This window comes from Oncorhynchus nerka, unplaced genomic scaffold (genome assembly GCF_034236695.1).
Source record: "Oncorhynchus nerka isolate Pitt River unplaced genomic scaffold, Oner_Uvic_2.0 unplaced_scaffold_1588, whole genome shotgun sequence".
Classification (NCBI taxonomy): domain Eukaryota; kingdom Metazoa; phylum Chordata; class Actinopteri; order Salmoniformes; family Salmonidae; genus Oncorhynchus; species Oncorhynchus nerka.
Window position 1 is genome coordinate 1 of NW_027039728.1, and position 62,500 is coordinate 62,500.

Genomic DNA, 62,500 nt, shown 5'->3' on the forward strand with positions numbered 1-62,500 from the left:
CAACACCCTGCTACATCTCAGCTCCCAGCAACACCCTGCTACATCTCAGCTCCCAGCAACACCCTGCTACATAATACTTTAAGTGAACAATTCCAATAACCAAAACCACGAAGTCCTATTGGCAGACACAGACCCCGGAAGGAGCGGCTACAAAATAATATCCACAGAACTTTTACTGACCGCCACAACAATCAACACAGGACATGAAGAGAAGCTGTTTCTCCCTGACAAAGGAACACGGGCTTTTATCAAGCTGGAGAAGGAGTTGGTGATTGGAGAGACAAGCTGTATCCCCTGACGAGAGGGAGGGATCAGAGCTCAATCCACCATGGGGCTGACCAATCAGCTGCTTAGAATCCAGGAAGCCATTTCCTCAAATGAACATACAAACTCACAACACAGAAACTGGGGAACGTAACAGACGTAGATCAAGGCTACTGAAAGTGCGTACAGTGGGCTCTGTTGGCAGGATGCATAGTGGAAATGGAATATAGAGCAGGAAAAGGAGATTGTGACACACTGTGACCCCGGTAGACACATTTACACGTGGATACATGATGTGTCCAGAACTCTCTGATCAGAATACTAAAGCTGCATGAACTGTCAAGTCTAGACACCTCCAGTCATCAGTTAATCATCAAGCCCTTGATTAGTGTGAATCATGGCAGATGGTTCAGTGATACAAAAACATTGTGAGACTTCTGGGGGTCCCCGAGGAGAGGTCAGAGAAGCAGTTCTACATCACAATGAATATTGTCCTGTCACCCCCCCTACACCCTTTGTCCTCACCTTGTGGTGCCCCCTCTTCACCGTGTCCTGTCCCCTCCTCACCTTGTGGTGCCTCCTCTTCACCTTGTCCTGTCCCCTCTTCACCTTGTGTCCCTTGTCCTGTCCCCTATCATCTTGTGGTGTCCCTTGTCCTGTCCCCTCTCACCTTGTCCTGTCCCCTCTCACCTTGTTGTGTCTCTTGTCCTGTCCCCTCCTCACCTTGTGGTAACCCTTGTCCTGTCCCCTCTCACCTTGTGGTAACCCTTGTCCTGTCCCCTCCTCACCTTGTGGTAACCCTTGTCCTGTCCCCTCCTCACCTTGTGGTAACCCTTGTCCTGTCCCCTCCTCACCTTGTGGTAACCCTTGTCCTGTCCCCTCCTCACCTTGTGGTAACCCTTGTCCTGTCCCCTCTCACCTTGTGGTAACCCTTGTCCTGTCCCCTCCTCACCTTGTGGTGTCCTTGTCCTGTCCCCTCACCTTGTGGTAACCCTTGTCCTGTCCCCTCTCACCTTGTGGTAACCCTTGTCCTGTCCCCTCTCACCTTGTGGTAACCCTTGTCCTGTCCCCTCTCACCTTGTGGTAACCCTTGTCCTGTCCCCTCTCACCTTGTGGTAACCCTTGTCCTGTCCCCTCTCACCTTGTTGTGGTAACCCTTGTCCTGTCCCCTCTCACCTTGTTGTGTCACCTTGTGGTAACCCTTGTCCTGTCCCCTCTCACCTTGTTGTGGTAACCCTTGTCCTGTCCCCTCTCACCTTGTTGTGGTAACCCTTGTCCTGTCCCCTCTCACCTTGTTGTGGTAACCCTTGTCCTGTCCCCTCTCACCTTGTTGTGGTAACCCTTGTCCTGTCCCCTCTCACCTTGTTGTGGTAACCCTTGTCCTGTCCCCTCTCACCTTGTTGTGGTAACCCTTGTCCTGTCCCCTCTCACCTTGTTGTGGTAACCCTTGTCCTGTCCCCTCTCACCTTGTTGTGGTAACCCTTGTCCTGTCCCCTCTCACCTTGTTGTGGTAACCCTTGTCCTGTCCCTCTCACCTTGTTGTGGTAACCCTTGTCCTGTCCCCTCTCACCTTGTTGTGGTAACCCTTGTCCTGTCCCCTCTCACCTTGTGTAACCTTGTCCTGTCCCCTCTCACCTTGTTGTGTAACCCTTGTCCTGTCCCCTCTCACCTTGTTGTGTAACCCTTGTCCTGTCCCCTCTCACCTTGTTGGTAACCCTTGTCCTGTCCCCTCTCACCTTGTTGTGTAACCCTTGTCCTGTCCCCTCTCACCTTGTTGTGTAACCCTTGTCCTGTCCCCTCTCACCTTGTGGTGTCCCTTGTCCTGTCCCCTCTCACCTTGTCCCTTGTCCTGTCCCCTCTCACCTTGTGGTGTCCCTTGTCCTGTCCCCTCTCACCTTGTGGTGTCCTTGTCCTGTCCCCTCCTCACCTTGTGGTGTCCCTTGTCCTGTCCCCTCTCACCTTGTGGTAACCCTTGTCCTGTCCCCTCTCACCTTGTGGTGTCCCTTGTCCTGTCCCCTCTCACCTTGTGGTGTCCCTTGTCCTGTCCCCTCTCACCTTGTGGTGTCCCTTGTCCTGTCCCCTCTCACCTTGTGGTGTCCCTTGTCCTGTCCCCTCTCACCTTGTGGTAACCCTTGTCCTGTCCCCTCTCACCTTGTTGTGGTAACCCTTGTCCTGTCCCCTCTCACCTTGTTGTGGTAACCCTTGTCCTGTCCCCTCTCACCTTGTCCTGTGGTCCCTTGTCCTGTCCTCTCACCTTGTTGTGTCCCTTGTCCTGTCCCCTCTCACCTTGTGGTGTCTCTTGTCCTGTCCCCTCTCACCTTGTTGTGGTAACCCTTGTCCTGTCCCCTCTCACCTTGTTGTGGTAACCCTTGTCCTGTCCCCTCTCACCTTGTTGTGGTAACCCTTGTCCTGTCCCCTCTCACCTTGTGGTAACCCCTTGTCCTGTCCCCTCTTGTGGTAACCCTTGTCCTGTCCCCTCTCACCTTGTGGTAACCCTTGTCCTGTCCCCTCCTCACCTTGTGGTAACCCTTGTCCTGTCCCCTCTCACCTTGTTGTGTCTCTTGTCCTGTCCCCTCTCACCTTGTGGTGTCTCTTGTCCTGTCCCCTCTCACCTTGTTGTGTCTCTTGTCCTGTCCCCTCTCACCTTGTTGTCTCTTGTCCTGTCCCCTCTCACCTTGTGGTGTCTCTTGTCCTGTCCCCTCTCACCTTGTGGTGTCTCTTGTCCTGTCCCCTCTCACCTTGTGGTGTCTCTTGTCCTGTCCCCTCTCACCTTGTGGTGTCTCTTGTCCTGTCCCCTCTCACCTTGTGGTGTCTCTTGTCCTGTCTCTGTCCTGTCCTGTCCCCTCTCACCTTGTGGTGTCTCTTGTCCTGTCCCCTCTCACCTTGTGGTGTCTCTTGTCCTGTCCCCTCTCACCTTGTGGTGTCTCTTGTCCTGTCCCCTCTCACCTTGTGGTGTCTCTTGTCCTGTCCCCTCTCACCTTGTGGTGTCTCTTGTCCTGTCCCCTCTCACCTTGTGGTGTCTCTTGTCCTGTCCCCTCTCACCTTGTGGTGTCTCTTGTCCTGTCCCCTCTCACCTTGTGGTGTCTCTTGTCCTGTCCCCTCTCACCTTGTGGTGTCTCTTGTCCTGTCCCCTCTCACCTTGTGGTGTCTCTTGTCCTGTCCCCTCTCACCTTGTGGTGTCTCTTGTCCCCCTCTCACCTTGTAACCTTGTTGTGTCCTTGTCCTGTCCCCTCTCACCTTGTGTGTAACTCTTGTCCTGTCCCCTCTCACCTTGTGGTGTCTCCCTGTCCCCTCTCACCTTGTGGTAACCCTTGTCCTGTCCCCTCCTCACCTTGTGGTAACCCTTGTCCTGTCCCCTCCTCACCTTGTGGTAACCCTTGTCCTGTCCCCTCCACCTTGTGTCCCTTGTCCTGTCCCCTCACCTTGTGGTAACCCTTGTCCTGTCCCCTCTCACCTTGTGGTAACCCTTGTCCTGTCCCCTCCTCACCTTGTGGTGGTAACCTTGTGGTGTCTTTGTCCTGTCCCCTCCTCACCTTGTGGTAACCCTTGTCCTGTCCCCTCCTCACCTTGTGGTAACCCTTGTCCTGTCCCCTCCTCACCTTGTGGTAACCCTTGTCCTGTCCCCTCTCACCTTGTGGTAACCCTTGTCCTGTCCCCTCTCACCTTGTGGTAACCCTTGTCCTGTCCCCTCCTCACCTTGTGGTAACCCTTGTCCTGTCCCCTCCTCACCTTGTGGTAACCCTTGTCCTGTCCCCTCCTCACCTTGTTGGTCCCTTGTCCTGTCCCCTCACCTTGTGGTAACTCTTGTCCTGTCCCCTCTCACCTTGTGGTGTCTCTTGTCCTGTCCCCTCTCACCTTGTGGTGTCTCTTGTCCTGTCCCCTCTCACCTTGTGTGTCTCTTGTCCTGTCCCCTCTCACCTTGTCCTTGTCCTGTCCCCTCTCACCTTGTGGTGTCTCTTGTCCTGTCCCCTCTCTCACCTTGTGGTGTCTCTTGTCCTGTCCCCTCTCACCTTGTGGTGTCTCTTGTCCTGTCCCTCTCACCTTGTGGTGTCTCTTGTCCTGTCCCCTCTCACCTTGTGGTGTCTCTTGTCCTGTCCCCTCTCACCTTGTGGTGTCTCTTGTCCTGTCCCCTCTCACCTTGTGGTGTCTCTTGTCCTGTCCCCTCTCACCTTGTGGTGTCTCTTGTCCTGTCCCCTCTCACCTTGTTGTGTCTCTTGTCCTGTCCCCTCTCACCTTGTCCCCTCCCCTCACCTTGTTGTGTCTCTTGTCCTGTCCCCTCTCACCTTGTTGTGTCTCTTGTCCTGTCCCCTCTCACCTTGTTGTGTCTCTTGTCCTGTCCCCTCTCACCTTGTTGTGTCTCTTGTCCTGTCCCCTCTCACCTTGTTGTGTCTCTTGTCCTGTCCCCTCTCACCTTGTTGTGTCTCTTGTCCTGTCCCCTCTCACCTTGTTGTGTCTCTTGTCCTGTCCCCTCTCACCTTGTTGTGTCTCTTGTCCTGTCCCCTCTCACCTTGTTGTGTCTCTTGTCCTGTCCCCTCTCACCTTGTTGTGTCTCTTGTCCTGTCCCCTCTCACCTTGTTGTGTCTCTTGTCCTGTCCCCTCTCACCTTGTTGTGTCTCTTGTCCTGTCCCCTCTCACCTTGTTGTGTCTCTTGTCCTGTCCCCTCTCACCTTGTTGTGTCTCTTGTCCTGTCCCCTCTCACCTTGTTGTGTCTCTTGTCCTGTCCCCTCTCACCTTGTTGTGTCTCTTGTCCTGTCCCCTCTCACCTTGTTGTGTCTCTTGTCCTGTCCCCTCTCACCTTGTTGTGTCCCTTGTCCTGTCCCCTCTCACCTTGTTGTGTCCCTTGTCCTGTCCTCCTCCTCCTCCGTGGAACACTAGGATGAAGATGAAGAGATTGACCGTCATCAATGTCACCAGAAACTTCAGCTTCCTCCTCAGGCCCGCCATGACCTCTAGCTACGACCTCTGATCTCTAGCCACCTAGAGGGAGGGAGAGGAGAGAGAGAGACGAGGGAGAGGAGAGAGAGATAGACGAGGGAGAAGAGAGAGAGAGATAGACGAGGGAGAGAGAGAGATAGACGAGGGAGAGGAGAGAGAGAGAGAGATAGACGAGGGAGAGAGAGAGAGATAGACGAGGGAGAGGAGAGAGAGAGAGAGACGAGGGAGAGAGAGAGAGAGAGATAGACGAGGGAGAGGAGAGAGAGAGAGATAGACGAGGGAGAGGAGAGAGAGAGAGATAGACGAGGGAGAGGAGAGAGAGAGATAGACGAGGGAGAGGAGAGAGAGAGAGAGAGGGAGAGGAGAGAGAGAGGAGAGAGAGAGAGAGAGAGATAGACGAGGGAGGAGAGAGAGAGAGAGACGAGGGAGAGGAGAGAGAGAGAGATAGACGAGGGAGAGAGAGAGAGAGAGACGAGGGAGAGGAGAGAGAGAGAGAGAGAGGGAGAGAGAGAGAGAGAGATAGACGAGGGAGAGAGAGAGAGAGACGAGATAGACGAGGGAGAGAGAGATAGAGAGGGAGAGGAGAGATAGACGAGGGAGAGGAGAGAGAGAGAGAGGAGAGAGACGAGGGAGAGGAGAGAGAGAGAGAGAGATAGACGAGGGAGAGGAGAGAGAGAGATAGACGAGGGAGAGGAGAGAGAGAGATAGACGAGGGAGAGGAGAGAGAGAGATAGACGAGGGAGAGGAGAGAGAGAGATAGACGAGGGAGAGGAGAGAGAGAGATAGACGAGGGAGAGGAGAGAGAGAGATAGACGAGGAGAGATAGACGAGAGAGAGAGATAGACGAGGGAGAGAGATAGACGAGGGAGAGGAGAGAGAGATAGACGAGGGAGAGGAGAGAGATGAGGGGACACATTCAAGTTAGTTTATTTGTCATATGCACAATGCAACAAAATGCTTTACACAACTAGCCTAGTGGTTAGAGTGTTTGTTGGACTAGTAACCGGAAGGTTGCAAGTTCAAATCCCCAACTGACAAGGTACAAATCTGTCGTTCTGCCCCTGAACAGGCAGTTAACCCACTGTTCCTAGGCCATCATTGAAAATAAGAATTTGTTCTTAACTGACTTGCCTAGTTAAATAAAGGTAAAATAAAATCAACATTTAATAGGATGGAAATCTCCCCCTGAGTTAATATGGCAGTGCAAAAACACATGACTACAAATAGCCCACATTTTCATTCTACTTTAATGGGGGGGGTTGATGTAATGGCTTCACTTCAAGAGAACACAGGTCTCTAAGAAACAATGCTGCAGAATAATACCTCCACAGAATGCATGAGCAATTTCAGATGAATGGTAATCAGACTGCTAATCTACAATCTATTCAAATCTACAATCTATTCAAATCTACAATTTATTCAAAAACTCTGCTCGACTCTAAGATGGAGACCTTCGGGTCAGTTTGAACATTTGAAATATTTATTTTGAAATGGCCAGAAAGTCTCTCAGGAAAGTTGGAAAGGTTATTTAGGGAAAATCAATGTTTCTAGGCAGTGAATCACTGATCATGTGCTTTATATTCCAGAGAGCCCTCGTGATCCTAATCTGTGGTCCTGGTCTGACTGATGACAACTGCACAACATAGGAGAGATATTGGCTGTGCAGGTTTGGCTTCCAACCCTACAAGAGCACAGCTGATACAGCCAACCAAGGTGGAATCATAACCACAAGGATGTGGGTGTGGGGGCACAAACATACACCCCTCCTCCTCAACACATCCCTGGGTGACTTCATGTACTAGTTATTGTCTGACACCATCCCTGGGTGATTTCATTTACTAGTTATTGTCTGACACCATCCCTGGGTGACTTCATTTACTAGTTATTGTCTGACACCATCCCTGGGTGACTTCATTTACTAGTTATTGTCTGACACCATCCCTAGGTGACTTCATTTACTAGTTATTGTCTGACACCATCCCTGGGTGACTTCATTTACTAGTTATTGTCTGACACCATCCCTGGGTGACTTCATTTACTAGTTATTGTCTGACACCATCCCTGGGTGACTTCATTTACTAGTTATTGTCTGACACCATCCCTGGGTGACTTCATTTACTAGTTATTGTCTCTACTGACACCATCCCTGGGTGACTTCATTTACTAGTTATTGTCTCTACTGACACCATCCCTGGGTTACTTCATTTACTAGTTATTGTCTCTACTGACACCATCCCTGGGTGACTTCATTTACTAGAGTTATTGTCTGACACCATCCCTGGGTTACTTCATTTACTAGTTATTGTCTCTACTGATACCATCCCTGGGTTACTTCATTTACTAGTTATTGTCTCTACTGACACCATCCCTGGGTGACTTCATTTACTAGTTATTATCTGACACCATCCCTGGGTTACTTCATTTACTAGTTATTATCTGACACCATCCCTGGGTTACTTCATTTACTAGTTATGGTCTGACACCATCCCTGGGTGATTTCATTTACTAGTTATTGTCTGAAACCATCCCTGGGTGACTTCATTTACTAGTTATTGTCTGACACCATCCCTGGGTTACTTCATTTACTAGAGTTATTGTCTGACACCATCCCTGGGTGACTTCATTTACTAGTTATTGTCTGACACCATCCCTGGGTGACTTCATTAACTAGTTATTGTCTGACACCATCCCTGGGTTAATTCATTTACTAGTTATTGTCTGACACCATCCCTGGGTGACTTAATTTACTAGTTATTGTCTGACACCATCCCTGGGTTACTTCATTTACTAGAGTTATTGTCTCTACTGACATCAGTGACATGCAAAAATGTCCGACTCATTTGCATTTAAGCTGAGGCTAAACATTTGCTTTGATTTAGTTGATAAGAACATAGTAGAACACAGCAGCAGTTCAATACAACACTAAGACCTGGTCACCATCACACACAAAAAGACAGGATTCCTGTTCGGACAAAATCAAATATTTACATTCTTCTCTTGCTAAACGAGTTGGAATGAGCAGAACAACCCACCTGAGCAAGGCTGAAAGCAGCTCTCTCCCTCCCCCACTAACCCTTCTCAGAGGACTTCTCATTGAAACACAATGACCTCCTCTTACCCACCATAACCCTCCCCCATTCTCTTCCCCTCTATTTCGGATTTCTTCCTCTCACTACTTCCAGGTGTCCTTTATCTTGCTTCCTCATCTCTCCCTCGTTCTACCCTTTCGCTGTCTTGTGTTTCAGTTTCACTGTCTCCTAGCAACAATTCTGCCCCAGTGCCTTCAGGCCCCCTGTGTCCTCTCATCCTCCCTCTTCTTCATTCTCTCCCCCGCTCTTCATTCTCTCCCTCTCAGTCATCCTCCCCTCACACCTACAGTACACAAGCAATATTTATTGCATTGACTGTCTACTGTTCTTTTACCTGTGAGCATAACAGTTGGTTTTACCTGTGTAGGTGGAGTGTGTTTCAGGCAGTATGTGTGTGAGTGAGCATAACAGTTGGTTTTACCTGTGTAGGTGGGTGGAGTCTCTCTCTCTCTGTGTGTGTGTATATGTATGTGTGTGTGTGTGTGTGTGTGTGTGTGTAACAGGAGTTGGTCTTACCTGTGCGGTGGGTGGAGTGTGTCAGGCTTCACTGTCCTCTCAGTCTGGCCTCACAGCTCTTAACCCATACGGAGTCCCACCCCCTGGGGAACAGCAGCCAATGGGACACAGAGGGGGGAGGGGTGTGGCAGCAACCTGTAGGCAAGAAAGACCAACTGTGTGTCAACACCACGATCGAGATGACCAGGAACAGTATGAGACACTGTTCAGAACTAAGCTGTTCTCAAACACACAGAACGAGAAAGAAGCAAAACTTATTCTCAGACGAGTCTAAATTCTTGCCTTGTGATTTGTTGCATTGAATTCTTGCATCATTTCTTTCATTCTACCACTGCTGAGGGCTTCTGTTATCTACAATCAATCAGACATTCGGTGGACTCTCATTTCAGTGCCACCTAGACATGTTGTTGCATGATGGTCCTGCTCTCATGCTCGACAGCAGGGTACAGAGAACTGTGATAATCATTAACTTATTGGCTTTCTGAGCAAACAAGAGGGGTCAGTAACAAGAAAAGGCAGGCAGCCACTCACACACTGTGGGACATGTGAAAAGTGATCCCAGAACAGTCCGTGATCCTGGTTACCCATGTTAAACCCTACTAGGCTTGGGAGGTATCCAGACTGTCATACCAACCTTGTGCCATAATGGGATATCCGGTAATACCGGCACTGAACACTAGGGGGTGCTACTGTAATCCAAAGGTTAGCAATGCTAACAAGTACATGTAAAATCCCATAGAGAATGCTAACTAAATGCTAATGAGCACATTGATTAGCAGGACAGACATCCCAGCTCAAAGTTCTACAAGGAACTCAAAAATGCTACTCACAGATTGCTGCACAAACACAAAACAAATAAACAGGAAGGCTCTTGATCCAGGAGGGAATTATCAGCTGTTACCAAGCAAAACTTGATTTTGGAAGAAGCTTAACCACTTCGCTAACTAGCTACTAAATTAGCAATCCAAAATGCACAACTGCAGAGTATTTAGCACATTTTAGACAGTTATCAACTAAGTTATCTAGGTGGCAAACATTTAGTTGTGAATTGCGTAATGTAACTACATCACCTGACTCCGGGTCTCTCGTTGTGTGCTTGTAAACAAACACCACATGACTGGGGACGAGCGTTATGCTACATAATGAAAAATGGTGATCGGTGAAATGAAGGACGCAATCTTCTTTATCTCCTAACGTATTTCACAAGGTGACTTCAGGTATTTACTTCAAAAGTCACATTTATACAAATAAAACTGTAAAATAAATACTTAACATTGACGGTATTTGGAAAAAAATGATTCCTTTGGCTATTTCCAAATATCCCGGTATACCGCCCTGGCCTAAAGCCTACTACACACGTGGATATATGTAACCCTACTCTGCACGTGGATATATGTAACCCTACTCTACACGTGGATATATGTAACCCTACTCTGCACGTGTATATATGTAACCCTACTCTGCACGTGTATATATGTAACCCTACTCTGCACGTGTATATATGTAACCCTACTCTGCACGTGTATATATGTAACCCTACTCTACACGTGTATATATGTAACCCTACTCTGCACGTGTATATATGTAACCCTACTCTGCACGTGTATATATGTAACCCTACTCTGCACGTGTATATATGTAACCCACGTACTATGTAACCCTACTCTACACGTGTATATATGTAACCCTACTCTACACGTGTATATATGTAACCCTACTCTACACGTGTATATATGTAACCCTACTCTACACGTGTATATATGTAACCCCACTCTACACGTGTATATATGTAACCCCACTCTACACGCGTAACCCCACTCTACACGCGTAACCCCACTCTACACGCGTAACCCCACTCTACACGCGTAACCCCACTCTACACGCGTAACCCCACTCTACACGCGTTACCCCACTCTACACGCGTTACCCCACTCTACACGCGTTACCCCACTCTACACGCGTTACCCCACTCTACACGCGTTACCCCACTATACATGTGTATGTGTATGGTGTGAAGAGATGAGTGAGGTCCAAAAATGACGAAGGGTGACAGAGAGACCGAGGTCGAGGTTTGTGTCAGCACACCAACACTAATAACAACACACACAATACATTTTTTTTATTTTTTAAAAAGAGTCCTCTGTGATTTGTCTGGCTGCAGTGAGCCATGTAAAACAGCTGATGTCACCTCACACCGAATTACCCACGTTTTCAGTCAGAGTTTACTTTACCATATGTAATGACTTGGATGATATGGATCAAAATGAAGCCTGGTTTGTTCTAATGCTGTAAGGTGGGCCTACTGTACTTTATATTTGTATGGGGGGGGCTAATCACTCATGTTTGATCGGCTAACGTTACTTGACGAAGACTTTGTTCGCTGTAGTAACTGTGCTCTTGTCTTGAAGCTAAAAGGTAATGAGTGTAACGTTACGGACGAGAATATGAACCCTTTAATTGTTTGCACATGCTTGTGAAGAGTTTAATATCCTGTGGCGGACTGCCATAGCATCGAATAGTCCCCGCGATATGCAACTGTTCAGGGAAGTCAGGAACCAATACACGCAGTCAGTCAGGAAAGCAAAGGCTAGCTTTTCAAACAGAAATTTGCATCCTGTAGCTTTTGGGACACTAAAGTCCATGGAGGCTGGGTAACACGGTCACCACTGATAAATCCATTATAATTGAACATTTCAATAAGCATTTCTCAACGGCTGGCCATGCCTTCCTCCTGCTTCCGAGCCGGTCACGGGTGCACCTCAGCCACGCTCAAGGTACTAAACGATATCATAACCGCCATCGATAAAAGACAGTACTGTGCAGCTGTCTTCATCGACCTGGCCAAGGCTTTCGACTCTGTCAATCACCACATTCTTATCGGCAGACTCAATAGCCTTGGTTTTTCTGACGACTGCCTCGCCTGGTTCACCAACTACTTTGCAGACAGTGTCAAATCGGAGGACATGTTGTCCGGACCTCTGGCAGTCTCTATGGGGGTACCACAGGGTTCAATTCTCGGGCCGACTCTTTTCTCTGTATACATGTAGCTCTTGCTGCGGGCGATTCCCTGATCCACCTCTACGCAAACGACACCATTCTGTATACTTCTGGCCCTTCCTTGGACACTGTGCTAACTAACCTCCAAAAGAGCTTCAATGCCATACAACACGCCTTCCGTGGCCTCCAACTGCATGCTTTTCAACCGTTCGTTGCCCGCACCCGTCCTCCCACCTAGCATCACCACCCTGGACGGTTCAGACCTAGAATATGTGGACAACTATAAATACCTAGGTGACTGGCTAGACTGTAAAAACTCTCCTTCCAGACTCATATTAAACATCCCCAATCAAAAATCAAATCTAGAATCGGCTTTCTATTTCGCAACAAAGCCTCCTTCACTCACGCCACCAAACTTACCCTAGTAAAACTGACTATCCTACCGATCCTCGACTTCGGCCATGCATCTACAAAATAGCTTCCAATACTCTACTCAGTAAACTGGATGCAGTCTATCACAGTGCCATCCGTTTTGTTATACCACCACCACCGCGACCTGTATGCTCTACTCGGCTGGCCCTCGCTACATATTCGTGGCCAGACCCACTGGCTCCAGGTCATCTATAAGTCTATGCTAGATAAAGCTCTGCCTTATCTCAGTTCACTGGTCACGCGAACAACACCCTCCCGTAGCGCACGTTCCAGCAGGTATATCTCACTGATCAACCCCAAAGCCAACACCTCATTTGGCCGCCTTTCCTTCCAGTTCTCTACTGCCAGTGACTGGAACGAATTGCAAAAAAAAAAAAATTGCTGAAGTTGGAGACTTCTATTTTCCTCATCAACTATCTGAGCAGCTAACCGATCACTGCAGCTGTACATAGTCCATCTGTAAATAGCCCACCCAATCTACCTACCTCAACCCCATACTGTTTTTATTTTATTTACTTTTCTGCTCTTTTGCACATCAGTATCTCTACTTGCACATCATCATCTGCTCATTTATCACTCCAGTGTTAATCTGCTAAATTGTAATTATTCACTCCTATGGCCTATTTATTGCCTTACCTCCTCATGCCTTTTGCACACAATGTATATAGACTTTGGTTAAATAAATGTGTTCTCAACTAGCCTACCTGTTTAAATAAAAGTTAAATTTAAAATGTTTAAAAATAAATATATGGTTGAGATGAAAAGTTGCTTGCATAGTGGAATAGTTTGTTGTAAGCGTGCTTAGCTACTGGTAGTTGCCTACGTTACTCGGATATTTACAGTACATTTTAAAACTACAGCGCAAGAACGTCCGTTGCCAAGCCCCCAAACTCTCTCTCGGCAGGCACAGAACGGTCCGTTGCCAAGCCCCCAAACTCTCTCTCGGCATGCACAGGAGAGTCCGTTGCCCAGCCCCCAACCTCTCTCTCGGCATGCACAGGACAGTCCGTTGCCCAGCCCCCAAACTCTCTCTCGGCAGGCACAGGAGAGTCCGTTGCCAAGCCCCCAAACTCTCTCTCGGCAGTCACAGGAGAGTCCGTTGCCCAGCCCCCAACCTCTCTCTCGGCAGGCACAGGACAGTCCATTGCCAAGCCCCCAAACTCTCTCTCGGCAGGCACAGGAGAGTCCGTTGCCAAGCCCCCAAACTCTCTCTCGGCAGGCACAGGACAGTCCGTTGCCAAGCCCCCAAACTCTCTCTCGGCAGGCACAGGACAGTTGCTAATGTAAATTGAAAAGTTATGTCAATATTATGTACATTTGAATCTCATCACGGTGCCTCTGCTTGAACTCTCTTCAACTTGAATAAGCCCTAAATCAGTCTCTGAAGACTGGAGTCGCAGCTAAAGTCCTCATTAAACAATTATACAAGATAACAGCAGGAAGGAAGTCTAACTCAAACACACAACCTCATTACCTCTGACCATAATACTGCTCTGGCTGTTGGCTGATGAAGAATAATAAAATGGATTAGTTTGAAATGCAAAATATCATTTTTCATAGTGTGCAATGCAAGTGGAGTCTAAGCAGAAGGATGTCATGCTGAATGAAGCTTGTTAGGAGAGTTGTCCAGCCAGACAATGGGGAGAATCTCAATTAGATACTCCTCGCGTCCTCTCTCCTCCTCAAAAACCCTTTGGATGAGAAAGCCAGATGTCTCTCCCCTCTGACCTTCTCCTCCAATGGGTTTTGAGAAGGAAGCGAGGAGGGAGATTACGAGAGGATGTGAGGAGTATGCAATTGAGATTCTCCCATTGTGCATTATCTCTTCTCCATCTGGACTTATTGGAAATCATGTGACGGTCTCAGCAATATGGTGGACGTATCCAGGAAGTGAATCATGTGACGGTCTCAGCAATATGGTGGACGTATCCAGGAAGTGAATCATGTGACGGTCTCAGCAATATGGTGGACGTATCCAGGAAGTGAATCATGTGACGGTCTCAGCAATATGGTGGACGTATCCAGGAAGTGAATCATGTGACGGTCTCAGCAATATGGTGGACGTATCCAGGAAGTGAATCATGTGACGGTCTCAGCAATATGGTGGACGATCCAGGAAGTGATCCAGGAAGTGAATCATGTGACGGTCTCAGCAATATGGTGGACGTATCCAGGAAGTGAATCATGTGACGGTCTCAGCAATATGGTGGACGTATCCAGGAAGTGAATCATGTGACGGTCTCAGCAATATGGTGGACGTATCATGAATCATGTTCTCAGCAATATGGTGGACGTATCCAGGAAGTGAATCATAATGACGGTCTCAGCAATATTTTGGCTTTTTGAATCATGGAAATCTCAAATGGTGGACGTATCAAGTGAAATTATCTAGCATGGTGGACATTCAAAGTGAATCTGTCAGGTCCAAATATGGTGGAAAGGAAGTGAAATTACTATCTCAGCAATATGGTGGAAAGGAAGTGAATCATGAAATAATTGACAAAAATCATTTCACGGTCTCAGTATGGTGGACTTCAGGAAGTGAATCATGAGACGGTCTCAGCAATATGGTGGACGTTCAGGAAGTGAATCATGTGACGGTCTCAGCAATATGGTGGACCTGAATCATGTGACGGTCTCAGCAATATGGTGGACGTATCCAGGAAGTGAATCATGTGACGGTCTCAGCAATATGGTGGACGTATCCAGGAAGTGAATCATGTGAGGTCTCAGCAATATGGTGGACATAAATAAAGTGTGAGGCTCAGCCATCCAGAAGTGAAGTGTTTACCATGGAAGTGAGATGCTCAGCAATATGGCCTATCCATCATTTTTTTTTCAGAAATGTGTTTGAAATAATGAGGAGATTTTAGCTTTTTAATGGAAATTCCAAAGCCAAAATTATTAATGAACATTCAATTGTCCATCCAGAAATAGAAAATGTATATGAAATAATTGACAAAATCCTTTCACTAGTTCTTCAAAGAGATGCTTTCAAAAACTGTCATCTCAGTCCATCCAGTGTTCATTGAAGTCTGTTTACCATGAGGACCATAAATAAAGCTATCCAAAGAAGTGTTTACCAAAGGAGATGCTCAGGCCTATCCATCCAGAGAAGTGTTTACCATGAGGAGATGCTCATAGGCCTATCCATCCAGAGAAGTGTTTACCATGAGGAGATGCTCATAGGCCTATCCATCCAGAGAAGTGTTTACCATGAGGAGATGCTCATAGGCCTATCCATCCAGAGAAGTGTTTACCATGAGGAGATGCTCATAGGCCTATCCATCCAGAGAAGTGTTTACCATGAGGAGATGCTCATAGGCCTATCCATCCAGAGAAGTGTTTACCATGAGGAGATGCTCATGTCTCTGGTCTAACAATGGGAGTCGTTCTCCCAAAGGCTGGAAGGCAGGTGACAAATCCATGTTCAATATAAACCAATAAACGCATTGGGCTTATTTAGGACAGATTTTGGCGAGAGTGAAACTTCTCGGGTCGCCTCTTCCTCTCTGAGTTGGGAAAAACTGCCGCAATGGATTATGGTCATTGTAATTAGTTAAAGTTTCTACACTGAACTAGGGTGAATATTTTCTTCATGAAAACAACTCCCTTCAGCCCAGCCTCCCACATCATTCTTGACTTGATTTCTCTGGTGAATGAAACCTAGCGCTGGGCTCACACAAAAAACTAAAATGGAATTCAAGTAACTGAACCGATGTCGGTTAATGAGTTGTTTAATAACCCCTCCCAGCCCAAAAAAAGAGAGGTTGGTTAATCACTCAGCACTACGAGACTAACGTACAAATCAACAACAGAAACGTGTTAGCTGACATGACTAACTGAGTGACTGACAGACATAAGAGAACAATTGCTGATGGACAAACACTTCAAAATGGCACTTGGTCTATTCTACTATTCTGAGTTCCAAAAGGTCGGGGGACGTTTCTGGAAATTGATCAGTGGGCCTATAAAAGTTGACCTCCCTGATTTAGACGCTATAATAATAATTTATATATATACTTAAATCAAGCGTTTTATGTTTTCAGAACTTAATTAAAGGGGTCTGTCAACAAATGTCCTCATCCTAGACCATCTATTTTGTAGATCCAGCTGTATGTCAACAATCCTAAATGATTAGAAAAGATAAGCACCAAGTCATTTCCTGATTTGTGGCGCTCATCTTATCCCTCATTGGATGTTGAGGCATTTAGCACAATGTTGTAATTGTTGACCTGCGAAGTGGACTCTTCCTGACACTAAAGACTCCATCATGGAGACTCTGACCGTTGTGGCAGCTCTGCATGATGTAATGTCTCTACCTTCTGGCCCTTTGTGTCGTTGTCTGGGCCCAATAATGTCTATACCTTCTGGCCCTTTGTGTTTGTGTCGTTGTCTGGGACCAATAATGTCTCTACCTTCTGGCCGTTTGTCTGGGCCCAATAATGTCTCTACCTTCTGGCCCTTTGTGTGTCTGGGACCAATAATGTCTCTACCTTCTGGTTCCTTTGTGTTGTTGTCATGATGCCGTGTTGTCATGGTGTTGTTGTCATGGGTGTTGTCATGTTGTTGTTGTCATGATGCAGTGTTGTCATGTCATCATGATGCAGTGTTGTCATGGCCCTTGTCATGATGCAGTGTTGTCATGGGTTGTTGTCATGATGCAGTGTTGTCATGGGTTGTTGTCATGATGCAGTGTTGTCATGGGTTGTTGTCATGATGCCCTTTGTGTTGTTGTCATGGGCCATGATGCATGTTGTCTACCTTCTGGATGCAGTTTGTGGGTTGTTGTCAGTGGGCCCAATGATGCAGTGTTGTCATGGGTTGTGATGCAGTGTCTGTGCCGATGCCATGTTGTCATGGGTTGTTGTCATGATGCCGTGTTGTCATGGTGTTGTTGTCATGATGCAGTGTTGTCATGTTGTTGTTGTCATGATGCAGTGTTGTCATGGGTTGTTGTCATGATGCAGTGTTGTCATGGGTTGTTGTCATGATGCAGTGTTGTCATGGGTTGTTGTCATGATGCAGTGTTGTCAGTGGGTTGTTGATGCAGTCATGATGCAGTGTTGTCATGGGTTGTGCAGTGTTGTCATGATGCAGTGTTGTCATGGGTTGTCATGTCATGATGCAGTGTTGTCATGGGTTGTTGTCATGATGCAGTGTTGTCATGGGTTGTTGTCATGATGCAGTGTTGTCATGATGATGCAGTGTTGTCATGATGCAGTGTTGTCATGCATTTCTCTTCATGTTGTGTTGTCTCATCGTGATGTGTATTTTGTCCTGATATTTTTAGCAGGCCTTTTGCCTTTTTCATGTCGTGCAGTGTTGTCAGGTATTTTGTCCAGTCATTGTCAATAAGTATTTGTTCTTAACCGACTTGCCTAGTTAAAATGTTGAAATAAAACACTACTGTTGAGGTCGGAAAACATCTGACAAGACGTTGATATAAACTGTGTTAACGGGGACATTACACGGACATTCAAAGATGAATACAAGATGATGCTGAAACACTGGTGATTTAGCCAAAATTGAGTGGCAGCTGATACAGTTGACTCTGTCGGGCTCTATTTTAATAGCCTACAGTTGACTCTGTCGGGCTCTATTTTAATAGCCTACAGTTGACTCTGTTGGGGTCTATTTTAATAGCCTACAGTTGACTCTGTTGGGGTCTATTTTAATAGCCTACAGTTGACTGGTCTATTTTAATAGCCTACAGTTGACTCTGTTGGGCTCTATTTTAATAGCCTACAGTTGACTCTGTTGGGCTCTATTTTAATAGCCTACAGTTGACTCTGTTAGTCAGCACTCTGTCGAAAAAGCCTGTTGACTCTGTCGGGCTCAAATAGGACATATTGGTTTATTTTAATAGAAACTCCATGCTGAGTTGACTTGTTAGTACCTGGTTTGGGTCACACAAAGGACTCCAATCCATGCTGAGGTGTTGTTTACCTGGTCACGGTCTCCAGCTCTGTTGCATTTACAGCACAAAACCAATACAAGTAAATATCAGTGATAATGGCATTTCATGATGAAATCATCTTAAAGTAACTTTACTGATCTAGAAAATCCATTTAACCCTTTGGGAGAATTCCGACTTGGAACGTAAATATATTTACACGACCAGTCAAATGTTTGTACACCGACTCATTCCTGGGTTTTTCATAATTTCATACTATTTTCTACATTGTAAAATAGTGAAGACATCAAAGCTATTAAATAATATATGGAATCATGTAACCAAAAAGGTGTTAAACAAATCAAAATATATTTTATATTTGAGATTCTTCAAAAAGTAGCCACCCTTTGCACACTCTTGGCATTCTCTCAACCAGCTTCATGAGGTAGTCACCTGGAATGCATTTCAATTAGCAGGTGTGCCTTGTTAAAAGTTAATTTGTGGAATGTCTTTCCTTCTTAATGTGTTGGGCCAATCAGTTGTGTTGTGACAAGGTAGGGGAAGATAACCAATCAGTTGTGTTGTGACAAGGTAGGGGGCGTGTACAGAAGAGCCCTATTTGGTAAAAGACCATGTCCATATTATGTCAAGAACAGCTCAAATTAGAAAAGAGAAACGACAGTCCGTCATTACTTTGAGACATGAAGGCCAGTCAATCCGGATGAGTTCATTCACCGGATAATCTTTCTTTAAATGAATAATAGTTTAAAACATAAATCATTTACAAATTAAATCCAGGTTATGAACATGTTACAGTAATGAGAACTCGTTATGATAAAAATGTTCATGGTCTTGGAAAACATGTTTTTTTTTAAACATTACATGTGAACAGTTATGATTAAGATGGACAATAATTTGATGGTATTTTATCCATTACAAAATAAAAAGGTTTGTCGTTTAAAAATGTACGAGTGACACACACACTAAGCCATAATATTGTACGGACATGGCCCAATGGTATTCCTAGAAACACAGACCACAACAAGCAGTCATACAGTCCTGGAATGTGCTAGAAAACCTCTGGAATTCTGCCCATCAGCTCCAGGAAAGAGATCAGGCGATGTCCCAGAAATGGTTTTAACGTTAAATACTTAAATCAAATCGTTATGTCACATATGCAGTAAACAACAGGTGTAAACCTTACAGGGAAATGCTCACTTTACAAGCCCTTAACACACTTTTCTTAACTGCATTGTTGGTTAAGTAAAAAATATCATTATTAACAAATAAATAAAACAATTACATGGGCTCATAAATTATGTTAGTAAAGACGTAGTATACAATATAAAATGACATACGGCTGAAGTTTCCTGACCAGGAAACCTGAGCAGGAAACCCTCTAAATCAATATTAGGAAGGTGTTAATGTGTTGTACACTCAGTGCACGTGTTCTAGGGAACTGGGCCCTAGAGCCCTAGTCAAAAGTAGTGCACTATTTAGTAGAAGGTGGTGGGACTAACGCAACAATCACCTTTCAAATGAACATTTACAAGACATGTTACTGAAGGTTACTCCCCACGGCCCTCTCTACCAGAACACACGGAAGCAGGAAGGTTACTCCCCACGGCCCTCTCTACCAGAACCCCTGGAGAACACACCCTCTCTAAGAACCCCTGGAAGGTTACTCCCCCACGGCCCTCTCTACCAGAACCCCTGGAAGCAGGAAGGGTACCCTCCCCAGAACACGGCCCTCTCTACCAGAACCCCCCTGGAAGCAGGAAGGGTACTCCCCACGGCCCTCTCTACCAGAACCCCTGGAAGCAGGAAGGGAACCCCTGGAAGCTCCCCCACGGCCCTCTCTACCAGAACCCCTGGAAGCAGGAAGAACCCTGGAAGCAGGAAGGGTACCCCCACGGCCCTCTCTACCAGAACCCCTGGAAGAAGGAAGGAACGGCCCGCCTCTACCAGAACCCTGGAAGCAGGAAGGGTACTCCCCACGGCCCTCTCTACCAGAACCCCTGGAAGCAGGAAGGGCCCTACTGGAAGCCCCCCACGGCCCTCTCTACCAGAACCCCTGGAAGCAGGAAGGGTACTCCCCACGGCCCTCTCTACCAGAACCCTGGAAGCAGGAAGGGTACTCCCCCACGGCCCTCTCTACCAGAACCCCCACGGCCCTGGAACCCCTGCAGGAAGGGTACTCCCCACGGCCCTCTCTACCAGAACCCCTGGCAGGAAGCAGGAAGGGTACTCCCCCACGGCCCTCTCTACCAGAACCCCTGGAAGCAGGAAGGGTACTCCCCACGGCCCTCTCTACCAGAACCCCTGGAAGCAGGAAGGGTACTCCCCACGGCCCTCTCTACCAGAACCCCTGGAAGCAGGAAGGGTACTCCCCCCTCTCTACGGCCCTCTCTACCAGAACCCCTGGAAGAAAGGGTACCCCCCGGCCCTGAACCCCTGAAGCAGGAAGGGTACTCCCCACGGCCCTCTCTACCAGAACCCCTGGAAGCAGGAAGGGTACTCCCCACGGCCCTCTCTACCAGAACCCTGGAAGCAGGAAGGGTACTCCCCACGGCCCTCTCTACCAGAACCCCTGGAAGCAGGAAGGGTTACCTCTCTACCAGAACCCCTGGAAGCAGGAAGGGTACTCCCACGGCCCTCTCTACCAGAACCCTGGAAGCAGGAAGGGTGGAGAACCCCTGCAGGAAGGGTACTCCCCACGGCCCTCTCTACCAGAACCCCTGGAAGCAGGATTTCCTACCATCATCTCTCTCCTTAAAGGTGTCTGTGTTTTATGACTCTAGACGAGACAGAGCTCATATAAGTCATCTCTAAGAACAATAAGGATGGTTGGCTCTAGTAGAACGGACACCAAACATCCTGTTCTAACGGTTCCTACTTCCTGTGTGTCTGCACGCGTGTATAAAAGAGGAACGACATGGGGCTATAATGATGATGATATTGACCAGGCGTTTTAACACTTCCCTGTTCCTTTAGTCTGGTATGATGGAACTAAAAACGGGTCACAAGAGGTTCCTCAAAAAGGTCTTCATTAGGATACTCTGCCTGACTGATACAGAAATCCAGTTTGATCCAGTTAGCATCCCTCTCAATCTAGTGCAGTATAGCCAAAGCCTTGTATGGATGGCAGTCAGATATGTGCTGTGTGCTCCTATTGGTGGTTAGATCTTGTATGGATGGCAGTCAGATATGTGCTGTGTGCTCCTATTGGTGGTTAGATCTTGTATGGATGGCAGTCAGATATGTGCTGGTTATTGGTGGTTAGATCTTGTATGGATGGCAGTCAGATATGTGCTGTGTGCTCCTATTGGTGGTTAGATCTTGTATGGATGGTCAGATATGTGCTGTGTGCTCCTATTGGTGGTTAGATCTTGTATGGATGATCAGATATGTGCTGTGTGCTCCTATTGGTGGTTAGATCTTGTATGGATGGCAGTCAGATATGTGCTGTGTGCTCCTATTGGTGGTTAGATCTTGTATGGATGGCAGTCAGATATGTGCTGTGTGCTCCTATTGGTGGTTAGATCTTGTATGGATGGCAGTCAGATATGTGCTGTGTGCTCCTATTGGTGGTTAGATCTTGTATGGACGGCAGTCAGATATGTGCTGTGTGCTCCTATTGGTGGTTAGATCTTGTATGGACGGCAGTCAGATATGTGCTGTGTGCTCCTATTGGTGGTTAGATCTTGGTGATATATTAAATGTAATAAAAAATGGTATTTGTCACGTGGTGAATCTAAAGGGTTTAGACATCAGCGAGAAATGCTTTCCTTTACGAGTCCTTCCCAAAGTAATAACAGGAGGGATAAAATACACATGAATGAAGCCACATACAAGGACCATGTATCACGAGTCCCAGTATACAGGTATGGATCTACAGATTGGTACAATACCCTCTATAATAAAAAAGGTATTTTTATACCGTGTTAAATAACTGAAAAGTTCAACTCTAATTGGACTACATAGCTGTCAGTTCTGTCCTGGCTGGGTTGAGTGGAAAACCCATTAGCATGAAGAAGGACCATTTAAAAACACATATAATTCATGTGTTGCCGGTCTAGGGTCCATGCACTCGTCATAAAACTCATTCAGAAACATAGAAACAGAGTAACATATCGCCATACAATCAAAATAAAGACAAATATAGAAATATGATATTTGGGCCAAATCGCCCCGCCCTATTGGTGGTACTCATGTGGTTCTGAGTGGCGCTAGCAGCCAAAGGTCAAGGGTTCAATTCCCTCATGTGACCACATACACATGACAAAAAATGGACACAAGTCACTACTGTATTTTAAGCATCTTTGGATTAAAAACACCTGACCAAAGTCCTACTGTGGTGTTTTACACAGATACCTGCATAAGAGCAACCTCTACTGGAGAACATGTCAGACACTAGGTCAGTCCTCTCTATAAAAGGAGAGTGTGTGTGTGTGTGTGTCTCTGCTGGTTCTGGGACATTCAAATCCCCAAAAGTCCCCACAAGGATAGTAAAATAAGGAAAATTAACCCTCGTGCTGACAATTCCCACAGCCCCCCTGAGGACAAAGGCTAATTTAAATTTAGGAGGTTAGGATTTAGTGGTTAGGGTTAGAAATAGTGTAAGGGATTAGGGTTTAGTGGTTAGAATTAGTGTAAGGGATTAGGGTTTAGTGGTTAGAATTAGTGTAAGGGATTAGGGTTTAGTAGTTAGGGTTAGAATTAGTGTAAAGGGTTAGGATTAGGGTTTAGTAGTTAGGGTTAGAATTAGTGTAAGGGATTAGGGTTTAGTGGTTAGAATTAGTGTAAGGGATTAGGGTTTAGTGGTTAGAATTAGTGTAAGGGATTAGGGTTTAGAGGTTAGAATTAGTGTAAGGGATTAGGGTTTAGAGGTTAGGGTTAGAATTAGTGTAAGGGATTAGGGTTTAGTGGTTAGAATTAGTGTAAGGGATTAGGGTTTAGTGGTTAGAATTAGTGTAAGGGATTAGGGTTTAGAGGTTAGGGTTAGAATTAGTGTAAGGGATTAGGGTTTAGTGGTTAGGGTTAGAATTAGTGTAAGGGATTAGGGTTTAGTGGTTAGGGTTAGAATTAGTGTAAAGGGTTAGGATTAGGGTTTAGTGGTTAGGGTTAGAATTAGTGTAAAGGGTTAGGATTAGGGTTTAGTGGTTAGGGTTAGAATTAGTGTAAGGGGTTAGGATTAGGATTTAGTGATTAGAATTAGTGTAAGGGATTAGGGTTTAGAGGTTAGGGTTAGAATTAGTGTAAAGGGTTAGGATTAGGGTTTAGTGGTTAGGGTTAGAATTAGTGTAAGGGGTTAGAATTTATTTAAGGGGTTAGGTTTATGGGTTAAGGTTATGGTAAGGATTAGGGACAATAGGATTTGCAATGGAAATATATTTGAGGTCCCCACGAGGATAGAAGAACATAACGTGTGTGTGTGTGTGTGTGTGTGTGTGTGTGAACCCTGACAATATTCTCTCTGTCAGGTGTTAATTGCCTTTGCGTCATCATGTTAAATTCCTGAATTTGAGAGTCAGTTGACCATGAAAGTGCAGCCAGCTGCCCCGCCCTAAAAGGCACTACTCCAGCTGCATGAGGACACGGGGGCTGTTGTAACTACCTGTCCCCGGCTGCATGAGGACACGAGGGCTGTTGTAACTACCTGTCCCCGGCTGCATGAGGACACGAGGGCTGTTGTAACTACATGTCCCCTGCTGTATGAGGACACGGGGGCTGTTGTAACTATCTGTCCCCGGCTGCATGAGGACACGGGGGCTGTTGTAACTACATGTCCCCGGCTGTACGAGGACACGGGGGCTGTTGTAACTACCTGTCCCCGGCTGTACGAGGACACGGGGGCTGTTGTAACTACATGTCCCCGGCTGTACGAGGACACGGGGGCTGTTGTAACTACCTGTCCCCTGCTGTACGAGGACACGGGGGCTGTTGTAACTACCTGTCCCCGGCTGTACGAGGACACGAGGGCTGTTGTAACTACCTGTCCCCGGCTGCATGAGGACACGAGGGCTGCTGTAACTACCTGTCCCCGGCTGTACGAGGACACGAGGGCTGTTGTAACTACCTGTCCCCGGCTGCATGAGGACACGAGGGCTGTTGTAACTACATGTCCCCTGCTGTACGAGGACACGGGGGCTGTTGTAACTACCTGTCCCCAGCTGCATGAGGACACGGGGGCTGTTGTAACTACCTGTCCCCGGCTGCATGAGGACACGGGGGCTGTTGTAACTACCTGTCCCCAGCTGCATGAGGACACGGGGGCTGTTGTAACTACCTGTCCCCGGCTGCATGAGGACACGAGGGCTGTTGTAACTACCTGTCCCCGGCTGCATGAGGACACGAGGGCTGTTATAACTACCTGTCCCCAGCTGTACGAGGACACAAGGGCTGTTGTAACTACCTGTCCCCGGCTGCATGAGGACACGGGGGCTGTTGTAACTACCTGTCCCCGGCTGTATGAGGACACGAGGGCTGTTGTAACTACCTGTCCCCGGCTGTACGAGGACACGAGGGCTGTTGTAACTACCTGTCCCCGGCTGTATGAGGACACGAGGGCTGTTGTAACTACCTGTCCCCGGCTGTACGAGGACACGAGGGCTGTTGTAACTACCTGTCCCCGGCTGTACGAGGACACGAGGGCTGTTGTAACTACCTGTCCCCAGCTGTGGTCAGCCCGTCACTGACAAATGACCCTGGAAACACGAGTTGAACAAACTAAGGACGAACTAAATATGAATAATACCAGGTCATTTACATAAAACACAACGTCAGTCAGGGTGCGTCTCCTCAGCCCTAAACACACCAGACTAGTACATAACTGCTACATCTAGCTGGGTCTGCCTTTGTAACAGAGATAACAACATACTGTAAGACCACTTCACAGCTAACTTGAAATGTTGCTAACGGAACTAGCAAATTGGGTCCTTTTCTAGAGCATAGCATGTTGATAGTTGTGGGGGAGGGCAGTCAGAGGACTACTGGTTTGATCCCACTAAGGGGGACAGTGGAGGAAGCTGTTAGCAGAGCAGCGACGTGGGTTTCACCTTCAGCGTATTTGGGTCTTCCCAGGTTATCCTGGTTTGGGAACCCTGGTTCACAGCTTGTGTATCTGTGTTAGCTTCAGGCTCCTCCCTCTACCTCTGTATCAGATCAGTCTTCCTGTCTGTATCCTTCTACCAGTATACACAGCTCCCTTCATGATCAGTCTTCCTCTGTCTGGATCCTTCTCCTGGTCCATGTCTACCAGTATACACAGCTCCCTTCATGATCAGTCTTCCTCTGTCTGTCTGGATCCTTCTACTGGTCCCTGTCTACCAGTATACACAGCTCCCTTCATGATCAGTCTTCCTCTGTCTGTCTGGATCCTTCTACTGGTCTCTGTCTACCAGTATATACAGCTCCCTTCATGATCAGTCTTCCTCTGTCTGGATCCTTCTACTGGTCCCTGTCTACCAGTATACACAGCTCCCTTCATGATCAGTCTTCCTCTGTCTGGATCCTTCTACTGGTCTCTGTCTACCAGTATACACAGCTCCCTTCATGATCAGTCTTCCTCTGTCTGGATCCTTCTACTGGTCCCTGTCTACCAGTATACACAGCTCCCTTCATGAGCAGTCTTCCTCTGTCTGTCAGGATCCTTCTACTGGTCTCTGTCTACTAGTATATACAGCTCCCTTCATGATCAGTCTTCCTCTGTCTGTCTGGATCATTCTACTGGTCTCTGTCTACCAGTGTACACAGCTCCCTTCATGAGCAGTCTTCCTCTGTCTGTCTGGATCCTTCTACTGGTCTCTGTCTACCAGTATATACAGCTCCCTTCATGATCAGTCTTCCTCTGTCTGTCTGGATCATTCTACTGGTCTCTGTCTACCAGTATACACAGCTCCCTTCATGATCAGTCTTCCTCTGTCTGTCTGGATCCTTCTACTGGTCCCTGTCTACCAGTATACACAGCTCCCTTCATGATCAGTCTTCCTCTGTCTGGATCCTTCTACTGGTCCCTGTCTACCAGTATACACAGCTCCCTTCATGATCAGTCTTCCTCTGTCTGGATCCTTCTACTGGTCCCTGTCTACCAGTATACACAGCTCCCTTCATGATCAGTCTTCCTCTGTCTGGATCCTTCTACTGGTCCCTGTCTACCAGTATACACAGCTCCCTTCATGATCAGTCTTCCTCTGTCTGGATCCTTCTACTGGTCCCTGTCTATCCTCCCTTCATGATCAGTGGTCCCTTCTACTGGTCCCTACCAGTATACACAGCTCCCTTCATGATCAGTCTTCCTCTGTCTGCCTGGATCATTCTACTGGTCCCTGTCTACCAGTATACACAGCTCCCTTCATGATCAGTCTTCCTCTGTCTGGATCCTTCTACTGGTCCCTGTCTACCAGTATACACAGCTCCCTTCATGATCAGTCTTCCTCTGTCTGGATCCTTCTACTGGTCCCTGTCTACCAGTATACACAGCTCCCTTCATGATCAGTCTTCCTCTGTCTGTCTGGATCCTTCTACTGGTCCCTGTCTACCAGTATACACAGCTCCCTTCATGATCAGTCTTCCTCTGTCTGTCTGGATCCTTCTACTGGTCCCTGTCTACCAGTATACACAGCTCCCTTCATGATCAGTCTTCCTCTGTCTGGATCCTTCTACTGGTCCCTGTCTACCAGTATACACAGCTCCCTTCATGATCAGTCTTCCTCTGTCTGGATCCTTCTACTGGTCCCTGTCTACCAGTATACACAGCTCCCTTCATGATCAGTCTTCCTCTGTCTGCCTGGATCATTCTACTGGTCCCTGTCTACCAGTATACACAGCTCCCTTCATGATCAGTCTTCCTCTGTCTGGATCCTTCTACTGGTCCCTGTCTACCAGTATACACAGCTCCCTTCATGATCAGTCTTCCTCTGTCTGGATCCTTCTACTGGTCCCTGTCTACCAGTATACACAGCTCCCTTCATGATCAGTCTTCCTCTGTCTGGATCCTTCTACTGGTCCCTGTCTACCAGTATACACAGCTCCCTTCATGATCAGTCTTCCTCTGTCTGGATCCTTCTACTGGTCCCTGTCTACCAGTATACACAGCTCCCTTCATGATCAGTCTTCCTCTGTCTGTCTGGATCCTTCTACTGGTCTCTGTCTACCAGTATACACAGCTCCCTTCATGCAGCACAGTCACTCTATTGGACATCTCCACTCTGGGTTGGTAACTAGGTATGTGTGTCAAGTCTATTCCAACCTGGATACTGTTGCTAGACACTCCCCCAAACGGCCAAGCATTTCCAGTTGTAATGGTTGACTCAAAAGTTTAAAAATGACCTTGGTTGTAAAAATGTCACCAAAAGACAATGCTAGCAGGGTTTATTTAACTATGTTATCTCAAAAAAGGGATATTCCCTATTTTAACTTGTACAGCACATGAAAAACAGACCATTTATTTGGGTGTTAAACTGTGGCAATGGGGTGCACATTTTAGGAGATGGTATGTATAGAACTGTGCCTGTTTATACAACAAAAATGTGTGAGAGTTCTGTACTCACTGCACCAGAGACACTCAGTCTACTGCAGTAACGTCATTTCATGATACTGAACTCTGGAAACTACCACTGCTTATTCTGTGTGGGATGCAACACTCTGACGATAGAAATGTAGCCTATAGAGCTGTCTGTCTGGTCTCTCCTGTTGTTTATGTATAGAGTAGTTCTCAGCTGTTCTGTAAGTTTGTTTTCTATCTGAGCGTTCTGTATCCTACTCGCTGCCCTCTGAACTGTCCATCTGGTGAGTGACGGTTGATAATCCACTACCTCTACAGCCGGTTTAGACTGTATTTTAGAAGCATAGACTACTTATTGTCGGGAAGGAATTTCCACTACGGGTTTCATTATGCTCCTCCTCCTCTTTATCGTACTTAGTCAAATAAACGCGCAATGTGCCCATGAAGACAACGAGACGTCTGCGTATTAACCTAGGAAAATATTTGACCATATGACTGATTTCCACAGATAACATATGTTTGAGTTGCAACCACTACGCACAAGCGAACTCCGAATTTCCAAGAGAAATGGACGGAGGGAGCAAAGACGTGCGTCAAGCGATCAGAAATACGTTTTGACGAAAACGAAATATTCAGACTGGATATTGGAGAAACTAGATTAGTAAACTCTCAATATGGCTAATAAAATCACATTAATAATCGTAAACAATCATAGCTACCTTGTCTTTGAATCCTAAACCCAGGTTCGTTCTCTCATCATGAAGTTAATTGTCTCCAAGTCGCCCCCCCCCCAAAAAACGAAAACTCTCCTTCAGAAAACTGCAACCCTGTCGCGCATGGAGATGGCGCCTCTGACATCGGTGCTGTAAAAGGTAGCGTACAAACTCTCCGTAGACGTATCGTCCAATGATTAATAGGCTACAAGCCCGCCGTTGATTACTTCACTTTTTGAGCGAAATTTTCACTAATAACTTGAGGACAAAGGAGGTTTATTCCAATTTAGAGTTTAGATTCTGTCATCGGGAGTTCCTTATCCTTCCTCGCACCGGTGACACAACTTTGATGATTGACGGCTGGAAGACTCCTCCTAAAAAAGGTATGACGTTGCCTTTGTTAGGCCGATGTACCCCGCTCAGGAGTTGAAAACAAATCGGGTTCTTTTTTATTCAAAAGGCAGTAAAACAAAAATGATGGAGTGAGTTTTAGTAAAAAAATACCTTGATGTAATAATTTGTTATAGGGACATATGTGGTAGGCTAATGCTGCATGCACACAGGTTATCGTCATAAACTACATTTTACATACACCTTGATCACACCGACAGTGTTATTGCGCCAAATGGTATGCAACGTCATCTGGATATGTGGGCAACAAAAGTTGAACATTCACCTTCTGCTACCATTTCTGTCAATTTGATGCATACATTAGATAAATCCAATGTATGTACCAAACAGAAAGTGCCTCTGCAATGCAACGCTGCAAGGCTAACACAGCGTTCCATTGGAAATGAATATACTTCTGATGTACCCAAACGCAAGGACACTGTAGGTGTGATGGAGGCGTTAGTATTCACACTCCATGGCCTGCATCACAACAAAAAGAATGAAGCTACACATTAGCAACTTCTTCTGTGGTTTTACTACATGAACCTCACTGCAAAGTAATGCCCAAGTAGAACAAGTCCAAAGCATCACACTGCACAGTGTTTTAGAACAGCACCAAATAAAGTTGTAGGCCCCTTTCTCTCCCCCCCACCTCTCCCTTCTCCTCCCTCCACCCACCTCTCCCTCCCCTCCCACCTCTCCCTCCTTCCTCTCTCCCCCCCCCACCTCTCCCTTCTCCTCCCTCCCTCCACTCCCTCTCCCTTCTCCTCCCTCTCCCCCCCACCTCTCCTCTCCTCCCTCCCACTCACCTCTCCCTTCTCCTCCTCTCTCCCCCCACCTCTCCCTTCTCCTCCACCCACCTCTCCCTCCTCCTCCCTCCTCCCTCCTCCCCTTCCCTCCCTCCCTCCACTCACCTCTCCCTTCTCCTCCCTCTCTCCCCCCACCTCTCCCTTCTCCTCCCTCCACCCACCTCTCCCTCCTCCTCCTCCCTCTCCCCCCCTCCCCTTCTCCTCCCTCTCCCCCCCCACCTCTCCCTTCTCCTCCCTCCCTCCACTCACCTCTCCCTTCTCCTCCCTCTCTCCCCCCACCTCTCCCTTCTCCTCCCTCCCCCACCCACCCTCCTCCTCCCTCCTCCCTCCTCCCCCCACCTCTCCCTTCTCCTCCCTCCCTCCACCCACCTCTCCCTTCTCCTCCCTCCCCCCACCTCCCCTCCTCCTCTCCCCCCACCTCTCCCCTCCCTCCCACTCCTCCCCTCCTCCCTCTCTCCCCCCACCTCTCCCTTCTCCTCCCTCCACTCACCTCTCCCTTCTCCTCCCTCCTCCCTCTCTCCCCCCACCTCTCCCTTCTCCTCCCTCCACTCACCTCTCCCTCCTCCTCCCTCTTTCCCCCCACCTCTCCCTTCCTCCTCCCCACTCACCTCTCCCTCCTCCTCCTCCCCCCCACCTCTCCCTCCTCCTCCCTCCTCCCCCAACTCTCCCACCTCTCTCCTCCCTCTCTCCCCCACCTCTCCCTCCCTTCCCTCTCTCCCCCCACCTCTCCCTCCCTTCCCTCTCCTCCAGGGACATCCACTCACGTGGCTGTGTTCAGTGTGCTCTGACTCTCTGCCATGCTCCCACATGGGTCTCCCCCCACCTCTCCCTTCTCCTCCCTCTGGTCAAAAGTAGTGCACTCCCCATAGGGCTCTGGTCAAAAGTAGTGCACTAATTATCGTCATAAACTACATTTTACATACACCTTGATCACACCTCTCCCTACCATTTCTGTCAATTTGATGCATACATTAGATAAATCCAATGTATGTACCAAACAGAAAGTGCCTCTGCAATGCAACGCTGCAAGGCTAACACAGCGTTCCATTGAAATGAATATACTTCTCCTCCCTCTCCTCCCTCCCACCTCCCCCTTATTGGAAATGAATATACCATGATGTACCCAAACGGGACACTGCAGGTCCACATTAGCAACTTCTTCTGTGGTTTTACTACATGAACCTCACTGCAAAGTAATGCCCAAGTAGAACAAGTCCAAAGCATCACACTGCACAGTGTTTTAGAACAGCACCAAATAAAGTTGTAGGCCCCTCTCCCTCTCCCTTCTCCTCCCTCCACCCACCTCTCCCCCCTCCCACCTCTCCCTCCTTCCTCTCTCCCCCCACCTCTCCCTCTCCCACTCCCTCTCCCTTCTCCTCCCTCTCCCCCACCTCTCCCCACTCCTCCCTCCTCCTCCCTCCTCCCCCCCCCACCTCTCCCTTTCTCCTCCTTCTCCCCTCCTCCTCCCTCCTCCCTCTCTCCCCCACCTCCCACTCACCTCTCCCCTCCCCCTCTCCCTCCTCTCCCCCTCTCTCCCCCCCACCTCTCCCTCCCTCCCTCCACTCCCTCCCCCACCTCCCTCCCCCCCCACCTCCCTTCTCCCCCCTCACCTCTCCCTCCTCCCTCCCCCCCCCACCTCTTCTCCTCTCCCTCCCCCCACCTCTCCCTCCTCTCTCCCCCCCTCCCCTCCTCTCCCCCACTCACCTCTCCTCCTCTCTCCTCCCTCCTCCCTTCTCCCCCCTCCACTCTTCCCTCCTCCTCCCTCTCCCCCCTCCTCCCACCCCTCCTCTTCCCCCCACTCACCTCCCCCCACTCCCTCTCCTCCCCCCCCCACCTCTCCCTCCCTCCCTCTCTCCCCCAACTCTCCCACCTCTCCCTCCCTCTCTCCCCCCACCTCTCCCTCTCCCTCTCTCCCCCACCTCTCCCTCCTCTTCCCCCTCCCCCCACCTCCCAACTCTCCCACCTCTCCCAACTCTCCCACCCCACCTCTCCCTCCCTCTCCCCCCCACCTCTCTCCTCTCTCTGAACAGGGACATGTTGAAATTCACGTGGCTGTGTTCAGTGTGCTACGATGACTATCTCTGCCATGCTAATGTGGTGGTGGGGGAACACATGGGTCGTGGGCCCATATATAGTGCACTACCTTTGACCAGGTCACATAGGGCTCTGGTCAAAAGTAGTGCACTAATTAGGGAATAGGGTGCCATAGGGCTCTGGTCAAAAGTAGTGCACTAAATAGGGAATAGGGTGCCATAGGGCTCTGGTCAAAAGTAGTGCACTAATTAGGGAATAGGGTGCCATTTGAGAAGCAGTCCTAACCCGCAGGTGTACTGCTGTATCAAAAGTAAGTATGTGTTATTGTCAGTTAGACAACAACGCCTCTGTAAAAACCACACTGACTGACTGACTGGAAGATCACATCTCTCTACTAGACCCTTTCTCTTCAAACTATTTGTTGGCCTTTATGAATGTGTCTATAAAAAATACGATGCCTTTATTATCCCTGTGGGGAAATGTTGGTTGTGTCTCATACATAAATACACATCATCTAACATATACAAGGACATACAGGCAGAAAAATACAGGTGGAAAACGTGCTGTGTGTTTTATTCCAGGACCGGTAGGTATATTGTACATTGACAATAGCCTAATGATTTACTGTGATACCAGCTCAATCACATGCTCATCCATCATGCAAATGTCCCTGATTAGTTTGGCGCCTCATTAATAACATCGAAATGACAGTTTCAAGTCATTTAAAAAAAAAGACAAATGTAAATGTGTGATTTTTTTTCTTCAATGCTTCTTATAAAACAGGTTAGCTGAGAACGTCCCAAAAAGGACGCGCACACGACCATGGGTCACAAGGCCGTGTGGTGTTGTAATTCTACATGGCCAGACAGCAACAATGACAAGAAAGTGGCATGTGGGGAATCGTAAGTGGATCGATTCAGCTAGTTTTATCTTGTTCTTCATTTTTTATTTGACGTTTGTATATTTAACTAGGCAAGTCAGTTAAGAACAAATTCTTATTTACAATGACGGCCTACTGGGGAACAGTGGGTTAACTGCCTTGTTCAGGGGCAGAACAACAGATTTTTACCTTGTCAGCTCAGGGATTCGGTCTAGCAACTTTTTGGTTACTGGCCCAACGCTCTAACCACTAGGCTACCTGCTGGTTACTGGCCCAACACTCTAACCACAAGGCTACCTGCTGGTTACTGGCCCAACGCTCTAACCACTAGGCTACCTGCTGGTTACTGGCCCAACACTCTAACCACAAGGCTACCTGCTGGTTACTGGCCCAACACTCTAACCACTAGGCTACCTGCTGGTTACTGGCCCAACGCTCTAACCACTAGGCTACCTGCTGGTTACGGTCCCAACACTCTAACCACTAGGCTACCTGCTGGTTACTGGCCCAACAATCTAACCACTAGGCTACCTGCTGGTTACTGGCCTAACAATCTAATCACTAGGCTACCTGCTGGTTACTGGCCTAACAATCTAATCACTAGGCTACCTGCTGGTTACTGGCCCAACACTCTAACCACTAGGCTACCTGCTGGTTACTGGCCCAACACTCTAACCACTAGGCTACCTGCTGGTTACTGGCCCAACACTCTAACCACTAGGCTACCTGCTGGTTACTGGCCCAACACTCGAACCACGAGGCTACCTGCTGGTTACAGGCCCAACAATCTAACCACTAGGCTACCTGCTGGTTACTGGCCTAACAATCTAACCACTAGGCTACCTGCTGGTTACTGGCCCAACAATCTAACCACTAGGCTACCTGCTGGTTACTGGCCTAACAATCTAATCACTAGGCTACCTGCTGGTTACTGGCCTAACAATCTAATCACTAGGCTACCTGCTGGTTACTGGCCCAACACTCTAACCACTAGGCTACCTGCTGGTTACTAGCCCAACACTCTAACCATGAGGCTACCTGCTGGTTACAGGCCCAACAATCTAACCACTAGGCTACCTGCTGGTTACAGGCCCAACACTCTAACCACTAGGCTACCTGCTGGTTACTGGCCCAACATTCTAACCACTAGGCTACCTGCTGGTTACTGGCCCAACACTCTAACCACTAGGCTACCTGCTGGTTACTGGCCCAACATTCTAACCACTAGGCTACCTGCTGGTTACTGGCCCAACATTCTAACCACTAGGCTACCTGCTGGTTACTGGCCCAACGCTCTAACCACTAGGTTACCTGCTGGTTACTGGCCCAACGCTCTAACCACGAGGCTACCTGCCACCCCATCTTGTTTTGAGGTGTTTTGGTTAATGGCTAAAATTCACTCGACTAGCTAACCAACAACTGTAACGATGTCTCTGAGAGACAACAAGTGCTCATTGTGCAACTTGATTTATGTTTTCAATGAACATAGGAGACTAAATATAGTTGACATGTTGTCAGCAGTCTAAGCCAACCCCGTCTGTTTTGCTCCAAAGTTGCATAGGCGGCGGTTTTGTTGCTAAACAACCAACCCCTCTATGTGTGGGTGTTTGTATTAGTTGTGTATTTACAGTAGACCTACTCTCAGTACTCTTTTCTCTCTGTCTGTGTGTGTGTGTGTGTGTGTGTGTGTGTGTGTGTGTGTGTGTGTGTGTGTGTGTGTGTGCATGTCTGTGTTTGTGTGTTTTGAGGGAGTTTCTCCTTGAGGCAGATGGGGTTTTCCTTTAGGCAGATGGGTTTCTCTCTCTCATTCATCATGTGTAGTAGGCAGCTCCACAGCAGGGGGGGGACCCCCGCTCTGCTTCCCCAACCAGAGAGCACCTCGTGGGGGAAGAAGTCTGTGCTGAGGGCACACTCCCTTCTGGGTCTCTGAGCCACAGCTGCACAACACGAGGGCAACAACAGACCTTTCTTGTGAATTTTATTTCATAACTACTGTCTTTCATTTCAGAGACAAATCACTCTTCAAGGATTTCACGCTTTTCAGTTGAAGTTTTTAAGCACAGTTTTTTTTCAAGATATCCTTTTCAATTTCTTAAGGCCTTATATTAAACAATATATTTCGACAATATGCACAAACTCTGTCTATTTAGTTATTTATTTACGGCAAGACTGTTGAACTGTCATCTCAGCCTGTGTTATTTTCACAACAAAAACAATATCAGTTGCAAAATAGAAAGCAAATACTTTGGATAAAGCTCAAGACCACTCACAGTAAGGTCTGTCCCCGGCCCTCACGGTAAGGTCTGCCCCCGGCCCTCACGGTAAGGTCTGCCCCCGGCCCTCACGGTAAGGTCTGCCCCCGGCCCTCACGGTAAGGTCTGCCCCCGGCCCTCACGGTGTTTTGGTCTGCCCCGGCCCTCACGGTAAGGTCTGCCCCCGGCCCTCACGGTAAGGTCTGCCCCCGGCCCTCACGGTAAGGTCTGCCCCTGGCCCTCACGGTTTCTGCCCCCGGCCCTCACGGTATAGTCTGCCCCCGGCCCTCACGGTCTAAGCCAACCCTCACAGTAAGGTCTGGCCCTCACGGTATAGGTCTGCCCCGGCCCTCACGTTAAGGTCTGCCCCGGCCCTCACGGTGTGGTCTGCCCCCGGCCCTCACGGTAGTCTGCCCCGGCCCTCACGGTAGGTCTGCCCCCGGCCCTCACGTAAGGTCTGCCCCTCCCTCACGGTGTGGTCTGCCCCGGCCCTCACGGTAAGGTCTGCCCCGGCCCTCACGGTAAGGTCTGCCCCCGGCCCTCACGGTAAGGTCTGCCCCCGGCCCTCACGGTAAGGTCTGCCCCGGCCCTCACAGTAAGGTCTGCCCCCGGCCCTCACAGTAAGGTCTGCCCTATCAAGGCTGAGTGGCTTCAGGTGTGAGTTGTGGCACCGCAGCCTAAGAAGGCTGAGTAGCTTCAGGTCTGGCCCTCACGGTAAGGTCTGCCCCGGCCCTCACAGTAACCTCACGGTAAGGTCTGCCCCGGCCCTCACAGTAGGTCTTCCCTATCAAGGCTGAGTGGCTTCAGGTGACAGGCGTGGCCCTCACGGTAAGGTCTGCCCCAGCCCTCACAGTAGGTCTGCCCCCAGCCCTCACGGTGAATTTCTGCCCCCGGCCCTCACGGTAAGGTCTGCCCCCGAGCCCTCACGGTAAGGTCTGCCCCTGGCCCTGTAGCTTATTGTCAGCCACTTAAAATAAGGGCTGTGTTTAGTATAGGCTTACTCTGGCGTGACATTTTGATAACTATGCCAATTTCTCTTGGACAAGATTACTTAATATATACAGTGCCTTGCGAAAGTATTCGGCCCCCTTGAACTTTGCGACCTTTTGCCACATTTCAGACTTCAAACATAAAGATATAAAACTGTATTTCTTTGTGAAGAATCAACAACAAGTGGGACACAATCATGAAGTGGAACGACATTTATTGGATATTTCAAACTTTAACAAATCAAAAACTGAAAAATTGGGCGTGCAAAATTATTCAGCCCCCTTAAGTTAATACTTTGTAGCGCCACCTTTTGCTGCGAATACAGCTGTAAGTCGCTTGGGGTATGTCTCTATCAGTTTTGCACATCGAGAGACTGACATTTTTTCCCATTCCTGAGCTCCAGCTCAGTGAGGTTGGATGGAGAGCATTTGTGAACAGCAGTTTTCAGTTCTTTCCACAGATTCTCGATTGGATTCAGGTCTGGACTTTGACTTGGCCATTCTAACACCTGGATATGTTTATTTTTGAACCATTCTATTGTAGATTTTGCTTTATGTTTTGGATCATTGTCTTGTTGGAAGACAAATCTCCGTCCCAGTCTCAGGTCTTTTGCAGACTCCATCAGGTTTTCTTCCAGAATGGTCCTGTATTTGGCTCCATCCATATTCCCATCAATTTTAACCATCTTCCCTGTCCCTGCTGAAGAAAAGCAGGCTCAAACCATGATGCTGACACCACCATGTTTGACAGTGGGGATGGTGTGTTCAGGGTGATGAGCTGTGTTGCTTTTACGCCAAACATAACGTTTTGCATTGTTGCCAAAAAGTTCAATTTTGGTTTCATCTGACCAGAGCACCTTCTTCCACATGTTTGGTGTGTCTCCCAGGTGGCTTGTGGCAAACTTTAAACAACACTTTTTATGGATATCTTTAAGAAATGGCTTTCTTCTTGCCACTCTTCCATAAAGGCCAGATTTGTGCATTATACGACTGATTGTTGTCCTATGGATAGAGTCTCCCACCTCAGCTGTAGATCTCTGCAGTTCATCCAGAGTGATCATGGGCCTCTTGGCTGCATCTCTGATCAGTCTTCTCCTTGTATGAGCTGAAAGTTTAGAGGGACGGCCAGTTCTTGGTAGATTTGCAGTGGTCTGATACTCCTTCCATTTCAATATTATCGCTTGCACAGTGCTCCTTGGGATGTTTAAAGCTTGGGAAATCTTTTTGTATCCAAATCCGGCTTTAAACTTCTTCACAACAGTATCTCGGACCTGCCTGGTGTGTTCCTTGTTCTTCATGATGCTCTCTGCGCTTTTAACGGACCTCTGAGACTATCACAGTGCAGGTGCATTTATACGGAGACTTGATTACACACAGGTGGATTGTATTTATCATCATTAGTCATTTAGGTCAACATTGGATCATTCAGAGATCCTCACTGAACTTCTGGAGAGAGTTTGCTGCACTGAAAGTAAAGGGGCTGAATAATTTTGCACACCCAATTTTTCAGTTTTTGATTTGTTAAAAAAGTTTGAAATATCCAATAAATGTCGTTCCACTTCATGATTGTGTCCCACTTGTTTTTGATTCTTCTAAAAAAAATACAGTTTTATATCTTTATGTTTGAAGCCTGAAATGTGGCAAAAGGTCGCAAAGTTCAAGGGGGCCGAATACTTTCGCAAGGCACTGTGTATATATATATATACAGTGGGGCAAAAAAGTATTTAGTCAGCCACCAATTGTGCAAGTTCTCCCATTTAAAAAGATGAGAGAGGCCTGTAATTTTCATCATAGGTACACTTCAACTATGACAGACAAAATTAGGGGGAAAAATCCTGAAAATCACATTGTATGATTTTTTATTAATTTATTTGCAAATTATGGTGGAAAATAAGTATTTGGTCACCTACAAACAAGCAAGATTTCTCTCTCACAGACCTGTAACTTCTTCTTTAAGAGGCTCCTCTGTCCTCCACTCGTTACCTGTATTAATGGCACCTGTTTGAACTTGTTATCAGTATAAAAGACACCTGTCCACAACCTCAAACAGTCACACTCCAAATTTCACTATGGCCAAGACCAAAGAGCTGTCAAAGGACACCAGAAACAAAATTGTAGACCTGCACCAGGCTGGGAAGACTGAATCTGCAATAGGTAAGCAGCTTGGTTTGAAGAAATCAACTGTGGGAGCAATTATTAGGAAATGGAAGACATACAAGACCACTGAAAATCTCCCTCGATCTGGGGCTCCACGCAAGATCTCACCCCGTGGGGTCAAAATGATCACAAGAACGGTGAGCAAAAATCCCAGAACCACACGGGGGGACCTAGTGAATGACCTGCAGAGAGCTGGGACCAAAGTAACAAAACCTACCATCAGTAACACACTATGCCGCCAGGGACTCAAATCCTGCAGTGCCAGATGTGTCCCCCTGCTTAAGCCAGTACATGTCCAGGCCCGTCTGAAGTTTGCTAGAGGGCATTTGGATGATCCAGAAGAAGATTGGGAGAATGTCATATGGTCAGATGAAACCAAAATATAACTTTTTGGTAAAAACTCAACTCGTCGTGTTTGGAGGACAAAGAATGCTGAGTTGCATCCAAAGAACACCATACCTACTGTGAAGCATGGGGGTGGAAACATCATGCTTTGGGGCTGTTTTTCAGCAAAGGGACCAGGACGACTGATCCGTGTAAAGGAAAGAATGAATGGGGCCATGTATCGTGAGATTTTGAGTGAAACCTTTCCATCAGCAAGGGCATTGAAGATGAAACGTGGCTGGGTCTTTCAGCATGACAATGATCCCAAACACGAAGGAGTGGCTTCGTAAGAAGCATTTCAAGGTCCTGGAGTGGCCTAGCCAGTCTCCAGATCTCAACCCCATAGAACATCTTTGGAGGGAGTTGAAAGTCCGTGTTGCTCAGCAACAGCTCCAAAACATCACTGCTCTAGAGGAGATCTGCATGGAGGAATGGGCCAAAATACCAGCAACAGTGTGTGAAAAACTTGTGAAGACTTACAGAAAACGTTTGACCTCTGTCATTGCCAACAAAGGGTATATAACAAATTATTGAGATAAACTTTTGTTATTGACCAAATACTTGTTTTCCACCATAATTTGCAAAAAAATCATAAAAAATCCTACAATGTGATTTTCTGGATTTCATTGTTGAAGTGTACCTATGATGAAAATTACAGGCCTCTCTCATCTTTTTAAGTGGGAGAACTTGCACAATTGGTAGCTGACTAAATACTTTTTTGCCGCACTGTATATATATATATATATATATATATATATATATATTCGGCTCTATTTACGCACAGATTTGCTACGTGAGGCTTATTTGATTGAATATAAAGATGTTACAAATGCACTGATATAAGTGGACACATTGCATTTTGGCAACTTTTTAAAAGACTATCAGAGTGTCGGTTGTCATAGAGATTGAGGACTCATGGATATAACCTGTTTTAACATGGACATTGCCATAGAGGGCTTCCACCATTTTGAAGTAGTCAACTGGGTGGGGATTCCTGAGTTGGGAGCAATCAACCAATGAAGAAAATGTACTACTTGGCACTGCCCATGCTGCCTAATGGCACTGCCCATGCTGTCAGACACTATAATGGCACAGATACAAAGATGAATCCGCCATCTCTATGGCCTGTTTACATGTACATCTGCCCTCACATTGGATAGAATGGTCCCACCTCTTCCCTTCCATCTTTGAGGACATGCATTTCCATTGTTAGAGCGGTCACTTGACCATCTTGTCAATATGATAGACAATCTTTGTGAACAATGACAAGGGGTTCAACACAGAACCACGTCTTAAACCAAGCTGCTTTCGTTATACAACTAAAAGGGTTCACAAAAATTATGATAAAAAACTGTCAATGGAAACACTCCCACACACAGGGGATAAACTTAACTTAGGCTGGAACTTAACCTAAACACTAAACAGCTGGGCTGATATCCAACCGACTGTCCTTTACGGCTTTTCTGCAGTCAGAAGTCCATGCCCATGTGCTTCCGCCAAATGTCAGGCAAGCTCAGCATCCAGCCAAGAGCTTCTCCTGTGCTGAACTGAAGCATCCCCTTATAAGCCCCAGGTCTATTGCAGCCTAACAAGGCTGAGTGGCTTCAGGTACGGGGCTTGGCACAGCAGTCTAACAGGGTTGAGTGGCTTCAGGTACGAGGCGTGGCAACGCAGTCTAACAAGGCTGAGTGGCTTCAGGTGCGGGGCGTGGCAACGCAGTCTAACAAGGCTGAGTGGCTTCAGGTACGAGGTGTGGCACAGCAGCCTACCAAGGCTGAGTGGCTTCAGGTGCGGGGCGTGGCAACGCAACCTAACAAGGCTGAGTGGCTTCAGGTGCGAGGCATGGCACTGCAGCCTAGCTTGCTGCAGCCTAAATATGCTGGTTGTGGGGCGTGGCTGATGCCTCAAACAGTGTCATTCCCCGGCCACACCACAGGGGGGCACAACACTAGGTGTTCCTCGAGTCCAGGTGGGAGAGGGAAGTGTTCAGTGAGATTGCGTAGTCCGTAGATCTATTGGGGTGGTATGCAAATTGTAGTGGGTCTAGGGTGTCGGGTAAGTTGGAGATGATATTGATCCTTAACTTAGGGAAGTTCAGAATTCAAGCAGATTTTCGCAGCTTTTTGTTAAAAATCGAGCAACATTTCAGCGCCCTGCTATTCATGCCAGGAATATAATATATGCATATGATTAGTGTTTGTGGATAGAAAACACTCAGACGTTTCCAAAACTGTTTAAATCACGCCTGTGGCATTTACGGAACGTGCGTTTCATCGAATAGTGCATGAAAATCTGTTCACTGAAAATGGAAAACAGAATTACATAGAGCCGAGTTTTCATTGGCTACAGCTTCCCCAGGTTGTCTAGAGTCACGTCATTTGTTGCGCAATTGATTCTTGGTCTAACCGAAACAAGGGAACTCCTTTCCTACTGTCCCCGCCCAGATTTTGGTTCGACTTTTTCAAGACAGCATTTTTTCCACAGACAAGCTAATCTTTTCACATCGCCTCCTGAGGAATTTTATCGCTTATTAACGTGTACTAATACCTAAAGTTGCATTACAAAAGTATTTCGAAGTGTTTTGTGAAAGTTTATTGTCGACTTTTTGAATTTTAAAAAATTACATTACGTTATGAAATGCTATTTTTTTTTCTTTACTCGCGACGGAGTCGTAGTTCGATATCTAGGCTATTTATGGACCGATTTAATCGAAAAAAGACCCTAAATGATGTTTATGGGACATCTAGGAGTGCCAAGAAAGAAGCTCGTCAAAGGTAATGAATGTTTTATATTTTATTTCAGCGTTTTCGTTTGCGACGGCTAACGCAAAATCTGTCGTTTTTGGTGACGGTGGAGTATTTTGAGGGTGCATGGTATCAGATAATAGCTTCTCATGCGTTCCCCGAAAAGCATTTTACAAATCTGACTTGGTCGATAGATTCACAACGAGTGTAGCTTTAATTCAGTATATTGTATGTCAATTTTAATGAAAGTTTGAGGTTTATCAACCTCTATGGTGGCGCTCTTGAGCATTTCTGCTGATTGTGGTCCCCACTTCGGTACCACGTCCTCAACAAGTTTTAACTACCCTCTCAAAGCACTTCATGATGACAGTGCTATGGGGCGATTCCTGCCAAGGCAGCAGCTACTCTTCCTGGGATTTATTATGGATCCCCAGTAGTTCCTGACAAGGCAGAAGCTACTCTTCCTGGGGTTTATTATGGATCCCCAGTAGTTCCTGCCAAGGCAGCAGCTACTCTTCCTGGGGTTTATTATGGATCCCCAGTAGTTCCTGCCAAGGCAGCAGCTACTCTTCCTGGGGTTTATTATGGATTCTTAGTAGTCCAGGTGCGACAAAACTATGGCCTGTAGGATATGCCTTGTAGATAGTGTTGTTAAAGCAGAGCGGAGCTTTATTATGGACAGACTTCTCCCCATCGTTGCTACTGTTGTATCAACATGTTTTGACAATGACAGTTTACAATCCAGGGTTACTCCAAGCAGTTTAATCACCTCAACTTGCTCAATTTCCACATAATTTATTACAAGATTTATTTGAGGTTTAGGGTTTAGTGAATGATTTGTCCCATATACAATGCTTTTAGTTTTTGGAATATTTATTGCCACCCATTCTGAAACTAACTGCAGGTCTTTGTTAAGTAATGCAGTGATTTCACCCACTGTAGTAGCTGAAGTGTATAGTGTTGAGTCATCCGCATACATAGACACACTGACTTTACTTAGCTTGTCATTAGTAAAGATTGAAAAAAGTAAGGGGCCTAGACAGCTTCCCTGGGGAATACCTGGTTCTACCTGGATTATGTTGGAGAGGCTTCCATTAAGAACACCTTCTGTGTTCTGTTAGACAGGTAACTCTTTATCCATACATAGACACACTGACTTTACTTAAAGCCAGTAGCTTGTCATTAGTAAAGTTTGAAAAAAGTAAGGGGCCTAGACAGCTGCCCTGGGGAATACCTGATTCTACCTGGATTTTGTTGGAGAGGCTTCCATTAAGAACACCTTCTGTGTTCTGTTAGACAGGTAACTCTTTATCCACTGAAAGTCTGTTGTCAATTTGTTTACAGTAAAATAGCATTGTATCTGGTCAAACACAATTCTTTCCCAAAGTTTACTAAGGGTTGGTAACAAGCTGATTGGTCGGCTATTTGAGCCAGTAAAGGGGGCCTTTACCATTCTTTGGTAGCGGTTTTACTTTTGCTTCCCTCCAGGCCTGAGGGCACACATTTTCTAGTAGGCTTAGATTGAATATATGGAAAATAGGAGTGGCAATATCGTCCACTATTATCCTCAGTAATTTTCCATCCAAGTTGTCAGACCCCGTGGCTTGTCATTGTTGATAGACAACTATTATTGAACCTCTTCCACACTCACTTTACGGAATTCAAAAGTGCAATGCTTGTCTTTCATAATTTGATCAGTTATACTTGGATGTGGTGTGTCAGTGTTTGCTGCCGCCATGTTATGCCTAAATCTTCTAATCTTGCCAATGAAAAATAAAGTAATTGGCAATATCAGTGGGTTTTGTGATGAATATTCTTTACATCAACAACATAGGAATCACTACAAAACGTATTGTCTGACCTCTTCTACACTATATTTGTAAGGGACAATGCTGAAGACAAGAAGAAGGTACAGGGAGTGAACATTTAATGTAACACGGACATGAAACAGAACAGGAACAGCGTCTGGACAGGGGAAAAATAACGACATCAATGCTGACACAGGGAACAAACTGAGGAGCTGACAGAAATAGAGGGGGTAATCAACAAAGTAATGTTGTCCAGGTGAGTCCAATATTGCCAGATGCGCGTAATCATGGTGACAGGTGTGCGTAATGAAGGGCAGCCTGGCGCACTCGAGCACCAGAGAGGGGGAGCAGGCGTGACAGTACCCCCTCTCTAGGGGCGTCACCCGGGGTCCCACCTGGGCGAGCCTGACGGGCCGGCCCGAGGCATGGGCAAGCCGACAGAGGCGTGGGAGCCTGGCGAGCCGGCAGAGGCGTGGGAGCCTGGCGAGCCGGCAGAGGCATGGGAGCCTGGCGAGCCGGCTGAATCATGATGTGGGGTGGGTGCCTGCCGAGCCCACCAAGACAAGAAGACCTCTCGAGCCAGCTAAGGCATGGAAGCCCGACGAGCCAGCTAAGGCATGGAAGCCCGACGAGCCAGCTAAGGCATGGAAGCCCGACGAGCAGCAGCACGGCCAGGTGGACTGGGGACAGCAAGGAGTCATCATGCCAGGTAGTCCTGAGGCATGGTCCTAAGGCTCAGGTACTCCAAGGGAGAGAAAGAGAGAATTAGAGAGAGCATACTTAAATTCACACAGGACACACGAGCCTGCTCTTCCTGCATATTCATTGATGGGGGTACCTGTGTCTGGAGCCTGATCTTCCTGCAAATTCATTGATGTGGGTACCTGTGTCTGGAGCCTGATCTTACTGCAAATTCATTGATGTGGGTACCTGTGTCTGGAGCCTGATCTTCCTGCAAATTCATTGATGTGGGTACCTGTGTCTGGAGCCTGATCTTCCTGCAAATTCATTGATGTGGGTACCTGTGTCTGGCGTAGAAAATGTACACATTCCACTCTGCGTTTTACCCAGTTTCTTACGTAGACTGGCGACCTGCTTGATCAAGGAAGCCACTTAAATCCTATAATCTTCGGCAAACAAACAATTGCCGCGTTGGAACTCAGAGTGATCCAGCTTGTCCCGAAACAAAGCACCGTAGATACAGCTCCTACAGCGTTGGAAGCGTTCATTTACTTCTCCAGACAAAAAGGGCTCTATTGAAAAACACATCTGGGACTAACTTCGTTAGCTTGATGGCTAGCAGCTTAACTAGCGGGGACTCTGTCAAGCAAGCATCTATTAAGTGGGATCCCTGGACAAGAAATAGCTGTCCTAGCTGTTAAAAGCTAACCGGGTTGCAGAATTCATGCAAAAACAAGTTCACTGTTAAGGTTTTCTTCCTCTTAAGAGGTAAAACAGGGATCGGACCAAAATGCAGCGTGTTTATTATTAAACATCTTTAATAAAGATGATAACAAACAATAAACGTAACGTGAAAAACCTAAACAGCCTTATTTGGTGCAAACAGAGACAGGAACAATCACCCACAAAACACTCAAAGAATATGGCTGCCTAAATATGGTTCCCAATCAGAGACAACGATAAACACCTGCCTCTGATTGAGAACCACTCTAGGCAACCATAGACTTACCTAGACAACTCTACTATACCACAATCCCATAACCTACAAAAACCCCAAGACAAAACACACCACATAAATAACCCATGTCACACCCTGGCCTGACCAAAATAATAAAGAAAACACTAAATACTAAGACCAGGGAGTGACGTTCACTATTTATATCTTATGAAGATTTTTTTTTTTTTTCAAAAACAAGAAAAACAACAAACTTAGTGTTTCCAGCATACCATGTTCAGCTGTGAACTCTGATGACGTGATCTCTGACGTGATCTGTACGTTTGTTTGGTTGAATGAATCTAACAAGACGGGTCTGCGAGAAAATGGGCCTCGTCCTGGGTGAACAAGGGTAGACGGAGTGCCAGGACTCAGGTGCATGTGTGTGTATGTGTGTGTGTGTGTGTGTGTGTGTGTGTGTGTGTGTGTGTGTGTGTGTGTGTGTGTGTGTGTGTGTGTGTGTGTGTGTGTGTGTGTTTGTGTATGTGGACATAGGATACTGAGGGGTAAGCCTAATTGTGGCTGTGTGTACGGGGTCTCGAAGGATGATATGTGAACAGGGGCTGCTGATTGGATAATTATGGGGTGTGTGTGTGTGTGTGTGTGTGTGTGTGTGTGTGTGTGTGTGTGGACATAGAATACTGAGGGGTCAGCCTAATTGTGGCTGTGTTTACGTGGTCTGGAAGGATGATATGTGAACAGGGGCTGCTGATTGGGTAATTATGAGGATTGTGTGTGTGTGTGTGTGTGTGTGTGTGTGTGTGTGTGTGTGTGTGTGTGTGTGTGTGTGTGTGTGTGTGTGTGTGTGTGTGTGTGTGTGTGTGTGTCACTGCATGTTGTTGGTGATTAGCTGACAGACAGCGAAAGAACCAGACACAAGAGAGCAGCTGTGTGTGAACCTACCAGCTGCAGCCCAGCCCAGCCCAGCCCACCTCACACAAACACACACACACACACCACACCCTTTGTTTGTGTCTGTTTACCCCACGAAAGCCTCTTCGTCACGATATGGCTTCATAGGAAACCTTGATCCTGGGACATTAAACAGAACCACAGGGCCTGTATCAGCCTGACAGAGATTAGGTTTATACAGTCAATAACTTTGGATCAAGTACTTTCCACATCTCTTAATGAATGCTTTTAAGTCATCTGATATACACACACACAATTGTACATCACTTGCAACGGCAGCATTGTGGGTTGGATTCCAGCTGGGACCACCCATGTCGAAAATATACGCAGGAAAGTCGCTTTGTGTAAAAGGGTCAGCTAAATGGTATATATTACACAATTAAGCATGCTTAAAAAAAGCTTTTTAAAAATAAGTCACTATTGTGGCAACATGTGATAACTTTCTTGTTATGGAGTTTTTAGCTTCTGGGAAAACCTCATAACTTTGAGTTTCAGAGAGGCACCTCTGACTACAAGGAAGTGACTCAGACATTTAGAATGCTGATGATCCTCTCTGCAGTGGTAAACAGTAAGATCTTATGTTAACATTGTAAATCACCTGATTGACTTTGTTTGAAGAAGTGAGATAAAGTGTCTATTTTTGTTATATTGTTTGGTAAATGAAACTTGTATTAGGGCTGTTGCAGTGACCGTATTATCATCACACCAGCAGTCATGAGTCAAGACAGCAGTCAAATTCCACGTCACTATAATCTCCTGTTATGCACTCTGGACAGGCTTTGGTAGAATCCAAATAGCTAACTACCATCAGGTCCTAATGGCCTGGTACTCAGGGCTCTAGTGTCCCTCCATCAGGTCCTAATGGCCTGGTACTCAGGGCTCTAGTGTCCCTCCATCAGGTCCTAATGGCCTGGTACTCAGGGCTCTAGTGTCCCTCCATCACGTCCTAATGGCCTGGTACTCAGGGCTCTAGTGTCCCTCCATCACGTCCTAATGGCCTGGTACTCAGGGCTCTAGTGTCCCTCCATCAGGTCCTAATGGCCTGGTACTCAGGGCTCTAGTGTCCCTCCATCAGGTCCTAATGACCTGGTACTCAGGGCTCTAGTGTCCCTCCATTAGGTCCTAATGGCCTGGTACTCAGGGCTCTAGTGTCCCTCCATCACGTCCTAATGGCCTGGTACTCAGGGCTCTAGTGTCCCTCCATCACGTCCTAATGGCCTGGTACTCAGGGCTCTAGTGTCCCTCCATCAGGTCCTAATGGCCTGGTACTCAGGGCTCTAGTGTCCCTCCATCAGGTCCTAATGACCTGGTACTCAGGGCTCTAGTGTCCCTCCATTAGGTCCTAATGGCCTGGTACTCAGGGCTCTAGTGTCCCTCCATCAGGTCCTAATGACCTGGTACTCAGGGCTCTAGTGTCCCTCCATCAGGTCCTAATGGCCTGGTACTCAGGGCTCTAGTGTCCCTCCATCAGGTCCTAATGGCCTGGTACTCAGGGCTCTAGTGTCCCTCCATTAGGTCCTAATGGCCTGGTACTCAGGGCTCTAGTGTCCCTCCATTAGGTCCTAATGGCCTGGTACTCAGGGCTCTAGTGTCCCTCCATTAGGTCCTAATGGCCTGGTACTCAGGGCTCTAGTGTCCCTCCATCAGGTCCTAATGACCTGGTACTCAGGTCACGCAGCAAGAACATGGTCCTCAAACAATGGTCGATGCGTGGAGTGTGTTCTTATATTGCTTGGAAAGTGTTCCTATATTTATTTCTTAGCAGATGCTCTGCTATAAAACCGAAGTAACCACCCATCAACAAAACACCAACCAGTGGGAAAGCGTGTGGTCTCTGTTTATATTTGTTTATTCTACTAGGCAAGTCAGTTAAGAACAAGTTCTTATTTTCAATGACGGCCTAGGAACAGTGGGTTAACTGTTCAGGGACAGAATGACAGATTTATATCTTGTCAACTTGGGTAAACCGTTACGGTTATTGGCCCAACGCTCTAACCCAGGGGTCCCCAAACTTTTTCCTGTGAGGGCCACATAACTTTTCCCTTCTCTGATGGGGGGCCGGTGTCAGTTTGTAACAGAAAAAGTGTGACGATCGTAGGGGAGCTTAAAAAAGTTATTGTTTTCCAGAAAGCCACACATAACCAAATAACCCTTTCCAGGTTCTTTACAGAAAAAAAGTCAGGAAACAAATAATAACACTATTAATGAAATAAATAATAACTAAATAACCCTCTCTGAGTTCTTCACAGAAAAAACAGGAAATAAATAATAACTAAATAACTCTCTCTGGGTTCTTCATAGAAAAAAAAGCCATGGAACATTAACTTTCTGTCGTGCCATGCACAATCTTAACAGATAAAAGTTCAGCTCAGTTGTCAGAGCAGAATCTTTCTGACACATATGAGCAGTCTCTTAAAGTTCTTGTGTTCCTTCCTTATAATCCTTTTGTAGGTTCCAGTAGGCTTGTAGACACCGCTGTTTGCAGCTCTCTCTCATCAACTTCCCTGTGAAAACCACAAAAGAAGCAGGTTGAGAAACTGAACTAAGTGATACAGCACCTACACAGCACAATACATTTCACTACCAGTATGGTTGTAAAGATGGATTTTATCCCAGTAGATTTTATTATGATTATATTTGTTTATGCTCAGAATGACTCATTCAAGTCAGAAAAGTGAGCTTACCTATGTATGTTCATCAGTGTGAACTGTGGGCCTGCATCTGGCTGGTGAGAAGTTGAATATCAGGTTCCATTCTAGTTACAGCCAGTCTCAAGCACTGATGCAAATGTTCATCTGTCAATCTTGATCTCATCGGGGTTTTCAGCAGTTTCATGCGAGAAAGGTTTTCTCGCAGATATACGTGCTGCCAAAAACTGTGGACATTTTCATTGCGTGTTTTTTGATGTTTGGATATGTGTCGTTTGGGAGGGCGGCATAGAAGTCAATGAGACTGTTGGGCTTGAATGCGTCTTTCAGAACATCACAGTTCTGTAACTCAGCCAACTCAAACTGATATGAAGGCTGGGCTTCATCAATGTCGGCAACAAAGGGGTTCTGAAAAAGACGGATTTCTTTTGCATGAACATGTAGTTCACTGAATCGCACACCGAACTCCGCCTTCAGCATTTCCAGTGCTTCCAAGCACTTTTCAGCTGGGAACGGGACCGCTGGGTTCTCTGTCGACAGGTTTTGGGTAGCAGGAAGATGGACGAAGTTGCGCTTTTTCACTTGTTCCAAAAGCAGCGCTAATTTCACCTCAAATGCTTTTATGTGTGAATACATGTCGCAAATGAGTTTCCCCTCGCCTTGTAGCTGCAAGTTAAGGCTGTTAAGTATTTCTGTCATGTCTGTTAAAAATGCTAGGTGCCATTTCCATTCTGGGTCGATCAGCTCTGGGACCGTTTTGTCTTTTAAATGAAGAAATGCGAATGCGTTAATTTCAGGTAGCAGCTCGTAAAAACGCCTCAAAACTCTGCCCCGGCTCAGCCATCGGACCTCTGTGTAGTACAGCACATCTCCGTGCGTAGACTCCAGTTCAGACAGGAATTCTTGGAACTGCCTGTGTTTAAGTCCCTTTGCTCTGATGAAGTTTATGCACGACACCACAACCTTCATTACAGAATCCCACTTCAACACTTTGCAGCACAGTGCTTGCTGGTGAATTAGGCAGTGGACTCGTAGCGGGGCGGTGAGACCCCTTTTTTCCAACTCCCGGTTCATGCGTCCTATTAGACCGCGAGTTTCGCCCACCATGCTAGGAGCCCCGTCAGTCGTGATGCTAGCTAGCTTTGACCAGTCCAGGTCCAACTTCTCCATGGTTTGGCACACTTTGTCAAAAATATCCTCTCCCGTTGTAGTCCCTTTGAGACTTTGGAGGGCTGCCAGCTCCTCGCATATCTCAAAGTTTGCGCTAACTCCACTAATAAAAATGAGCAGTTGCGCTGTGTCTTGCACGTCCGTGCTCTCATCCAGTGCTAATGAAAAAAAGTCCAATTCTTTCGACTTCTGCTGCAGCTGGGCATATACATTACTCCCGATTTCTTCAACGCGTCTGGTGATTGTACTCGCCGACAGACTTACGGCATTAAATGCATCTTTCTTCTCGGGACACACCTCCTCCGCGACAGCATCCATACATTTCTTAACAAACTCTCCGTCAGTGAAAGGCTTACCGCTTCTTGCTATCAGTTTAGCAACCCGAAAGCTGGCCCGAACGGATGCCTGGTTCAGCTGAGCTTGGCGTACAAATGTATTCTGCTGAGATAGTAGTCCACTTTTTAGCTTTGAGAGTTTGTCTGCTCGTATTTGGCCTTGCAAGCTATCGTACTTGTCTTTGTGACGGGATTCATAGTGTCGGCGAAGATTGTATTCTTTGAATACTGCCACCGTCTCTTGACAGATGAGACAAACAGCCTTTTCTTTGCATTGAACAAAAAAAAAATCGTTTGTCCACTGCAGGTTAAATACCCTGCATTCTGAATCAATTTTTCTCTTACCTAACCTTTTCGCCATTATTCCGTTCTCTCTTTGACAGGGCCGGGCCTAGGATTTTTTTTCTGGAGGCCAAATAGGAAAAAAATTCGATAGCGTCTCTGGTATTGTTCAGAGGGCCGGGCCAAATGTGCTGACGGGCCGTATCCGGCCCGCGGGCCGTAGTTTGGTGACCACTGCTCTAACCACTAGGCTACCTGCTGGTTATTGGCCCAACGCTCTAACCACTAGGCTACCTGCTGGTTATTGGCCCAACTCTCTAACCACTAGGCTACCTGCTGGTTACTGGCCCAACGCTCTAACCATTAGGCTACCTGCTGGTTACTGGCCCAACTCTCTAACCACTAGGCTACCTGCTGGTTATTGGCCCAACGCTCTAACCACTTGGCTACCTGCTGGTTATTGGCCCAACGCTCTAACCACTAGGCTACCTGCTGGTTATTGGCCCAACGCTCTAACCACTAGGCTATCTGCTGGTTACTGGCCCAACGCTCTAACCACTAGGCTACCTGCTGGTTATTGGCCCAACGCTCTAACCACTAGGCTACCTGCTGGTTACTGGCCCAACGCTCTAACCACTAGGCTACCTGCTGGTTACTGGCCCAACGCTCTAACCACTAGGCTACCTGCTGGTTACTGGCCCAACGCTCTAACCACTAGGCTACCTGCTGGTTACTGGCCCAACGCTCTAACCACTAGGCTACCTGCTGGTTACTGGCCCAACGCTCTAACCACTAGGCTACCTGTTGGTTATTGGCCCAACGCTCTAACCACTAGGCTACCTGCTGGTTATTGGCCCAACGCTCTAACCACTAGGCTACCTGCTGGTTATTGGCCCAACGCTCTAACCACTAGGCTACCTGCCACGTTTGCTAATTGAGGGGATACAGAGGACATATAGTTTTTCCCTTACCCTTGTTCCTCCCCATTTAATAATGGACCCTTCTAAATCAAAACTATTTTTTACACATTAGCAAAGACAAGATAAAAATGAGAATAGTCTGAAGGGTTAAAATATGATCACTTGATGAGAGAACAGCTGTTGCAGCCTGAGGCAAGGAACGGAACACAATCTTTTTATTTTTGCTACTTTCTCAAATCATCAATAGACTATAGTCACATCATGCAGCCCATATACAGTGCCTTGCGAAAGTATTCGGCCCCCTTGAACTTTGCGACCTTTTGCCACATTTCAGGCTTCAAACATAAAGATATAAAACTGTATTTTTTTGTGAAGAATCAACAACAAGTGGGACACAATCATGAAGTGGAATGACATTTATTGGATATTTCAAACTTTTTTAACAAATCAAAAACTGAAAAATTGGGCGTGCAAAATTATTCAGCCCCTTTACTTTCAGTGCAGCAAACTCTCTCCAGAAGTTCAGTGAGGATCTCTGAATGATCCAATGTTGACCTAAATGACTAATAATGATAAATACAATCCACCTGTGTGTAATCAAGTCTCCGTATAAATGCACCTGCACTGTGATAGTCTCAGAGGTCTGTTAAAAGCGCAGAGAGCATCATGAAGAACAAGGAACACACCAGGCAGGTCCGAGATACTGTTGTGAAGAAGTTTAAAGCCGGATTTGGATACAAAAAGATTTCCCAAGCTTTAAACATCCCAATGAGCACTGTGCAAGCGATAATATTGAAATGGAAGGAGTATCAGACCACTGCAAATCTACCAAGACCTGGCCGTCCCTCTAAACTTTCTGCTCATACAAGGAGAAGACTGATCAGAGATGCAGCCAAGAGGCCCATGATCACTCTGGATGAACTGCAGAGATCTACAGCTGAGGTGGGAGACTCTGTCCATAGGACAACAATCAGTCGTATATTGCACAAATCTGGCCTTTAAGGAAGAAAGCCATTTCTTAAAGATATCCATAAAAAGTGTCGTTTAAAGTTTGCCACAAGCCACCTGGGAGACACACCAAACATGTGGAAGAAGGTGCTCTGGTCAGATGAAACCAAAATTGAACTTTTTGGCAACAATGCAAAACGTTATGTTTGGCGTAAAAGCAACACAGCTCATCACCCTGAACACACCATCCCCACTGTCAAACATGGTGGTGGCAGCATCATGGTTTGGGCCTGCTTTTCTTCAGCAGGGACAGGGAAGATGGTTAAAATTGATGGGAAGATGGATGGAGCCAAATACAGGACCATTCTGGAAGAAAACCTGATGGAGTCTGCAAAAGACCTGAGACTGGGACGGAGATTTGTCTTCCAACAAGACAATGATCCAAAACATAAAGCAAAATCTACAATGGAATGGTTCAAAAATAAACATATCCAGGTGTTAGAATGGCCAAGTCAAAGTCCAGACCTGAATCCAATCGAGAATCTGTGGAAAGAACTGAAAACTGCTATTCACAAATGCTCTCCATCCAACCTCACTGAGCTCGAGCTGTTTTGCAAGGAGGAATGGGAAAAATGTTCAGTCTCTCGATGTGCAAAACTGATAGAGACATACCCCAAGTGACTTACAGCTGTAATCGCAGCAAAAGGTGGCGCTACAAAGTATTAACTTAAGGGGGCTGAATAATTTTGCACGCCCAATTTTTCAGTTTTTGATTTGTTAAAAAAGTTTGAAATATCCAATAAATGTCGTTCCACTTCATGATTGTGTCCCACTTGTTGTTGATTCTTCACAAAAAATACAGTTTTATATCTTTATGTTTGAAGCCTGAAATGTGGCAAAAGGTCGCAAAGTTCAAGGTTGGCCGAATACTTTCGCAAGGCACTGTATGTTTTGATTTCTAAGACATTCTAAGGTTTATATCAGTCACATCTAAAGTTTCCAAATAACTCTAAATCTAGCATATAGGACCCGTTTCAAATGAGCACTTTTACACGAAACATAGACACTTCATATGCACACTGGCTCAAGAACGGAACAATACCATTTCTATTTTATTCAGCTAAGTTCAATTATATTCTTCTTACTATAAAATAAAAGAATGGCATAAAATGAAGCATATCTTGTCAGCTAAACAAACCTACAGCGTATGAGATGGAGCATTGCCAGATAACTAACAGTAGGCCAAGTCATATTCTGTTCTTGGTGTTGGCCCTCAGATTCGGCTGCACCACTGAGAGCATCTTGACTGGCTGTACCACTGAGAGCATCTTGACTGGCTGCACCACTGAGAGCATCTTGACTGGCTGCCCCACTGAGAACATCTTGACTGGCTGCACCACTGAGAGCATATTGACTGGCTGCACCACTGAGAGCATCTTGACTGGCTGCATCACCGCTTGGTACGGCAACTGCAAGGCAACCGACCCGGAAGGTGCTACAGAAGGTGGTGAGCTCGGGCACCAGTACATAAAACTCTTAACAACTCATACCCCTTTTGAGATGTTGGTCAGATGGCGAGAAGCCAAACTGGTGAAACACGTCTCTCTCTCTCTGAAGTGGTTGAATTTGTGTCTCATATGGAACTCAGAGTTCCTGCAGATCCTTTGTTGCCACTGGTAACATCACAAGGTCACTGAATTCAGCATGAATACTCTGTTACCACGTGTGTGTTTACGTGGTGTGTTTAAAAAAGGAATATCCCCTCTGCCAGAAGAACAATAAAACTGCTGACCAGATAGACACCTTGGGAATATCCTCCCATAAAATTGGACATCCTTGACAGCCCTTTAAAAAAATATATATATCTGCCTGTCTTTGTTTATAGACCCTTATTGTTCTGTGTGTGTGAAGGAGACGTACCTCTACCAAGGCGTCAAATCGGGTTATGACCCTAAAGGTCCAGCCATCTACATATCCTCTGTGGTGTGAGCAGGCAGGGTCATTCCTCCTATGATCTCACTGTTCCCAGTTTATTGGGGTCTCCTTTGACTAACCGCAGGGGCCACTGAAGTGTTTCGGTTCCAGCTAAGGGTGAAATCCTATCTTGTAATTTGCTTTGTCAAACCATAAAACTGAATAAACACTGTATGTCTTTAACAGGTTTCTCTAGCAGGAATCAACCCCCTCCTCCTGATGTTGTATGTCTTTAACAGGGTTCTCTAGCAGGAATCAACCCCCTCATCTTGATGTTGTAAGCACCATGCTTTACCAACTGAGTCACACAGTTTGTGTCATCCACTGAAAAAACCCATGACTTCCGAGTTGAGAAATAACTGTCATTTAAAACGAATGATTCAAACGTTGTTTCTCAACAGTTTCTCTTACCATACCAGACTACAGCCAGGCATGATGACCACCAGACCAAGACAGACATTTTTTTTAATGTTTTTTTTAATATACATATATATTTGTATTGAGCTTTTATTTGGACAGGAGGATCACCATTGAGAGCAGGGTCTAAACTGAAGGGAGCCCTTTGAACCTGAACACACAACTTAATACGACCTAGTAGCACCCTCAACACGTTACAATAAACACAACCAGATTAATCAAATCAAACACAACTATCTCCCTCAAAATGTATCTGAACTGTCCAATGGAGACCAGGCTATCACCCCCCCCCCCCCAATGGAGACCAGGCTATCCCCCCCAATGGAGACCAGGGATTCCCCCCCAGTGGAGACCAGGCTTTCCCCCCCCAGGCTAGTGGAGACCAGGCTATTCCCCCAATGGAGACCAGGCTATCACCTCCCCCCAGTGGAGACCAGGCTATTCCCCCCCCAATGGAGACCAGGCTATCACCCCCCCCAGTGGAGACCAGGCTATCACCTCCCCCCAGTGGAGACCAGGCTATCCCCCCCCCCAATGGAGACCAGGCTCCCCCCCCAGTGGAGACCAGGCCCCCCAGTGGAGACCAGGCTATTCCCCCTCAGTGGAGACCAGGCTCCCAGTGGAGACCAGGCTATTCCCCCCCAGTGGAGACCAGGCTATCCCCCCCCAGGCCAGGCTCCCAGCCAACAGAACCAGCTAGTCCAGAAGGCGGGTCTGATAATGGCTGGTTCTCCAGTGAATACATGAGCTGAGGTAGTAGGAGGAGTCTCTGAAGAACCCTTCTGGTAGTCAGAGACTCCCAGCCAACAGAACCAGCTAGTCCAGAAGGCGGGTCTGATAATGGCTGGTTCTCCAGTGAATACATGAGCTGAGGTAGTAGGAGGAGTCTCTGAAGAACCCTTCTGGTAGTCAGAGACTCCCAGCCAACAGAACCAGCTAGTCCAGAAGGCGGGTCTGATAATGGCTGGTTCTCCAGTGAATACATGAGCTGAGGTAGTAGGAGGAGTCTCTGAAGAACCCTTCTGGTAGTCAGAGACTCGCAGCCAACAGAACCATTCAAAATGCAGCGATGTGAATGGGAATTGTCCCCAGTGATAAAGCGCAGTGCTGAGTGATAGACTGTCTGAATCTAAAGGTCTCATGTATGCAGATAATATCACCATAACTGGGTGAAGTGTTGCTTGAACAATCTTCCTTTCTACTTTCTATAAAAGAAACCAATCCTAATTCTCTGTTTTTTTGTTGTCAATTTTTCAATGTGTGTTTTAAAAGAGAGCTTGTCATCAATCCCCTCCCCCCCAAAAAAGTACTGTTAGGTTCTAATCTTTCAGAGGAAATAACTCACGGACACTAGAGAAGCTGAACCAAGTTGAATTCATCCCAAAGGGTCGACACAGCTGTAATTTGGACACAGACAAGGCTTCCCCTGTAGCGGTATTCATACCCCACTTTGGGTGGAGTCTCCTTATCTCTAAACATTACATCAGGGAACGAAGTGATATGAGCCTTCCACGGTTTCTCCACCTTATCAGTACTGTCACACATGATTGTGTTCCCTGCACTCAGCCCCTCCCAAGCTTCATTATGGCCCCCTTTCATGTCTCTTTTGTAACTAATGTTCCTATACTCTGAGTATATGTCACGGCCGTCGTCGTGGAAACGCCTGGACCAAGGTGCAGTGTGGTGAGCGTACATTTTCCTTTAATTCATTATAAAATTCGCCAACAAAACAAGAAACAAAGAAACGACAGTGAAGCTGACTAGGGCTATAGTCAAAGACAACTACACACAAACTACAAAAGAAAAAAAGGCTGCCTAAGTATGATTTCCAATCAGAGACAACGATAGACAGCTGTCCCCGATTGAGAACCATACCCGGCCAAAACATAGAAACAGAAAACATAGAAATAAAGAAACTAGAATGCCCACTCAAGTCACACCCTGGCCTACCCAAAATAGAGAATAAAAGCCTCTCAATGGCCAGGGCGTGACAGTAAAACAATGTTCAAAGTTAACACAAGAATCCAATAGTACTTATAATGGGGAACTTGCACAACTTGGGCTCCCTTCAATGTGCAAACACCCAAGTCCTCAGAGACCAAAATACTTCTGGTTTTATTAGCATTTAGCGCTAGTTTAAGATCAGTAAGTGATTTTTGAATCGAGTCAAAACCATGTTGAAGGTCCTAAATGGCCTGCTATACAGAGGGGGCACAGGAGTGAATAACTAGCCTCCACGTAGAAATGTATGTTACAGGTTTTAACAGATAGACCAATATTATTGATATAAATAGTGAAGAAAAAGGGGTCCCAACATCGACCCCTGCTGAATACCTTCCCTAATATTGAGGAAACTACATTTTATACAGTCAGTAAGCACACATTGTGTCCTGTCCGTTAGATCATCGTTGATAGGAATCAAGGCTCATTTCAAACAACCCTTGAACAGGTAAGAAATGGTCAGCTGTATCAAGTGCCTTTTGACAGGTCAATAAATAAGGCAGCGCAATGATTTCTATGGTCGAAATAATATAGCACATCGTCTAAGACCAGTGTAGCTGCTGAAACAGTGTTATGTCCAGGTCTAACAACACCAGTCTAACACCAGACACAACACCAGTCTAACACCAGACACAACACCAGTCTAACACCAAACACAACACCAGTCTAACACCAAACACAACACCAGTCTAACACCAGACACAACACCAGTCTAACACCAAACACAACACCAGTCTAACACCAAACACAACACCAGTCTAACACCAGTTTAACACCAGACACAACACCAGACACAACACCAGTCTAACACCAGACACAACACCAGACACAACACCAGTCTAACACCAAACACAACACCAGACACAACACCAGTCTAACACCAGACACAACACCAGTCTAACACCAGACACAACACCAGTCTAGCACCAGACACAACACCAGTCTAACACCAGACACAACACCAGACACAACACCAGACACAACACCAGTCTAACACCAGACACAACACCAGACACAACACCAGACACAACACCAGACACAACACCAGTCTAACACTAGACACAACACCAGTCTAACACCAGACACAACACCAGTCTAACACCAGACACAGCACCAGACACAACACCCGTCTAACACCAGACACAACACCAGTCTAACACCAGACACAACACCAGTCTAACACCAGACACAACACCAGAACACAACACCAGTCTAACACCAAACACAACACCAGTCTAACACCAGTTTAACACCAGACACAACACCAGACACAACACCAGTCTAACACCAGACACAACACCAGACACAACACCAGACACAACACCAGTCTAACACCAAACACAACACCAGACACAACACCAGACAACACCAGTTTAACACCAGTCTAACACCAGACACAACACCAGTCTAACACCAGACACAACACCAGTCTAACACCAAACACAACACCAGACACACAACACCAGACACAACACCAGTCTAGACACAACACCAGTCTAACACCACAACACCAGACACACACAAGTCTAACACCAGACACAACACCAGTCTAACACCAGACACAACACCAGACACAACACCAGACACAACACCAGTCTAACACCAGACACAACACCAGTCTAACACCAGACACAACACCAGACACAACACCAGTCTAACACCAGACACAACACCAGTCTAACACCAGTCTAACACCAGACACAACACCAGACACAACACCAGTCTAACACTAGACACAACACCAGTCTAACACCAGACACAACACCAGACACAACACCAGTCTAACACCAGACACAACACCAGACACAACACCAGTCTAACACCAAACACAACACCAGTCTAACACCAGACACAACACCAGTCTAACACCAGACACAACACCAGACACAACACCAGTCTAACACCAGACACAACACTAGACACAACACCAGTCTAACACCAGACACAACACCAGTCTAACACCAGACACAACACCAGTCTAGACACAACACCAGTCTAACACCAGACACAACACCAGTCTAACAGACACAACACCAGTCTAACACCAGACACAGCACCAGACACAACACCAGACGCAACACCAGTCTAACACCAGACACAACACCAGACACAACACCAGTCTAACACCAGACACAACACCAGACACAACACCAGACACAACACCAGTCTAACACTAGTCACAACACCAGTCTAACACCAAACACAACACCAGACACAACACCAGTCTAACACCAGACACAACACCAGACACAACACCAGTCTAACACCAGACACAACACCAGTCTAACACCAGACACAGCACCAGACACAACACCAGACGCAACACCAGTCTAACACTAGACACAACACCAGACACAACACCAGTCTAACACCAGACACAACACCAGACACAACACCAGTCTAATACCAGACACAACACCAGACACAACACCAGTCTAACACTAGACACAACACCAGTCTAACACCAGACACAACACCAGACACAACACCAGTCTAACACCAGACACAACACCAGTCTAACACCAGACACAACACCAGACACAACACCAGACTAACACCAGTCTAACACCAGTCTAATACCAGACACAACACCAGTCTAACATCAGAAGTGACAAACGTTCTAAACTGCCAGTTGGCCAGGGACTCTAGAACTCTGGCAAGGCAAGATAACTTGGAAATTGGATGGTATTTATCCAAGTCAGAAGGATCTCCGCCTTTGTGTCGGGTGGGATCTTAAGGATAACTCCAGAAACAACTGTCAAGTTAAATATAGGTTAATAATTCTGCAATAAGTGGGGCAAAAAGCTGCAGCACAAAGTGATCAAGTGAGTCAGCCACAGTGGATTTGTTTCACATCAATCTACAATAAGGCACTTAAGTACATCATAGACATCAAATGATTGAAATGTGGAAGTGGGGAGAAGAAAAGCACAGACAGAAGCAACACGACAACACAAGACTGTTGACCTTTAAACAGGACAATATGCACAAGGCCGCTGGGCTGGATGGATTACCAGGACGTGTACTCCAAGCATGAGCTGACCAACTGGCAAGTATCTTCACTGACATTTCAACCTCTCCCTGTCTGAGTCTGTAATACCAACATGTTTCAAGCAGACCACCATAGTCCCTGTGCCCAAGAACACTAAGGTAACCTGACTAAATGACTACCGACCTGTGTCACTCACATCTGTAGCCATGTAGTGCTTTGAAAGGTTGGTCATGGCTTACATCATGCCATTATCCCAGAAACCCTAGACGCACTCCAATTCGCATACCGCACCAACAGATCAACAGAGGATGCAATCTCTATTGCACTCCATACTGCCTTTTCCCACCTGGACAAAATGAACACCTACTACAGCTCAGCATTCAACACCATAGTGCCCTCAAAGCTCATCATTAAGCTAAGGACCCTGGGACTAAACACCTCCCTTTGCAACTGGATCCTGGACTTCCACCACGCTGGTCCTCAACATGACGGTCCCTCAGGGTTGCGTGCTCAGTCCCCTCCTGTACTCCCTGCTCACTCATGACACAGCCAGGCATGACTCCAACACTATCATTAAGTTTGCTGATGACACAACAGTGGTAGGCCTGATCACCGACAACAACAAGACAGCCTATAGGGAGGAGGTCAGAGACCTGGCCATGTGGTGCCAGGACAACAACCTCTCCCTCAACGTGATCAAGACAAAGGAGATGATTGTGGACTACAGGAAAAAGAGGACCGAGCACGCCCCCATTCTCATCGACGGGGCTGTAGGGGAGCAGGTTGAGAGCGCTTCAAATTCCTTGGTGTCCACATCACCCAAAAACTAATATGTCGTGAAGAGGGCACAACAAAGTCTATTTCCCCTCAGGAGACTGAATAGATTTGGCATGGGTCCTCAGATCCTCAAAAGGTTTTACAGCTGCACCATCGAGAGCATCTCTGTACCGTAATACCCTGTATATAGCCTCCACATTGACTCTGTACCAGGGCTAAGTCTCTTGTATATAACCTCCAGGCATTGACTCTGTCAAAGGCTCCAGCCACTCTAGTCATAGACCTCTCTGCTATCACACGGCAAGTGGTACCAGACTGATGTCTAGGTCCAAGAGGCTTTTAAACAGCTACCCCCAAGCCATAAGACTCCTGAACAGCTAATCAAATGCCTCCACATTGACTCTGTTACCTATGCATAATACCCTGTATATAGCCTCCACATTGACTCTGTACACACTGGTACCCCCTGTATATAACCTCCACATTGACTCTGTACCGTAATACCCTGTATATAGCCTCCACATTGACTCTGTACTGGTACCCCTGTATATAACCTCCACATTGACTCTGTACCGTAATACCCTGTGTATAGCCTCCACATTGACTCTGTACCGTAATACCCTGTATATAGCCTCCACATTGACTCTGTACCGGTACCCCCTGTATATAACCTCCACATTGACTCTGTACCGTAATACCCTGTGTATAGCCTCCACATTGACTCTGTACCGTAATACCCTGTATATAGCCTCCACATTGACTCTGTACCGGTACCCCCTGTATATAACCTCCACATTGACTCTGTACCGTAATACCCTGTATATAGCCTCCACATTGACTCTGTACCGTAATACCCTGTATATAGCCTCCACATTGACTCTGTACCGGTACCCCCTGTATATAACCTCCACATTGACTCTGTACCGTAATACCCTGTATATAGCCTCCACATTGACTCTGTACCGGTACCCCCTGTATATAGCCTCCACATTGACTCTGTACCGTAATACCCTGTATATAGCCTCCACATTGACTCTGTACCGTAATACCCTGTATATAGCCTCCACATTGACTCTGTACCGGTACCCCCTGTATATAACCTCCACATTGACTCTGTACCGTAATACCCTGTATATAGCCTCCACATTGACTCTGTACCGTAATACCCTGTATATAGCCTCCACATTGACTCTGTACCGTACCCCTGTATATAACCTCCACATTGACTCTGTACCGTAATACCCTGTATATAGCCTCCACATTGACTCTGTACCGGTACCCCCTGTATATAACCTCCACATTGACTCTGTACCGTAATACCCTGTATATAGCCTCCACATTGACTCTGTACCGTAATACCCTGTATATAACCTCCACATTGACTCTGTACCGTAATACCCTGTATATAGCCTCCACATTGACTCTGTACCGTAATACCCTGTATATAGCCTCCACATTGACTCTGTACCGTAATACCCTGTATATAGCCTCCACATTGACTCTGTACCGGTACCCCCTGTATATAGCCTCCACATTGACTCTGTACCGTAATACCCTGTATATAGCCTTCACATTGACTCTGTACCGGTACCCCCAGTGTTTCGCCCCGCTATTGTTATTTACTGCTGCTCTTTAATTATTTGTCATTCTTATCTCTTGATTTTTTTGTTGTATTTTCTTTAAACTGCATTGTTGGTTAAGGGCTTGTTAGTAAACATTTCACTGTAAGGTGAAACACCTGTTGTATTTTCTTTAAACTGCATTGGTGGTTAAGGGCTTGTTAGTAAACATTTCACTGTAAGGTGAAACACCTGTTGTATTCGACACGTGACAAACAACATTTGATTTGATTCAACATGACAACACAAGACTGAAGCAACACGACAACACAAGACTGAAGCAACACGACAACACAAGACTGAAGCAACACGACATCACAAGACTGAAGCAACACGACAACACAAGACTGAAGTAACACGACAACACAAGACTGAAGCAACACGACAACACAAGACTGAAGCAACACGACAACACAAGACTGAAGCAACACGACATCGCAAGACTGAAGCAACACGACATCGCAAGACTGAAGCAACACGACAACACAAGACTGAAGCAACACGACAGCACAAGACTGAAGCAACACGACAACGCAAGACTGAAGCAACACGACAACGCAAGACTGATGCAACACGACAACACAAGACTGAAGCAACACGACAACACAAGACTGAAGCAACACGACAACACAAGACTGAAGCAACACGACAACGCAAGACTGAAGCAACACGACAATGCAAGACTGAAGCAACACGACAATGCAAGACTGAAGCAACACGACAATGCAAGACTGAAGCAACATCGCAAGACTGAAGCAACACGACAACACAAGACTGAAGCAACACGACAACGCAAGACTGAAGCAACACAACATCGCCAGACTGAAGCAACACGACAACGCAAGACTGAAGCAACATCGCCAGACTGAAGCAACAAGACAACGCAAGACTGAAGCAACATCGCAAGACTGAAGCAACACGACAACACAAGACTGAAGCAACACGACAACGCAAGACTGAAGCAACACGACAATGCAAGACTGAAGCAACACGACAACACAAGACTGAAGCAACACAACATCGCAAGACTGAAGCA

The 62,500-nt window shown here is 46.7% G+C and overlaps 2 long non-coding RNA genes across 2 annotated transcripts; one reads left to right on the forward strand and one right to left on the reverse strand.

Annotated features, from left to right (window-relative positions):
• Positions 1-5,045: 5,045 nt before the first annotated feature.
• LOC135568449 (uncharacterized) lies at positions 5,046-28,440 on the reverse strand. Its single transcript, XR_010462633.1, has 3 exons — positions 28,354-28,440; positions 8,805-8,939; positions 5,046-5,241 (listed from the first exon to the last, which is right to left on the reverse strand). It is a non-coding gene; the product is annotated as an uncharacterized LOC135568449 (long non-coding RNA).
• A 199-nt stretch (positions 28,441-28,639) lies between these two features.
• LOC135568450 (uncharacterized) lies at positions 28,640-53,841 on the forward strand. Its single transcript, XR_010462634.1, has 2 exons — positions 28,640-28,730; positions 52,962-53,841. It is a non-coding gene; the product is annotated as an uncharacterized LOC135568450 (long non-coding RNA).
• Positions 53,842-62,500: the final 8,659 nt, after the last annotated feature.